We start from the raw sequence: 60,005 nt of genomic DNA, 5'->3' as shown, positions 1-60,005 counted from the left end.
AAATTAAATCATTTAAATGGATTACAAGTAGATATTTTAATATATCCTATTAGAGTTCCTAAGCAATACCAGCAAGGAAAGGTAATTACATATCAAAAGAGTTAGTCTGATAAAATGTAAATTAAAAATTGGCTCTCAGCAAATTGATTAAATAATTCATTTTTATTGCAACTCATTAAGATTATTAATAGTAACCATTACCAAGCGATTACTCTATACCATGTACTTTTCTTCCAATTAAAAGCCCTCCACTAGCCCTTATACATTGGTGTCATCCTTGTTTTACAGATAAAGAAAAAACAAGGAGAAATTACATATTTGGCTGTTTTCCAACACTGCTACCCACCTGAGTGGCTCTCACTTTTCATCCCACTGATCTCAGGGCAGCTTTCACACATAAATGGTTGTTATTTGAAAGAGACCATGTAGTCACATGTGTTCAACATACAACTAACTGAATCTGTTTTAGGAAAAGGCATAAATTAGTATAGATCCCAGAACGGAACACAAAATGCCTTGGTCTGGTAGAATTAACAGAACTCAGGCACTTGTAATCCATGTCTGGAAAACCTCAAACTAAGCTCTGAAGCAGCAGCAAACCTTGGAACCTTGGTAAGAAAACAGAAATGGAACTTGAATACATACTCAAGTTTTCAAATAAAAAGGGCAGCCAAATAATTAAACTGCTTCAGCAGTAGCATCCACGGGACTCAACTGAAAACAGAGTTCATGTTAAACATCAGCCATATTATTGGAAAGTAGTGTGAGATGATTATTCAGAGAGGAGAATGGCACAGCTTAAGAGAACAAGGAGAAAGATGTATAGGAAACCAACCAGAAATACCTTCTCGAGAAGCATTTAACCTTGACATGTCCTCATACTAAAAGCTGCTATCTACTATAGAGTTTAAAAGTTTCCATGCCACACACTGCTATGAAAAAAAGTGTTAGTATATGTACTTTGTGTACATATATGCATTAAACCCTTTGAATTATCAATACCTAAGGTATCAGCAGAGAGGAAAGAATAAAAAAGGGAGGGCTGGGGAAGTCCTAGAAGACAGAAACCACGGGAGAATTTCAAGAAAGGAGTGCAACAGGGCCCAGTAGATCAAAGAAGGCCCAAGAAGCGCCCAAGCGACTGGTAACCCGTCACTGGTACCTTTAAACAGCTTGACAGAATGTTAAGGGCAAAGGGCAGTTTACAGTAGGTTGACTCCTTTTGTAGATGTGAAACACCTATAAAAACTAAACTTGAGCAACAAATATATCACTTAGGGTAGCTGAAACTACTTGAATATACTTTTATGTTCACAGAATTGAAAACTTGGGACGGATAAGGGAAGGAAACAAAGTGGGTGTGGAAAACTTAGCATTCTGTGTATTTATTTCAACGTATTCTGACTTGCTGCTGTGTGTTTACTACCATTTGGTTCTGAGAAAGAAACAAGGTTTTTAACTTTTCTCCAAGTACTGTCAGTACTACTGGACTACAGAGTATTCAGTGCGATGATGTGCCTGTGTATGCTTTGCATATGTGGTAAACAAGGTGAAGTTAACTGACCGCATTCACTACATCACAAACCTTAGATGAAGTATCTTCACCAAAGTACGAGTGATCCATGACTGCACTACTGGGTTGATGTCTTCATTAAAAGTCACTGTTTCTTGTAGCTGATGACTGAGGTGCTGAGGTCATGTGGACATTTCTGTAGGATCAAACTGTATCTTCTCAAAATGAAAGTCCCTCCATTTTGAGTACCTTTTCTGAACGCCGGTTGCAATATCCTCCACCACGAAACTTTCAATTTTTATGACTGGAATCTCAAATGCTTTATACTTCACATGGATTCCCCAGTCATGGCTGCAGTTCTGCTTGGCACAGAATATCTTTGCTCTCTTCTCAATACCTGCAAAGCTCTTTGGCTTGGGGTGGGGTTTACTCATAAAGCACACCTTAAAAGCATCTCCAACCACAGTGTAATGGCATTCCTAAAATAAAGGGAAGGTGAATGTTAGAAGCAGTCCTTAGTTGTTATTTTAAAAAGTAGCCAGGCATGGTGGTGCACACCTGTAATTCCATTACTTATGAGGTTGAGACAGAAGGATTGCAGGTCCAAGGCCAGCCTCAACAATTTAGCAAGACTACTTAAAATAAGAGCTGGGATCTAGCTCAGAGGCAGAATGCCCCTCTGCTCAATCCCCAGAACCAAGCAGGCTTGGTGGCACACATTTATAATCCCAGTACTTGGGAGGCTAAAACAGAAGGATTACAGATTCAAGGACAGCCCCCAGCTAGTAGACTCTCATGAACCCAGGGAAACTGTTTCCAAATAAGAAATAAAGTCAGGCTGGGGGTGTAGCTCAAAGGTAGAATGCCTCTGGGTTTAATCCCTAGTAACACACACACACACACACACACACACACACACACACACACACACACACAATCTGAGATGAACAGGTAAAACCTGGCTTATTTTGCCGTTGGGGAAGGAATCACCTAAGGCCAGACTGGAATCTATTTACCTGATCTCTTCTACAGCATGGGGCTAAGGAAATGCAAGTGAGAGGATACTGGGATACTTCATGAAAAGGAAAACTAAGAAACTTCCAGGAAATTTGGCTATTGGAAGTACATGCTCTTTATTAAGAAACAGTGTACATTTGAAGAGGGTCAGACCAGTATGTCTACAGACCACACCTACAATTGACTTTAAACTATACAGAACCAAATGCAGAGCCAACATGCAGTCCTCTGGGAAAACAGTCTAAAAGGGCCATCTGTCAACAAGAAAAATGTCAAAAATTGGAGCTGAGGGGACCTGTTATAGATAAGAATCCCTCAGAAAGGTAAGGTGAATTAGTATCACTCCAAGTATGCTTATCACTCAAGATGTCAGTCTGATGAGATTTCAGGTTTTCTAAAGACCAAAGGATCCCTCCAGTAACAACTCATCCCCTGACTCACCCAACCATGCCTTCAGTAGCCAAGCACACACAATGTTTGTCTTTGGAGAGCTTTCTAACCTTGCATCTGAAAGTTAAGTTTGGAACACATAAAATAGGAAGAGCCAGGCGTGGTGGTGCATGCTTGCAATTCTAGTACTTGGGAGGCTAAGACAGAAGGATAGCAGGTTTGTAGCCAGCCTCAGCTACTTAGGCGCTCCACAACTTAGTGAGAGTGTTTCAAAAATAAAGAATAAAAAGTAGGGCTGAGGTATAACTCAAGGTAGAATGTCCCTGGGTTCAGTCCCCAGTATGTATGTATGTATGTATAAATAAATAATAAAAGTCATGGAATCTCATCAGAATATAATGTTTTGGCTCATTTCCTTTAGCCTTCACAAAGGAAGCTCCCTGCCCTTGGAAGTAGCCACTCTGGCATTGCTATGATTGTTACATGCAACAATAAATACACATTTATAATTTTGTATCCAGCTTATTTTTTCCACTTGACCATTAATTTGTGAGCAGTTTTTCATTATAAACTTTATAATCATGTTTTAAATAAAATTTACTTTGGAATAATTTTAGGCTTACAGAAGAGTTGCAAAAATACTCCAGAAAATTATTGTATAGTTTTTACCCAGTATCCCTTGATGCTAACATTTTACGTATCATATTTATTCACACTAAGCAAGTAACATCAGTACATTAATAACTAAATTACAGGTTTTTTTCTACGAACTTCCCTTATCTGTTCTAGGAACCGGTTAATTAAGGAAGCCACATTGCATTTAACATAACCGTTATTTTGAATAGGTATATAATATTTAAGTGGTAGCAGCTATACCATTTTTTCAAATTTTAAAATAAAACTATATGTGTGTTTGTGTGGGCGGGACTGGGGATGGAACCCAATGGCATTCTACCTCTGAGCTACACCCCCAGCACTATTTTTTATTTTTTATTTTTGACAGAGTCTCACTAAGTTTTGGAGGGCCTAAGTAACTGAAGCTGGTCACTAATCTGTGATCTTCCAGCCTCAGCCTCCCAAGTACTGTGATTACAAACATGTGCCACCACACCTGGCTATTTTTATTTTTACCATTGTACATCTTCATGGGATACAGTGTGATAATTTATGTGTAAGCTATATAATAAATCAATAATTAGCATTTCTACCTCAAATATATTTCCTTGTGTTGCAAACCTTTGAATTCCTCATGCTTTATAAATTATGTAATAAATTGTTGTAAGCTAAATATAACAGAGTAATAGAATTCTTACTGTAAGTATTTCACCAGTAGGTTGAAAGCTTTAACTTGTGCACAAAAAAATGCCCAGGTTCTCTTTCTGAAAGGCTGCTTACCTCCACCACTCGGACATCAGCCGTGTAGCATGCCAAGGCTTTGCACTTTCCACACAGCAGCCTTTTATTTTTCTTATCAGGGACAGGTTCTCGTTTTTGTTGACTATCTCTGATGAATTTATCTTCAATCTGCATACGGTGAACCTATATACCAAAAGAAAAGTCTCATAAATATAACTGGAGTATAACTAGCATTTGTAGTTTCCTATATAGATATAAATGCACACACATTTACTATATACATATGTGTGATCATTCATATACAACTTCTGTGTATAGAAAACTTATAGCCAGGCCAGGCGTGGTGGTGCATGCTTGTAAGCCCCTTGCTTGGGAGGCTGAGACAGGAGGATCGCACAGGTTCGAAGCCAGCCTCAGCTACTTAGTGAGGCTGTCAGCAACTTAGTGAGACCCTGTTTCCAACTAAAATATAAAACAGGTCTGGGAGTATAGCCCGGAGGTAGAAAGCCTCTGGGTTCCACTCCCAGTACCACCAAAAAAAAAAAAAAAAAAAAAAAGAAAAGAAAACTTGTAGCCAATAATGAATAATGATTCTACTTCAGTATATGTGTGGGGGTGGGGGATATTGGCCCAACCCTCACAATACCTATTTGTTTCATCTGTAAAAATCCTATAGATAAGTTTTTTTTTTTGGGGGGGGGGATGGGCAGTTGCTGAGGATAGAACCCAGGATCATTCTACCTCAGAGCCATGTCCCCAAGCTATTTTCTCTTATTTATTTAGTTAGTTAGATATTTTTGTGGTACTGGGGATGGAAACAAGGGGCATTCTACCTCCGAGCTACACCCCCAGCCCTATTTTTTATTCTTTATTTTGAAACGGGGTCTCACCAAGTTGCAAAGGGCCTCACTATGTAGCTGAGGCTGTCCTCAAACCGCAATCCTCCTGTCTCAGCCTCCTGAATGCTGGGGTTACAAGCGTGCACCACCATACCCGGCTTCTCTTTTATTTTGAAACTGGTTTTTTCTAAATTGCTGCGGCTGGCCTTAAGGCTACGGGTCCTCCTACCTCAGACTTTCAAGTACTGGGATTATGGGCATGCACCATAATAATTTTATTGTTTTTCCTAACTCAAAGTCAGTGTCTGTGTGTGTGTGTGTGTGTGTGTGTGTGTGTGTGTGTGTGTTGCTAGAGATTGAACCCAGAGGCATTCTACCTCCAAGCTACATCCCCACTTTTTATTCTTTATTTTGAAAGAAGGTCTCAGTAAGTTGTGGAGGACCCTACTAAGTAGCTGAGGCTGGCTACAAACCTGTGATCCTCCTCTCTCAGCCTCCTAAGTACTGGGATTACAAGTGTGTACCACCATTATCAGCAAGTCATTTTTTAACTGGCCTCCTACTGGTCTTTCAATTTCTTTCTGAAAGTTGTACATAAATGCATTAAAGCAATCAGAAAATTTGTTACCAATAACTGTTCTACTTCAGTGTATATTGGGGGTGGGGGGCCCAACATTCACATGTCAGTACAAGCCAAGTTGGAACCTGGGTTTCCACCCTGCAGGGCTGAAATGAGACACCCCAACCCTAGGTGGTATCAGAGAAGGCCAAGGTGGGAGCCAGGACTTTCATTCAGCCTTGTTGACTGGTAACACCACCTGCAGTGCCAGACACACAAGGAAGACAGAAATCTCCCATTGAAAGTGTCTGTAGACATCAAATAAACCTTGCAGTATCCCCACCTCCCTAACCAGAGCAGTGTCAGAAAAATCCAGCTAACACATAAGGTAAATAGTCACATAATATGAAAATGATACTTTTCATATGATTTGACCAAAAATTATTATTCATACCAAAAGAACAGGAAGATCTCAAGCTGAGTGAAAAGGAGATAATCAATGGAATTCAACACTGAGATAACAGATATTTGAATTATGTGACAAAGATTTTATAGCATCCATAATAAAAATGCTTCTGCGAATAATCAAACAATACTGAAATAAAAAAGAGAAAGGTTTACAAAAACTAAAAAGGCTCAATGGATGGACTCGATAACAGCATGGACAGGACCAGGGAAAATTCAGTTAATTGGAAAAATAGAACAATAGAAGGTATTAAATCTGAACAAGAAAGAAAATAGACTGGAAAAGCAAAATGATCAAATCCTCAGGGACCTGTAGGACCATGGGTGGGGACAAGAAAAACACATACAGCTTTGTCAATGGACTCCGGGAGGAAGAGGGAAGAGAGTGAGCACGGGACCTCACAAGTTCAAGCACAGAAAGATAAGGGGAATATGTTTTCTCTAATATGCCCAAACTAGGGAGTATTAGAGATACCAGAAGGACTCCAGACAATGGAGTGGAACCCTCTGAAAAGCTAGAAAGTAAGGGTAGGAGAGGAAGAAGGCTGAGGTTGATTAACTGGAGGAGCTACATTCAAATATGTATATAACGTAGCTGGGCATGGTGGCACACACTTGTAATCCCAGCATTTGGGAGTTTGAGACCGGAGGATCACAGTTCAGGGCCAGCCTCAGCTACTTAGTAAGGCCCCTTGCAACTCAGTGAGACCGGGTTTCAAAATAAAGAATAAAGTAATAGGGCTGGGGTGTGACTCAGAGGTAGAATGCCCCTGGGTTCCATCCCCAGTACCACACACACACATACACACACACACACACACACACAATTATATGTATATAAGTGTGAATGTAGCATGGTCAACCTGGACACTCATTGTTGGGAGGGGGGAACGGGGAAGCGGAGTGGGGATAGAGGGCACCAAGTACCGTGTGAATATATGCCATTTTCAATATAATCCACATAAAAATAAAAAGAGGCCATTGTAATTGAAACCATTTTCCTGTTATCTTTTTCAGTGGATTCTTGGTTGATACAGAGAAAAGCTACTGATTTTTTAAAGTTAACTTTGTATACCACTATTTGGCTGATTTTTTTCAGCTTTAGATGGCTTCTGGTTGAATTATTTATCTACATATAGAATCGTGCCATCTACAAACATCATTTTAGTTCTTTATTTATATCTCATTAATTTTCTACTCTTGTCTTATTGCTGTGGCTATTATTCCAAATACTGTATTGAATAGGAGTGGTGATAATGGGCATCTATGTCTTATTCCTGTTTTAAAGGAATATTTTGAATTTTTTCCTGTTCAGTATGATGGTAGCTCTGGGTTAATTATAAAATAAATAGTAATAAATCCAAGAAAGGAAGAAAAAGACTTGTACAATGAAAAATTATAGAACACTAAGGAAAGAATCCATGTTCTTGCATAAGCAGAATAAATATTGTCAAAATGGCCACACCACCAAAAGTTATCTACAGATTCAGTGCAATCCCTATCAAAATGTCATTCTTCACAAAGCCAACAACAACAACCCCAAAAAGGCCTGAAATTCAGATGGAAAAACAAAAGACCTGGAATAACCAAAGCAATGCTGAGCAATAAAAACTATGCTGAAGGCATCACAATACCTGATTTCAAATTATACTATAGACTTATAACATCAAAAACAATATAGTATCAGCACAAAAATAAACAGACCAATGTCATCAAAAATATATAAAAAATCCTCACACTTATAACTAGTTAATTTTTTACAAAGAAGCCAAAACATACTCTGGAGAAGAGTCATACTTTTCAACAAGTAGTGCTTGGAAAACTGGATATTCACATGTAGAATAATGAAATTAGACTTCACTCTCTCACCTTGCAGAAAAGTCAACTCAAATTAGACAAGAAACTTTGTAGTTACTGGAAGAGGGAACAGGATCAACTTCTTAGACCCTCAAAGCTCAGGAAATAAAACTGAGAATAATTAAATGGAATGACAGCAAGTTGAAAATCTATGCAGCAAAGGGAACAATCTGAAGAGAAAGGCTATCGAATGGGGAAAAAAATCTTTGCAAGCTACTCTTCTGATAGAGGACTAATATTTAGAACATATAAAGAACTTTAAAAACTTTCTATCTTTCTCTCTCTTTTTTTGTGGTACTGAGGGTAGAACCCAGAGGCTTTCTACCTCCTGGCTATACTCCAAGGCTATACTTATTTTATATTTTATTTTGAAACACTAAGTTGCCGAGAGCCTCACTAAGTAGCTGAGGCTGGCTTTGAACCTGTGCAATCCTCCTGTCTCAGCCTCCGAAGAGCGAGGATTACAAGCGTGCACCACCATGCCTGGCTAAGAACTTTAAAAACTTAATGCTCAAAAACCCAATCAGAAAATGGGCCATTTAACTGAATGGATGCTTCTCAAAGAAGGAATACAAATGACCAATAAATATATGAAAAAGTGTTCAACATCATTAGCAACTAGGGAAATGCAAATCAATGTGATTACATCTAACTCCAGTTAGAATGGCAGTCATCAAGAATACAAATGGTAATAAATGCTGGTGAGAATGTGGGGAAATGAAACTCTTATACACTGTTGGTGAAATTGTAAAAAATTATTATTATTATTATTAATTTTATTATTAATTAATTTTATTATTATTATTATTAATTATTAATTTTGTTTTTTGGTGGTACTGGGGTTCCTGGAAACCCTTCTACCTCCGAGCTACACTCCCAGATATGTATATATGTATATATATATATATTATTTTTTTTTGAAACAGGGTCTCTTAAGCCAGCAAAGCTGGCTTCAAACCTGCGCAATCCTCCTGTCTCTGCATCCCAAGCACGGGGATTACAAGCATGTGCCACCACGCCCAGCTAACTTATTATTTTTAATATATTTTTATTGGTGTATTGTAGTCAAACATCTCAATGGGATACAAGACTTATGAGGATATACAAGCACATATCACCCAATCAGCCCTTATCCAATCCCCATCCCATTCCCTCCCCATCCCTCGATCCCATGCTTGATTTAGTGATTGACTTTGATATATTTAAGTACATCATGTGCTTTAAAGAGATTCCATCTTCCCCCCTCCCATCCCCTCTATTGCTCCTCCATAGGTCCCTTTCTACAACTAGACCTGGAATACTAGTCAAGAAAACACTCCCTCTACTCCTTGCCCCATCCCACCTGCAATTATCTTCAAGGGGAGTATGGGAGGGTACTGGGGATTGAACCCAGGACATTCTACCTCCAAACTACACCCTTGGCCCTATTTTATTTTGGAAAAGGGCCTCTGTAAATTGCTGAGAGTCTCACTAGTTGTTGAGGCTGGCCTCAAACCTGTGATCCTCCTGTTTCAGTCTCTAGCTTACTGGGCTACTGGTGTGTGGTGGTGCCACCACTCCCAGATAGTTATCCATAATATAACAGGAATGACACCAAGCCTCCAGGCTCCCAGCTCCCCCAGAATTATCAGCTACAGTGGCTCTTGGCAATACTTGTTCTGGGATCCCCTCTCATTCTTTACCATTTCTACTGGGTTCTATTTGTGGATGCTCTGGACCCCAAATGCTATTAAGTAGCTTGATTCAACAGATACTTAGCTGATTTTCTCCTTACCCCACTTCTTATAATTTTGTACTTTTGTGCTACCTAAGAATGTCTACATCTGGTCCAGCCTCTAGCACCCACAACAGACTTTTGTTGTATTGCTTTATTCTATTTATTTTATTGTATTGTTTCTGTCACATAAAAATCCTAAGTGGATTGTCATTCAGTGGAAGAGATAAAATTCATGCCATGGTTACTAAAACTCAGTGTGGCTTAAAGCCTTCCTTGGCAACATTGCTATATCCTACATAACTAGGGAGCTGGCTCGGTGAAAACAGAACCCTACCAGCCAAATTAAAAGAAGAACTAAAGATTTCCCAGCCATTATTCTCACTGAATATGTGGAAAAGGTGGTTTTAAAATATATCAGTCTCCAGTAGCCAGGTGTGGTCATCCACATCTCTCATCCCAGTACTGGGGAGGCTAAGACCAGAAGGATTACAGGTTTGAGGCTAGTCTCAGCAGTCCAGTAAGATCATCAGCAACTTGGTAAAACCCTCTTTCAAAATATAAAATAAAAGGGCTTGAGATATAGTTCAGAGGTAGAGTGTCCCTGGTTCAATCCCCAGTATCACTAAGTAAACAAGTCTCTATTTACACTAGAAATAGCCAGTTTCCATGTTCCTTTGAGTCAATCTTTTTTTGTTTGTTTTTTTGTTTCATAATATTTAAAGTTTCTGGTTGTTTAGAAAAAATGGGGTTTTTTGTATTTGCTTGTTGTATTGGGGATGGAACCCAGGCACTCTACCTCAGAGCTACACCCCAGGTCAATTTTATTTTTTTTATTTTTAAACAGGGCCTTACTAAGTAGCTGAGGCTGCTCACAAAACTTCAATTCTTCTTTCTCACCTCCCAAGCACTGGGATTACAAGCATATACCAGCATGCGTGGCTAAGAAATGGCTTTTTAAATGATTAAACATAAGAAGGATGTAGCTCAGTGGTAAAGTGCTTGCTTAACATGCACAAGGTCCTGAGTTCAATCCCCAGTACCACAACAAAAACACATGAAGTTGTGGTTTTATCCTAAAATAAATGCTGCTTGAAATCATTGCATCTCAAAACTTTAGAATAGAGATTGTAACTTTTTGAAATCTATGGAGTTGGTCTGTCGAGTTGTGAGATTCATTGCCAAGACATCCTGCTGCCTCGGCATCTATGTGTTGAGAACCCCCACTCCACATAGTTAAAATCGGCAAAAACGCCCCGAGAAGGAGGTATCGTCTCTGGCCAAAGTACCCCCCACTTTTAGATACCCTTCACTATTATTTCCTTTAACTTTCTACACGAATTGCTCCAGTGATGTGAAATTAGGACTACAAATAGAAATTGAGTCCGTGGAAATAAAATCTCTAATAATTTGCCTAAACGTCCTTGGCTCTGCTCAATAACAATAAAAACTGGCCAGAATTCAGATGCTGTGATAAGCATTCCAGCTGCAGCAATTACAAAGGGTCTCTGACCCTCACTATCACTAACTTAGGTTAAGCTATTAACTCCGGTAAGGTAGTTCAGTTTAAGGTAACATTGTTTACCCTTGAGATCCTGCCTAGAGACAGAGAAGATAAAAACCTTGTGTGTGACCTTAAAGCAATTTAGTTGATAAACAACTTAGTTGCCCAAATACAATAGACTCAAGGAGAAATATTGGTGACTTTTACGCCCAGTGTAAATATTCCTGAAGACAGAGAGGCTGACCGCATGGTTAATGAATATGACAAAATAAAGGACAGACGTTCTAAATATATATGTATGAAGGAAAGGAAATACCGTGTAAGAGTAAGAAAAGCATTTTTGCATGAAGAAGAGCTTATCATAAGAAAGTCCCAACTGGGAAAGAAAGGAATTAGAAAGTTAGAAGCAGGCTGCAGAGGGTTTGTGACAGAGAAATGGATTATTAAAGATGGTTAGACTTTTAATAGGCTTATTGTCTAAAGAAGAGTGTTCAGCAGTTAAGGAAATACATCTGACAATTAAAACCAAGAACTTTGTGGTGTTGTTTGTGGTATTTTGTCTGCAAAACTGTGTTGTGAGTTTGCTTAAGCTTTCAGATTCAGAAGGTAAAATGCCAACACCTGGAGAAACTTTATCACATCCACCTGAATCACCACGTCTCCCCACACTTGCTATATGAACTGAGCCCAAAAGATGGAAAGTTCCAAGAAAGCCAAAGAAGATTCCCCGAGAAACCCCCAAGCCTTGGCCATGCTTGTTTATTTTGGGAAGTGGCCCCCTGGGACTGCTTATCTGCAAAGACCTTGGAAAAGAATCAGGAGTCAGGAGTCAATCTCTCGAAGATCAACAGCCAGCTGAAGGACTAGTTTTATTACCTTTGTTTACATGTCATTCATTATTATTTCACAATGATTACACCCACCTCCCTCTCCTCTTACTATTAACTTTACTGGTGAAAGGTATCAATTTCTTGGAGTTTTTGTAATAAAGTGTCATTGGCTCAAGAAGCCTTTGTCCACCTCAGATTCTTTCCCAAGCGTCGTACCTAAAAACTTAAGGAATTCATAGAGGGGAAGAATCGCTGCAGATAAGTTTCTGCAGAACTCCACCTGCCTTTTGCCCCATCTTTCTGAGGATTTGACCGGGAGCTGACAATAACGACCCAACTGAGATTAGTCGGCGACAATTCATCTTCATGAAATTAAACTGTGTCTCACACCTCTGTCCAGTAACAACTCTCATTCTTTGAGAACATATTTAATACTAGATACTGTGCTAAGCACCGCGTACTTATTTTATTTTTACACTAGCCATTATTTTCTCAACTTTACAAATGAGGAGAGTAAACAATCTGAAAGACAGAGTAGATGCCTGAGGTTACCCTGTAACTGTCAAAACTAGGGGTTGGAACCACTTAGTCTAGTGTTAAAACTCTCCCCCAGCCCTGCAGTGTTCAATGTTTAAGGATTCTGACATGAAAACCTTTGCAAAGGGTCTGAAGAAAGTGTAGGTAAGCACGCGTGGACGTGTGTGTGGCTGGGCTTCTTGGCCTTCTCCAATCAGATTTCATGCTTCTGTGATACCAAAGGAAATTGCAATAAAATGAAGGTCCTAGTCTAGGCCGATTGGAACAACGTTGCCACAGTACTATATATATTATCGTCCACAGTTACAAATATTCACCTGGCGCCTGTTCAGTGACCCGAGAGCTTTTCTCTGAGGACTCATAATGTGAGCAAGAGGCAAGGAAGAGCTACGTCTTGCTGTGTCAGGATGTGGTCCTCGAGTATTGTCAAGAGCAAATCTAGCTCAGTTTGCCTTTTTAAATCTAAAAACAGATCAAGTTTTAGCACTAAGAAAATAGTTTAATCTTATTATAACTGGAAAAAAAAACAATAAGTTTGGCTGGCAATGTAGCTCAGTGGTAGACCACTTGCCTAGCATATGTCATGTGCGAGGCCCTGGGTTCAATCCTCAGCATTGAAAAAAGCATATGTACATATATGTAATACATGCATGTGTGTATATATGTGTATATGTATAATACATCTATATACACATATATACATATATATAAAATGTACACTGCAGGACAAAAACAAATTTATTGTTCTAATACAACATTCTGAGCAATATGATAAAACCATACTCATGTTCTCTGTTTTTGTTTTTGTTTTTGTTTTTTGTTTTTTGTGGGTCTGGGGATGGAACCCAGGGGCATTCTACCTCCGAGCTAGACCCCCTGCCCTACTTTTTATTCTTTATTTTGAAACCGGGTCTCACTGAGTTGCAGAGGGCCTCACTAAGTAGCTGAGGCTGTCCGTGAACCGCGATCCTCCAGTCTCAGCCTCCCGAATGCTGGGATTACAAGCGTGCGCCACCATGCCCGGCACATGTTCTCTGTTACTGATAGTCAGATTCTCAAAGAGGAACACAGATGAAAAGACTTACTGTTTTTTCAAATTCTGCTTCATCCCATGTCTGAAGTCTTGCAATGGAGTCATTCATCATTTTTTCCTTATATATGTTTATCTCTTCTTTTTCGGCTACATCAGCGTTACTAGTCAGAAGGTAGCACTTGCTACCTCTTGCTCTTCCTCTGCCTATCAAAAAATAACTATTTTATTATGTTTTTTTTTTACTTAAAACTTGCTACAATATAAAAATAAATAAACAAAGGTGTAGAGGTATTCCTAAAATTCACCTCTGGCTCACTGACTCTGGCTCTCCAGGGAAACTGACCTGAGGAAGAACAAACTCAAATGTAGGAATGCTCCTGCCTGTTAAACATGTGGATACACTTGGGGTCCACTTTAGGCTGGCTTTCTTAGGGTCTCCAAGGGCACAATTCGATTAGATAGTCATGTTGTCAAAAACACTCTTCTTTCTTTCTTTCTTTCTTTCTTTCTTTCTTTCTTTCTTTCTTTCCCTCCTTCCTTCTTTCTAATAGTAGGAATTGAACCCAGGGGGATTCTATCTTCAAGCTATACCCCCAGCCCTATTTTTTATTCTTTATTTTGAAACAAGGTCTCACTAAGTTGCTGAGGCTGGCTGCAAACCTGCAGTCCTCCTGTCTCAGCCTCCCAAGTACTGGATTACAAGCGTGCACCATCACACTCAGCTAAAAACACCACTTTAAAGAAAATGCAGCACGAACCCTCATGACACAGTGAGCACTGTAAGGTAAGTATTAAAAAGATCCTTACTCAAGAGCCCGTTAGGCCATGGAGAGAAATGTTCACAGTCACCAGAGCCCAGGTGGGAAACCCCAAGTGCTATCACAAAGACATTCCAAAGAGACATTATTCCAGCAGGGGGAATCCGGGTCAGGTGAGGTGGAGGCAGGAGAAGAAGTGAAATGAAGAGTAGAAGAACATGAGCAGTTCTTTCACTGAGCACTGGAGGATGAAGTCTGATTGGCTGAACTGCATAATGAACAAGGAGGAAGAGTAGAAAGCAGGCTAGAAAGGTGAGTGCGGGTAGGTTTTGAAAGCTTTGAAATTAAGTGAAATGAGGACCCCCTAGAGTGACATGCTTAGAGCTTTTTTTTTGAGAAAATCAATGTGACAGCTCTTCTTATGGAAACTGGAAATAAGAAAGGGGAAAGGAAAGGAGACTCTTTAGGAGACTCCCTTGTCCCGGTGGGACAGAAGAACTGTGGAGTATCTCCATGGGAAATACAGGGAGCTGCCAGCCCTGCCAGTCCCACAACCATGGATGTGGGACTATTTGTTGAATGGCAAAGCCTCACACCAAGGTGGAATTATCCCCACACAACTATGTCTCTCAGTGCTGGGTAAGAAACTGAACCACAGCAAACAAGAACCACAACAGGATAGAAGTTAGTAGACAAAACTGCAAATCCCCAGGCCAAAGGGAGTTAGTCCCTGCTGGGCCAGTGATACTAGAAGCCACTGTGTCATTGGTCACATGCTCAACCAGCGCTAAGTAAAGGAGAAAGGCCAAAATGAGAAAAACACAGACAAAACGGGAGCCACGTGGGAATAGCGCCTCGGCCTCTCACCTCTGGTTTGGATCATTTTGATGACATTGCCCACATACTCATACAGGATGACCAGATTGCACTGAGCAATGTCGAGGCCTTCGTCAGCCACTGAGGTGGCAATCAGAATATTATCCCCGTTGGCTCTGAATGCATCCAGTACACACTTCTGTGCTGGGAGGGTCATTCCTGAGTCAGAGTAAGACAAACATAACTCATCAAAGAGGGAACTTTCCCCTGGAAACACAAGCTACAGATCACAGAATGCTTATTACACACAATTTACCCCACATATACTTATCACAGTCCTGGAGGTTGAACCCATAGGTATTCTGCCTCCAAGCTATACCAGCACCCCTATTTTATTTTTTATTTTGAAGCAGGGTCTCACTAAGTAGCTGGTCTTGAACCTATGATCCTCCTGTCTTGATCTCCCAAGTACTAGGATTACGGGCATATACCACAATGCCTGGCTACAAGGCCCTTTTTTATCAATAGGTCAAGTGTTATGATTCCTCTTTATAGATGAGGGCCTTGAAGTTCTGGGAAGTATGGTAGATTGACAGGCGAGCAAGCTTCAGTCTGTTTCTACTTCATCTTAAATCTATTGTTTAAGAATTCAAGGAGAGGGATGCACTCAGACAGTATTTTAAAAACAACTCTGGCTTTTTCTGCAAGATATAAGTTGGCTTTAAGTTAAATCAAAAGATAGTTCATTCTACATGGGCCTGACCTATTCAGTCATGGTGGCACATCCCAGTAATCAAGAGGCTAAGACAAAGGATCAGAGGTATAAGGCCTGCCTCAGCAATTTAGATAAACCCTGTTTCAAAATAATAAAAGCTGGGGATGTGCCCCAGGAGGTGAACACCCCTGGTCTAATCGCCAATAAAAAAATGTATTTTTTATATATAAAGTATATCTAATCTAATTTGCCATATAGAAATACCAGTTTTCACCGGGCATGGTGGCCCACACTTGTAATCCCAATACTTGGGAGGCTAAGACAGGAGGATCATGGTTTGTGAACAGCCTCAGCTGCTTAGGCCCTCCGCAACTTAGTGAGACTCTGTTTCAAAATAAAGAACAAAAAAATAGGGCTGGGGGTGTAGCTCAGATGTTGAATGCCCCTGGGTTCCATCCCCAGACCCGTAAAAAAAAAAAAAAAAAAAAAAAAAGAAATACCTGTTTTCTGATTTGTTTTGCCACGTCCAGTTAATATGCCAGGTTTCAGAAAGCTGAGTGCAGGATTTTCTTCAATCCATTTCTTTAAAGCCTAAAAATAAAAATCAATTATCAGTTGGAAACTACTTATAAAACCTCTGTGTTAATTCAGTATTGTAACATATATAAAAAGAAAAAGCTTTAAAGTTAGTATACACATGGATTTCAGACTGAAAAACCTCCTTGAACTCCATGTAATAATTAAAAATAATGGTACATATTTTTGTGACTTGTAATGGTTTAATCTCCAAGGTATTTTTAAATGAAAAAAGCAAAGTTCAGAATGGTGGGTGCATAGAAATATAAGTGAGTTCAATAAGACTACAGATACAAAAAACTCAATTGTGTTTCTACATTTAGCAACAACTGGTATTTGAAAAAAATTTTTTTTATTTATTTTTTAAATTGGTGCATTGTAGTCATATATCAATCACATTGGAGTACAAGACTTGAGAGGATATACAAGCACACATCATCCAATTAGCCCTCCTCCAGCCCCCATCCCATTCCCTCCCCCTCCCTCCATCCCACACTTCTTTGGTGATTTACTTTGATACATTTGTTTATGTACCTCCTGCGTTTTAAAGAGGCTCTGTCCTCCAGTATTACATACCCTCTGATTGGTCACATTAGTTGCTTCACTATAGGGCCCTTTCTATAGCTCAACCTCTTCCTGTTGCCCTTTTCCTCCTAGTTATTGCTGATTAAGAGAAGCGTATGATTTATATTTTCTGCGATATTTCTCTGTGCATGCTGCGTTGCAAGTACCAATCCCACTCTTGATGGTCCCAGTAGTGGCCTGGCTACTCAGTGGACTGATCTAGACCTCGCTGGCTCAAGCAGCGGCCTTGCCTCATGGGAGGCCCCAGTTCTGGTCTCGCTGGCCCCTGAACCGGTCTAACCCCTAAGCTGGCTTTGGTCCCGGCCTTGGAGGCCGCAGGAGTGAACTTGCCTCACGCCAGGCTCCGATACTGGCCATTGGCCCCTGCACCGGTCTAACCCCTTGGCAGGATTCCAATCCCGGCCTCGAGGCCCCAGCACCGGCCTAACCCCTCGGCAGGCTCCAATGCCGGCCTCGTTGGCCCCAGCACCAACCTAACCCCTCGGCAGGCTCCGATCCCAGCCTCAGAGGCCCCAACATTGGTCATGCCTCAAGGCAGGCTGCAATGCCGGCCTCGCTGGCCCCAGCACTGGCCTAACCCCTCGGCAGGCTCTTATCCTGGTCTCGGAGGCCCCAGTACCGGCCTGGACTCACGGCAGGCTCCTATGCCACCTCACTGGCCCCAGCAGTGGCCTAACCCTCGGGCAGGCTCCAATCCCGGCCTCGGAGGCCCCAACACTGGTCATGCCTCAAGGCAGGCTCCGATGCCGGCCTCGCTGGCCCCAGCACCGGCCTAACCCCTCGGCAGGCTCTTATCCTGGCCTCAGAGGCCCCAGTACCAGCCTTGCCTCAAGGCAGGCTCCGATGCCGGCCTCGCTGGCCCCAGCACCGGCCTAACCCCTCGGCAGGCTCTTATCCTGGCCTCAGAGGCCCCAGTACCGGCCTTGCCTCAAGGCAGACTCCGATGCCGGCCTCGCTGGCCCCAGCACTGGCCTAACCCCTTGGCAGGCTCCTATCCCGGATTTGGAGGCCCCAGCACTGGTCATGCATCAAGGCAGGCTCTGATGCCGGCCTTGATGGCCCCAGCACCGGCCTAAACCCTCGGCAGGCTCCGATCCCGGCCTCGGAGAGCCCAGCACTGGTCATGCCTCACGGCAGGCTCCGATGCCGGCCTCACTGGCCCCAGCACAGGCCTAACCCCTCAGCAGGCTCTTATCCTGGCCTCGGAGGCCCCAGTACCGGCCTTGCCTCAAGGCAGGCTCCGATGCCAGCCTCACTGGCCCCAGCACCGGCCTAACCCCTCGGCAGGCTCCGATCCCGGCCTCGGAGGCCCCAGCACTGGTCATGCCTCAAGGCAGGCTCCGATGCCGGCCTCGCTGGCCCCATCACTGGCCTAACCCCTCGGCAGGCTCTTATCCTGGCCTCAGAGGCCCCAATACCGGCCTTGCCTCACAGCAGGCTCCGATGCCGGCCTCGCTGGCCCCAGCACCGGCCTAACCCCTCGACAGGCTCTTATCCTAGTCTCGGAGGTCCCAGTACCGGCCTTGCCTCAAGGCAGACTCCGATGCCGGCCTCACTGGCCCCAGCACCGGCCTAACCCCTCGGCAGGCTCTTATCCTGGCCTCGGAGGCCCCAGTACCGGCCTTGCCTCATGGCAGGCTCTGATGCCAGCCTCGCTGGCCCCAGCACCGGCCTAACCCCTCAGAGCAGGCTCCGGTCCCGTCCTCGGGGGCCCCAATACTGGCCTTGCCTCACGGCAGGCTCCGATGCCGGCCTCGCTGACCCCAGCACCGGCCTAACCCCTCAGCAAGTTCCGGACCCGACCTCGGAGGCCCTAGCACAAGCCTTGCCTCATGGCAGGCTGCAATGCTGGCCTCGCTGGCCCCAGCATCGGTCTAACCCCTCTGCAGGTTCCAATCCCGGCCATGGAGGCCTCAGTAGTGGCCTTGCCTCACAGCAAGCTCCGATGTCGGCCACTGGCCCCGGCGCCCGCCTAACCCCTCAGCAGGTTCCGATCACTGTCTCTTTGGTTATTATTTCAAAGGTTCCAGGTGTAATGTATCAGATCTCTGCCTCCCCCGAATATTGGCCACTGGCATTGCCACTGCCTCCACTGTTTCAAATCCTTCCCAGGCTCTTTTTCCACTCTGAATGTTGTCCAGTGTTCCTAAGCATGCGTGATGGTAGCATTCGACATTTGGTGTAATTTCTCCAAAAAAATAAAGTTGGTAAGATCCGGTTTCTGCTTCTCCTGAATACAAGTCTCCACCACCATCGCGGAGAACTCTTTCAACACCGCATTTCTCCTTGGTCTCCGCTAAACTCTCTCCTTATATGTGATGTCTGAGATTCTTAACAATATAGAGAAATAGCAGTCCTCTTTCACGGAGAATTTTTCCATAAGTTCCAGTGCATTTAGATAAGTTTTGTCTGCATCTCCAGTGTCCAGGCATCCATAACGGCTTTCTTACCTCCTCTCCGATATTTTTCTTTATCTTTTTCTGTTCTGGGCCCGGTTTCTCCAGGGGTCTGGCGTGCTACTCGCAGTTCGGCCCGGGGCCCAGAGTCCCGCGACCCGGGCCCCAGCTGGCGGAGAACTCTTTCAACACCGCATTTCTCCTTGGTCTCTGCTAAACTCTCTCCTTATATGTGATGTCTGAGATTCTTAACAATATAGAGAAATAGCAGTCCTCTTTCACAGCGAATTTTTCCATAAGTTCCAGTGCATTTAGATAAGTTTTGTCTGCATCTCCAGTGTCCAGGCATCCATAACGGCTTTCTTACCTCCTCTCCGATATTTTTCTTTATCTTTTTCTGTTCCGGGCCCGGTTTCTCCAGGGGTCTGGCGTGCTACTCGCAGTTCGGCCCGGGGCCCAGAGTCCCGCGACCCTGGCCCCAGCTGGCGTGCCCCGCGCGCGACCCCTGCCCAGAACCCAGCATCTTACTGGACCTGGTTTCTCCAGGGGTCTGGCGTGCTATGCGCAGTTCGGCCGGGACCCAGAGTCCCGCGACCCGGGCCCCAGCTGGCGTGCCCTGTGCTCGACCCCCACCCAGAACCCAGCGTCTTACTGGGCCTCTGAAAAAAAATTTGAAGTACCAAACAGAATAACAGCACAAAAAGTAATACTCAGGTATAAGCCTAACAAAATATATGCAGGATCTTGCCAGGCATGGTGACGCATGCTTGTAATCCCCGCACTTAGGAGGTGGAGACAGGAGGATTATGCAGGTTTGAAGCCAGCCTTGCTGGTTTAAGAGACCCTGTTTCTAAATAAAATATAAAATAGGTCTGGGAGTGTAGCCCAGAGGTAGAAGGGTTCCATCCCCAGTACTACCAAAAATATATATATACATATATATACATATATATACATATATATACATATATATACATATATATACATATATATACATATATACATATATATACATATATATGCATATATACATATATACACATATATACATATATGCATATATACATATATACACATATATACACATATATACACATATACACACATATACACACATATACACACACACACACACACACACATATATATATATATATATATATATCTATATATATATATATATATATATATGTCGTCTGATAAAAGAAACCAAGGAAAATGTGGCAGGTAGCCTCAGTGACCTCTACCTGCTGTATTCAAGTCCCAGGGTAATCCCCTCCTCTTGATTGTGAACTAGGCTCAGTAACTTCCTTCTAATGAATATGTGATGAGATATCTATCCCAAGAAAAAGTAATAAAATTGATAGGTTGGGTCCCCTCTCTGTCTTCTCATGGGACCCTGCAGCTGGAAAAAGAGGCCCTGGAGACCCAGAGCCCTGGAGCCCCAAAAGTGAGAAGCAGAGGTGGGGCAGACTCCAGATGTCTCAGAGGACCAGCATTCTCCTACCTTGCTAGCCCCCACCCCAAGACCAGCTACTTAAATACCCTAACTTCCTTTCTGAGGCTTGACTCTGCTGACTGATCAGCCCCCCACCTGCTAGAGCCAGCGAGATCTGGATCAGTCCACCGGGTAGCCAGGCCACCACTGGGGCCATCAAGAGTGGGATTGGTACTTGCAACACAGCATGCACAGAGAAATATCGCAGAAAATATAAATCAGATGCTTCCCCTAATCAGCAATAACTAGGAGGAAAGGGGCAACAGGAAGAGGTCGAGCTATAGAAAGGGCCCTATAGTGAAGCAACTAATGTGACCAATCAAAGGGTATGGAATAGTGGAGGACAGAACCTCTTTAAAACGCAGGAGGTACATAAACAAATGTATCAAAGTTAATCACCAAACAAGCATGTGATCGAGGGAGGGGGAGGGAATGGGACGGGGGCTGGATGAGGGCTGAGTGGATGATGTGTGCTTGTATATCCTCTCAAGTCTTGTACTCCAATGTGATTGATATATGACTACAATGCACCAATTAAAAATAAAAAAACAACAAAATTACAAAAATGATGGTGGCTTCCAAATTAGGCACTCTTTTTCTTCATCTCTCAGATCCTTACTCTAAGGGAAGCCAGTCACCATTCTGTGAGGACCCTGTAAACTTGGAAGCACGTCTTCAGAGGCCTTCTAGCAGCCATGGTAAGGGAGCTCAGAGGCTGACGTTCTCCCTAGATGCCTTGAGAGGTCTGCAGCCACGGCCAACACTATGTAGCTACAAGAGCAACCTTGAGCCAGACCTACCTAGTTGTTTCCAGATTCCTGACCCCTGGTAAGATAATAAATGTTTGTAGCCAGGCATGGTGGCATACATTTGTAATCCCAGCATTTGGGAGGCTGAGACAGGAGGATCGTGGCGGTTCGCAGACAGCCTCAGCTACTTAGTGAGGCACTTTGCAACTCAGTGAGACCCTGTTTCAAAATAAAGAATAAAAAATAGGGCTGGTGGTGTAGCTCAGAGGTAGAATGCCCCGGTTTCAATCCCCAGTACGCAGACAGCCTCAGCTACTTAGTGAGACACTTTGCAACTCAGTGAGACCCTGTTTCAAAATAAAGAATAAAAAATAGGGCTGGTGGTGTAGCTCAGAGGTAGAATGCCCCGGTTTCAATCCCCAGTACCACAAAAATAAATAAATAAATGTTTGTTTGTTTTCTAACACTAATTTTGGGGTAATTTGTACTCTGCAATAAATAAATAATATAGAAACCTTACATAATGAAGAGATATACTGTGGTCATGGGTCAGAGACTCAAGATTGTTAAGATGCAATTGCTCCCAACTTTATCTATGGATTCAATGTAACCCCAAATGAAATTGCAGCAGACATTTTCATAGATATGGACAGTTTGATTCTAAAATGTCAGAATCTAAAAAAAATTCATAAACCACAAAATGATAAACAATCAAGTTTTAAAATAGCAAAAACAAATCTGAACAGACATCCCATCCACCAAAAATAATATAGAGATGACTAAAGCATACAAAAGGTGTGGGACATAGTCATTAATTAAATGCAAACAAAATTCCTTGTGAGATACCATTACTGCATGCATAGAATGACTAGAATTTAAAAGTTTTTTTATTAAAGGTTCAAAAAGGATTAAGTGCTTAAACGCTACAGGTATCAGATCTTATAATCTAGGATGATTAAGAGAGTGAGATGTTAGTATAAGAATAAGCAAATAGATGAACAAAACAGAATAGAGAGCCCTGAAGCAGACACACACACATATGGATGCTTGGCTGCAGGGCAGGGAGGAAAGGGCCCTCTTTGCACCAAATGGAACTGACTCAATTTGTTACCCAAAGGAAAAAAGAAGGCTTACATCCACAAGTGCTCTGGTTTTCACAAAAAGAATGGTTCTTGTCTCTGGATTTAAGTGGTACTCTTCTTGTAAGATGAGGTAGAGATCTCTGAGTTTAGGATTCTCATTACTGGGATTCATAGAAACACTTTCTAGCTTCTCCAGCTTTTCTGCAAATGGAGAACACTTAGAAGTGGATTGTGAATTCTAAAAATTTAGAATACACTGTGACCTATAGTTCAGATAGTTCATTTCTCAATTTTTGGCCAAAATTTTCTAAGTAGTAACTGTCAATTTAAATTGGTACAAACTTTTAGGAAGGTGATTTGGCAGCATCTATCCAACATAAAAGTCATATGTCCTTTGATCCAGTAATTCTATACCTAGGAATTTGAGACATAGTTATATTTACAAAAGTATGAAAAAGGGCTCCAAAAATAGTTACAATTCTATTGTTTTGAATATAAAAGAAAAATATAAACTAGTCTAAATGCCCAACAATGGGAAACAGTTTAATACAGATCACAGACTATATTTTTATGTAAATATTATGTGGTTGTTAAAATCAATAAGGGAAAGACCTCAAAGATATATACTTTTTTTTTTTTGCAGTACTGGGGATTGAACCCAGAGGCATTCTACCTCCAAGTTACAACCCAGCCCAATTTTTTATTCTTTATTTTAAAAGAGTCTCAAAAGTTGTGGAGGACCTCACTAAGTAGCTGAGGCTGGTTGTAAACCTGCAATCCTCCTGTCTCAATGCCCCATGTACTGCTTCAAAGATAGTTTAGGTTAAAAATATCAAAATATAGAACAGCGTGTCTAGTATTATCTTATCTTTTAATAGAGATAGATATAAAAACTAGGCATGGTGGCACATGCTTGTAATCCCAGTACTGAGGAGGCTGAAACAAGAAGATTGCAGGCTCAAGAATAGCCTCAGAAACTTAACAAGATTTTCAACTAAGTAAATATTCTTAAAAACTAATTACTAAAAGTTAAACAAAAAGAATAACTGTGTAGGAAACATCCTAAATCCTATAATTTTCTCTTCTTCCAAATAGGTAATGGTTTAAGCAAAGAATATTTCCAAAGGTACTAGATTTTACTAAAACCAAAAAAATCTTACCAATTATAATACCGTTTGTATTCTCACTTTGGTGGTGCTCAGAATTGGACCCAAGGCCTCACACATGCTAGGCGCTACCATATTATCATTGAGCTATACCCCCAACCCCTATAATATATTCTTAAACTCAGGACAACTGCCTGAGCATAACCAAACTTATATATCCTAAATGCAATTCCATATATGTATGGTACCATATATGTATGGTAACTCGAGCTACCAGACTACAATTGGATCTCCCTCTGAATATAGCCCTCACCTTCAAACCTCCGGGTAAGATCTTGCTCAATCTCATCAAATGCTGCTGCACGGACATTGTTGAAGAAGTCTTTCAGGTAATCCAGAGCATCTTTCATTTGAGCATCCTCACTGATAATGAGGGCATCATTATATTTCTGTTCAAATTGAAAACTGAGATTCAGTAGGTATCCAATATCTAAATGCACTTGCTGTACTTAAGTTCAATTAGTAGCACTTAATAAGAAATTAAGAAAACTTCTCTCAAGTGTATTCCAATTAGGATTTTATAAGAGAAATGGCCCCTAATGTTTCTATAGTAGAACATTTGAGCCAAACAATGTCTTTGTAAAAATCTCTATTAAAAAAAATAAATAATAGAGCCGGGCATGGTGGCACACGCTTGTAATCCCTGCACTTTGGAGGCGGAGACGGGAGGATCGCGCAGGCTTGAAGCCAGCTGCTCTGGTTTAAGAGACCCTGTTTCCAAATTTTAAAAAAGTATAAAAATAGGTCTGGGAGTGTAGCCCGGAAGTAAAAAGGTTTCCAGGAACCCCAGTACCACCAAAAAAATAAAAAATAAAAATAAACAAAAATAAATAAAAAATAGAGCCGGGCGTGGTGGCACATGCTTGTAATCCCCGCACTTGGGAGGCTGAGATCAGAGGACCACATTTCGCAGACAGCTTCAGCTACTTAGTGAGGCTTCCACAACTTAGTGAGATCCTGTTTCAAAATAAAGAATAAAAAATAGCGCAGGAGGTGTAGCTCCAAGGTCAGATGCCCTGGGTTCCATCCCTAGAACCTCAAAAAAAAAAAAAAAAGAAAAATCTCAATTAGACAGAAATGTAATTTAGTTTGAATCACTTTGGAGTCTTTAATTCTACCTTGGAAAAGAAAGAGAAAACAATATGAAAATACTATCCTAAAAAGCAATAACAAAAGCAAGTAAACATCTTCATTAACTTGCATCAGGGATGAGCCATTCGACTCAGTCTCCAAAGGCTTTGCTAAATCTTCAATGCCCCTTTCAGAATGATGCTACTAAGCACCTACACCAAAGTTCATTTAAAATAATTAAATAGCACAAACACATGCTAACGGAAGGCATTTTCAAATGTGTTCTGTGGCACGAAAAGTGGAGTTGATGGGTGTTACTGCTGTTCCTTAACTTCTGGGCTAACCAGAGACTGGATTTCTGAGCACTGGGCTTAACCACAAGTAAGAAAACACAGGCCTCAGGACCCACTTATTATAGAGACAGCTGTCACTGTTCACCTATCTACAGTAATGTCTCTCAACATCAACCAGTTTTTTCCAACCCTGTCAAGTATGGGAACAGCCATGGCCAGGTTTCAGTCCTCTTGCCTCCACTGTTGTGTTTCAGAAAACAAAGATGATGCCAATGGGACAACTTTTAGAGTTTCCTTCATCTGAACCTTTCTAAAGGCCCTTAAATGAGCTCTTGGAAACAGGATGAGACACTCATACAGTTGCTAGAATTAAGATATGTCTTTCCAAAGAAGTAACGTACCCGCAAGTGTGAAGTGTACAAAAACATTGCTTTGCAAATCCTGCTTTCTTCCTCCTTGTCTGGCATTCGAAACACTGAGCACACTCTATGAACGCCAACAATCCATTGCTCATATTTCTGTGTTCCAAATTCCCTATTTTGAACTTGAAATAAGTTTCCTGGCGGAAAAAAAAAAGGCTTTTCACTATGCCATATGGTCAGTTGCTTAGGGTTGTAACATGCCTGGGCCCCTAGTTTTCTTCCTAATTCTCTGTAAATAGGGTCTTCCTCCTGAAATAGTCCAAGTGATTACTTACTGAGTACTTACTATCACAAGTACTAAGAATCATACCGCTTTATATTCTTAATTTCATTTCATTTTCATAACCTCAGAGGTAGACATTACATTTTACAGTTGAGAAAATTTTAAATTCAGAAAAGCTAGTCACTTGCCCAAAGTCACACAGCTAGTATGTGCAGAGAAGACAAGAATTCAAACCCCGAGTGTCTGACACCCAAGCTCTCCAAGATAGTTATGAGCTGGCCACTGAAGCAGCCTAGAGGTACAATGATGGACTTGAAAACATGTGATTTTGCCTTTTAAAATAAAGAAGCAGTGAGCAAAGGCCTCAGGGCTCAAGAGCATCCTCAGAGGAGGCAATACAAGAGCAGCAGACTCAGGACCCCTCATGGCCTGTACTGCGCGGCTGGGCCTGGGCCCTCGGGTCTGCAGAGCACGGTCACAGGTCAGGCGGAGCAGGCGCTGCAGAGAGGCTTGCCATGGCAGACCCTATGTGGCACCTCCTACGTGAAGCCAAGCATGGCGTCCATGCATGGGGAGTCAGGTGCGCTCCAGGCTCTGTAAAGGCTGCTGAGGATAAAAGGAGGAAGGCAAGGCAGCCCTGGCTTCAAGAGGCTTGGTATTCATCTATTATCACTTCTCTAGGGCTCCTCGGGATGAGCACAGTACAGTCAAATTCACAGGTGAGGAATGTATTTTGGGTTAAATGACTCCCCTCACCCCTTCTGTGTGTGTGTGGGGGGATGGGGTGTGTGTATAATGGGGATTGAACTCAGAGGTGTTCTACTACTCAGCTAAACCCCATCACCCCCTCTCTTTTTTTACACAAGGCTTCACTTAGTCACCAGGAGCTGGCCTCAATCCTCCTATCTCAGCATCCAAATTCTGGGATTACAGGTGTACACCACTGCATCTTTTTTTTTTTCTTTCCTGTCATACTAGGCATTCTACTCCCAAGCGACACCTCCAGCCTTATTTATGTTTTGTTTTATTTTATTTTATTTTATTTGTAATGGGGGTGGAATCTAGGGGCTTTCTACCTCCAGGATATACTCCCAGACATATTTTTATATTTATTTGGAAAACAGGGTCTCACTAAGATGGTGAGAACCTAAGTAGTAAGTCTGGCTTCAAACCTGCACAATCTTACTGTCTCAATCTCCTAATATCAGGATTAAAAGTGTGTGCCACAATACCTGGCCCTTATGTTTTATTTTGAAACAGGGTCTCACTAAGCTGAGGCTGGCATCAACCATCCTCTTTGCTCAACCTCTTAAATACTGAGATTATAGGCTTATACCATCACACTTGGCTTAAAATTTTATTTAAAAAAATAGGACTGAGGCTGTAGCTGAAAGGCAGAAGTCCCTAGATTTAATCCCTAGCAACATATGTACACACACACACACACACACACACACACACACACACACACACTCACAAAAGATCACCTGTAGGTTTGAATCCGAGCCAGCAGGGGGTTGATGGATTCAGTTCATATATTTATTTTGTGTGTGTGTGTGGTACTGAGGGTGGAACCCAGGTGCTTTTCTACCTTCAGGCTAGACTCCCAGACCAATTTTATACTTTATTTGGAAACAGGGTCTCACTAAGTTGCTGAGCGCCTCACTAAGTAGCTGAGGCTAGCTTTGAACCTGTGCGATCCTCCTGTCTCAGCCTCCCAAGTGCTGAGATTACAAGCGTGTGCCACCACACCTGGCAATTCAGTTCATATAAATGGGGGGGGGGGCAGGTGGAAAGCTAATTTAGAAGGTCAAGAAAGTGATAGATTTATTTAAGTGTGATATTTTATAGATATTCATGTCCAGATGGATCAACTTTGGATTTTAAAAGAAAATAAACCAGGTGCACAGTAACTTAGCAAGACTCTATTTCCAAATAACAAATTTAAAAAGGGCTTTGGGGGATAACTCTGAGGTAGAACACTCCTGGATAAGAAAGTAAAGAAAAAGAAAGAAAGACTAAAAAGAAAAAAAAAGTGTGATGAAATAAAGGACTTATAAAGCTAAAAAAAAATACCCTATAATTAAGAAAGTTCTTATCTGGAAATGACCCTGACATTATCAGAACAAAGGAGAAAGTGTAAAGACATGAGTGAATAGTATATGGCTATTCCCAAGTGTAGAAGATTCTAAAATGAGATTCATTTCACCCAGAGCCAGGGCAGAACTCACCAAGTTCCTCAGAGATATTCTTTGCCAGACACTCTGTCTCCCTCATCAGCTGGGATACGATGAGTTTAAATTCATTACTAGTCCGTGATTCCACTTTTCTGGAAACTAGAGCATCAAAGAAAAGTGGGTATTTTTCAGGAAAGACATCATAATTCAATGTAGATATTACCAAACTATTCTTGGTCTTCGTTACTTCTTTTGAAAACCTGGAGATCCCAAGCTCACTGACACATGGTCTAAATAACACAACAAATGCTCCAAAACCTTGTGCCAGTGTCCTACTGCTTACTGCACTGACTCTAACATTTACCTTTCATGGTCTGGGTCTGAGCCAGCTTCTCACCCACGCTCCCCGTGCTCTCCGCCCTGCCAGCCTGACCCCTCCTGTGCTGCAAGCACCTGTGCTTTGCTATCCTCCTCCCCACCCAGCCCCCAAGAGTGTTCACTTGGGTCTTCTTTCAGTAGAAATGTATTAACCACCTATTGTGTGCTATGTTCTGGTGATATTCAGTTGAAAAGAACACACCCAGGGCTCCACAGGGAGCCACCGCATTCTGAGGAGGGAGAGAGATATGCTGCCAAATTATCACATCTGGATTCTGTCATGTAAGTATACACAAGGTGTCTGGAGCACAGGGAAAGGCATGTCTACTTCAGGGGAGGCAGTGCTGTAGAGTAAAAGACCTGGGCATGTGTAAGGAGCCCAGTGGAATGCAACAGGGCTGAGTTGATGGGATTCAGGTGGAGATGAAGCTGAGAAGGCCAGAGCAAACATATTGTAAAAGAAATCCTATGCAATACTAAAGAGATCGGGTACCTTCTCTAAAGTCCTTACAGGTAGCTCCCGTGTAGGAGCTTAACTCTGCCCCACCCCCATATCATATGTATTTGTTTTGCCTTAAACTCACAGAGTCATATGCTGTTCAGAGAGCAAGAGTCAAGTCGTGTCCCTTTATACCTCTCACACCCTTGCAGGGTGAATATCATGATAAAGTCAATAAACAGCTGTCTGTCAGTATTATTATTATCATTATTATTATTGCAATATTAGGGATTGAACCCAGGAATAATCTACCGCCAAGTTATACCCCTGGCCCTTTTTATTTTGAGACAGGGCCTCATTAAGTTGTCCCAGGTTGGCTTCAAACTTGTGATTCCTCTGTCTGTCTCCCCAGTAGCTGGAATTAGAGGCATGCATCACCATGGCCAGCTTTATCAATCTTATTTTTAAAACCATATCCTGAACTTCTAAGGAGAGATATATAATGAGCTCAGTTAATTTCAACTACCTTGATCAGATACACATTTAAACAATGCTGACATGTAACCCCTGCCTCGGGCCTGGAGCACAGGGGAGGCACCACCTCACCCGCATTGCTACTGCCTTCATAAGGGTTTTATGGAGCTGAATGCTCCTTCCAGGACACTTCTGAGGTTCATCCATTGCTAGGGGCAAGTCCATTTAGGGAACAAGACTGGATATGTGACTATTTACCAAGTTTGAGGTTAAATCTTTTTTCCTAAACAGATAAGAAGTCAAATTTTAGTGTTCATCTAAATGGCCCTGAGCCAGGGTAGCAGAGAGTAACACAATCTCTAAGAGCTCACTGCTGAGTCCCACTTACATTTCTGTGGCTTATAGACAACTTCCTCCAGCTCTACCAAGTTGTCTTTGACTGTTGCTATCACCGATGCATCCAGAGAAGCACAGAGCTTACAGATATGAGACATGGCTTCTTCTGTAGTTTTGGCATCCCCAACACCCACGGAGGCAGTCAGCCCGATGACCTGCGAGGAGCATTCCAACAGTCATTCTCCTGACATTCTCTAGGATGCTGCAGATAGGAAGATCCCATTGGGCAAAGCACTGAACAAAGGCAGGAGCCACGGGTCATTGCCTAAGTACTAATCAGCAGAACTGAGACCCAGAAACCCTTTCAAGGCAGAGCTTCCCTGTTCTTTACCCCTGTGGCCCTGTGATGTGGAAAATGTCATACTGAAAAGGAATAGGGTCGAAATCAGATGCATGTCCATTCCAATTTCAGGTACCTTCCCATCACAAGTACTTTCAGTTCTCTGGAAAGTTGGAGAACAATGGTATTTAAAATGGTAAACTGGGCGTGGTGGCACACACTTTTAATCCCAGCATTTGGGAAGCTGAGACCTGAGGATCGCAGATTCACAGACCGCCTCAGCTACTTAGTGAGGCCCTCTACAACTCAGTGAGACCCTGTTTCAAAACAAAGAATAAAATATAGGACAGGGGCTGTAGCCTGGAGGTCGAATGCCCCTGGGTTCCATTCCCAGACCCTCAAAAATAAATAAATAAATAAATAAATAAATAAATAAATAAATAAATAATGGTAGCAGTGAGCCGGGCATGATGATGCATGCTTGTAATCCCTGCGCTTGGGAGGCTGAGACAGGAGGCTCTCACAGTTTCGAAGTCAGCCTCAGCTAGTGAGGCTTTCAGCAACTTAGTGAGACCCTGTTTCCAAATAAAGTATAAAATAGGTCTGAAAGTATAGCCCAGAGGTAGAAAAGCTCCTGGGTTCCATCCCCAATACCACAAAATAAATAAATAAATAAAAATAAAATGGTAGCTGTAAATACCATGTATAGGGAAAGAGAGAGACGGGGGAGGAAGTGGAGAAGCTCACCAAGAGTTGTGTGCATGTATGTCCCTATCACTCTCAACTATATTATGATGTGCACTAATAAAAATGTATAAAAATAAAATATAAAGCTGGGCATGGTGGCACACGCTTGTATTCCCAGTACTTGGGAGGCTGAGACAGGAGGATAGTAGGTTCAAGGTCAGCCTCAGCTACTTAGTGAGGCCCTTTGCAACTCAGTGAGACCCTGTTCTCAAATAAAGAATAAAAATAGGGCTGGGGGTGTAGCTCAGAGGTAGAATGCCCCTTGGTTCCATCCCTTGTGCCACAATAAAATATCATAAAAATAAAATATCATAACTGTGTAGATTCAGTAAGATAACTCCCTCCAACAGCCACAAAACAATTGTTGAGTAATTGACTAATCAGCAAGAAATCTAGTCAATACCAAAGTTATTCTATAAGAACAAACCTTAAATTGGTATGGAAGGGTTTTTTATTTGTTTGTTTTGTTTTGTCTTGTCTGTGGGTACTATACTAAACTTCTTTTAACCTGCACCTCCTAAATGGATAACTATCAAGGCTGGAGAACTTTATACAAAGGTATATCATAAATTAATGATTGTCAACCTTATTTGGACTCCCCATAAGACCAAGGGATTCTTCAATGCATCCCTCAGTTCTACACACACACACACACACACACACACACACACTGAGTAAACAGAATTTAGGAAGACTGTAGATCTTCTAGGAGTCCTCTGACTTTGGAGATACCTGGGGCAGCGGGTCTGAGGATCCTCCGAGTTTCTGATCTAGATAATTGAACATGATCATATTGTAGGGGTGGTGTTTATTGGTATTGTGGCATTCATCAAATATCATCAAAGTAAACACAGACAGCGATGGGACAGTTCTATTTTTAAGATTATTCACAAGAATCTGAGGTGTTAAAATGATGATGTCATTTTTCTCAATAGTCTGTTCCACTGGGACATTCTCGGCTGTTTCTCCAGAAATGCCTGTAACTCTGTACCTGGGAAACAACAGAAATTCCCATGACATTAATGAGCATGACATTAATGAGGACACAAAGATGAAGCATTAGAACAGAGCAGCAACTGATGAAGGTCTCCCTGAGTCCAGAGGACTATCTGGAGATGAGTTAAGTCCTTGGCACAGAACCTGATGGTACCAAGTGATCCATAAATGTAAGCTAGTTATAACTGATAGCAGTAGATATTATTCTTTCAAGTTGCTAAGGGAGAAAAGACTACTGAAAATAATGGCATATAAATTATAAAAGCATTAAAGAAGTTAAATATGCTATTTAAATGTCAAATTGAGCCTGGCAGAGTGGCACACGCCTATAATCCCAGTACTTGGGAGGCCGAGACATGTTCAAGGCCAGCCTTGGCAACTTAGCAAGACCCTCAACAACTTAACAAAACCATTTTGAAGTAAAAAATAAAAAGGGCTAGAGGCATAGCTTGGAGTAGAATGCCGCTGAATTCAATTTTTTTTAACTAAAAAAAATTTTTTAACTAAAAAGTAAAATATAAATATCAAATTGACCCAGGTGACATGCCTATAACCCTACTACTTAGGAGGCTGAGATGGGGAGGAGAGGGCAAATCACAGATTCAAGGCCAGTCTCAACAACTTAGTGAGATACTGTTTCAAAATAAAGAAGTTAGAAAAAGTATGAGGGTATAAAACATTTGGTGGTAGAATGTTCTGGGATTCAATCCCCAATACCAATTATCTCCAGTAGCAAAAAAAAAAAAAAAAGGCAAATTGATACACTAAGTCATTTATTCACTTTAAGAGAAAACAAGAAGGGCTTAGGATTTTTATGTATCTAAAAAAAAGATTTGAATTCATGAATGAATTATATCTAAATCATATCAAAGCCAAATCTATTAAAAATTTTAAACTCATGGCTTTATTTATTTATTTATTGGTGGTACTGGGGGTGGAACCCAGGGGCTTTCTACATCCAGGCTATACTCCCAGACCTATTTTATATTTTATTTGGAAACAGGGTCTCACTAAGTTGCTGAGAGCCTCACTAAGTAGCTGAGGCTGGCTTCGAACCTGCGCGATCCTCCTGTCTCAGCCTCCCAAGCGCAGGGATTACAAGCGTGCGCCACCACGCCCGGCTAAACTCATGGCTTTAAAGAAACAAAACAGAAAACACATTAGCTACATAAAGGTACAAAGAAGTTAGACTGACTTATACCTACCCAAGTCTTTCAAAATATTCCGAGAACACGGCCTTCTGCTGTTCATACACAGGAACATGATTAGCGAAGAAGACGACTTTCCCTTTTTGTCCTTGTGGAAAATTTTTTAGATGATGTTCACATATAAGAAGGGAAACAAAGGTTTTCCCACAACCTTTTAACATATAAGAAAAAAGAACACGTGTAACTAATATCATATTACGTATTTCTGTAGAAAGCTATTTCGTTTGGGGCTCTTTTGACAATACTGTGCTGACAGGCAGGTTAGTTGGTTATATGGATAACAACTGCAGAATTTAAACTGTGGCTAAGAAATACCAAGCTACTTCCTAAGGAACATGCACTCAAATAACAAAAACCAAAAGCAAAATAAAAGAAGACCTTTTTTCATGTCTCTTAAAATATATTGAGTCTGCATTAATAGAATGTTTTCCTAGAACAAGTGGAACAGAAAAACCTGAAACTTCCTTATTATAACAGTATTCAATAAAAGAAAAAAGGGCAAAGAGATGTATTTATGTATTATTTTATACATAAATAATGGCTATTGGCTTACCAGTAGGGGCGCATATTATTGTATTTTTTCCTTCTTTTGCAGGCAAAGCCAGCTCTAGTTGGTAATTTCTTGGTTTCAATGGGCTGTACAAATTAGTGTGAGGCACTTCTACAACACAGAAGGAACAAGAGCACCAAGCAGTTATTGCGCTGAGGAATTATGGCAGTCGCTAAAGTCTAGTGGACAGGAATTTGACTCAGGCAAGAAGGGCCTCTTTGAAAGGGCTTAGGATCTATCATCTTATTAACCATTCCAGCCTCTCCACTGACTTGAAGTACAGTGTTCTCTCTCAATGGCAAAGAGTCAGTAGCAAAAATATCATAATAAATTCTTTCTTAAACAATCATGGAAATCCAATGAAGAACAAGCAAAGGCACGAATGCCCTAATTCAGGGCAAGACAGGTGGCCACCAGCTACAAACAATGCCATATGGAACAAAACAACAAATCCCTGATTATTGAAAAAGACTAAACTTAATATTGAATTCTCAAATAAAATTTTTATTGAGAAATAACCATGTTCTTTTTTTTTTCTTTTGTAGTAGAGATTGAACCCTGGGGAATTCTACTTTCAAGCTACACCAGCAGTCCTTTCTTAAATTTTGAAACAGAGTCTTCCTATCCTTGAAACTGCAATCCTCCTATCTCAGCCTCCTCAGTCCTGGGATTACAGGTTTAATGCCAAATAACCATGTTTTTTAATTCTTCAGGCTCTCAAATGATACTTTCTCTAAATATAACCAAAGATTTTACTTTTTTTTTTTTTTATGTGGTACTGGGGATTGAATTCAAGGACAGCCTACCTCTGAGCTACACCCCCAGCCCAATTTTTTTCTTATTTGGGAACAAGGTCTCCATCGGTTGATGAGAGTCTCACTACTTGCTGAGGCTGCCCTTGAACTTATGATCCTCCTATCTCAGCCTCCCAGTACTTGGATTACAAGTGTGTGCCATTACACCCAGCTAAAGGTTTTAAAAACAACAGAGGCTCTAACAGGTAAGCATGCAGAAGATTAAGAACTAGAAAAGACTGGAAAAATCATCTAGTGAGTCTAACATGCCTATTTTAAAGAAAGAAAGGATTTCTTTCTCTTTTTGTGTGTGTGTGTGTGGTACTGGGGGTGGAACCGAGGGACTTTTCTACCTCCAGGCTATACTCCCAGACCTATTTTTATACTTTATTTGGAAGTTGCTGAGAACCTCACTAGGTTGCTGAAAGCCTCACTAAGTAGCTGAGGCTGGCTTCAAACCTGTGCGATCCTCCTGTCTCGGCCTCCCAAGTGCTGGGATTACAAGCATGTGCCACCATACCTGGCAAAAGAAAGGATTTCTAAAAAGTTCAGAGAATTAACTTTGATTAAGACATTAAGGATATTTACATGTCAGAAATATTGACAGCATGAACAGCCACTGATTATTTATATGAGAATGACTTGTATCATTCATTTGTAAAAGAAATCTATCAGTTTTTTTTTTATGATTTTAACCTCTTAAATAAAGGTCAAAATCTAACACTGCTCTCCATTTTCCTTCCTGATAGCATTTTGTAAAGAACTTCCTATTCTGGCATAATATGCAACCTCCACAAAACAGTCAGGAGATCAGCGTGATGTTACACACCTGTAATCCTAGTACTTGGGAGGCAGGTTCAAGGGCAGCCTCAGTAATGTAGCAAAACTCTCAGTAAACTAGCAAGACTCTGTTTCAAAACAAACACTAATAAATTAGGGCCGGGGGTATAGCATGGAGGTAGAATATTCCTGGGTTCAATCCCCAGTAACACCACCAAAAAAAAGACAGTTATGAAAATGTTACAAGAAACATAAGGGTGCCTTCCAGGGCCATAGCTCTCGTTGTGTGAATGAGACAAGGAGCTCCTCTCGGAGGACACAGCCTCTCCACATGTTGTTTGGGACACAGCACAGACGGGATCACAGCCAGGCACATTTGTGCAGTGCACATACCTCTTCGACTTGCATGGCTGCCCTGAGATCCTGGATAAAACTGAGCAAGTGATTCACAAAGTAAAAAGTAGTCTTTTAGAAAGCAAAGCTTCCTTTGGATTTCATAAACCTGAGGTTCTGAGAGGGATCTATTTGCATTTTCAATGTAGTCATGTACATAATTTCTTGGTAAAAGCAGATTTAAAAAATATAAGTAGCTATCACGGGAGAAGAAAAAAATGCCAATTATAACACATCTATTTTAACATAAATTATGTTTTCTTTCTTATTTTTCCTTAAAAACACTCTCAGAAAGCTTTGACTTTGGGGACTGCAAAACAAGTCTCATACAAAATTGCAGATACCAGAAAAAGCCACGCCCTCTCGGCATCTGCATGTAAATTCTTATTCATGCAGTCCATAGGCAAAATCTCAACGTGAGAAATAAGCCCCGAGAAAAGGTGTGGTCGCTGGCCAAAAGCATTCTCCACTTTTAGATATTCTTTCATAACTATTATTCTTCTAGTATTCTTTTAACTCTCTATACGAATTGCTCTGGTGATGTGAGATCAGGACTATGAAAGAAATTGAGTCCATGGAAATAAATTCTCTAATAATTTGTCTAAACGCCCTTGGCTCTGCTCAATAGTAATGAAAAAACTGGCCAGAACTCAGATGCTGTGATAAGCATTCCAGCTGCAGCAATCACAAATGGTCTCCGACCCTCATTCCTATCACTAACTTAGGTTAAGCCATTAACTCCGGTATAACCGGTAGCTCAGTTTAAGGTAACTCTGTTTACCCTTGAGATCCTGCCTAGAGACAGAGAAGATAAAACTTTGTGTGTGACTTCAAAGCAATTTAGTTTATGAACAACTTAGTTGCCCAAATACAATAGAGCCGAAGGAAAAGATTGTTGACTTTTACGCCCAGTATGAGCATTCCCCGAGACAGAGAGACTGGCCGCATGGTTAGAAATGAATATGACGAAATAAAGGACAGATGTTCTAAATATATATGTATGAAGGAAAGGAAATACCGTAAGAGTAAAAAAAGCATTTTTGCATGAAGAAGAGCTTATCATAAGAACGCCCCAACAGGGAAAGAAAGGAATTAGAAAGTTAGAAGCAGGTTGCAGAGAGTTTGTGACAGGGAAATGGATTATTAAAGATAAATAGGCTTTTAATAGGCTTGTTGTCTAAAGAAGAGTGTTCAGCAGTTAAGGAAATACATCTGACAACTAAATCCAAGAACTTCATGGTGTTGTTTGTGGTGTTTTGTCTGCCAAACTGTGTTGTGAGTTTGCTTAAGCTTTCAGATTTAGAAGGTAAGATGCCAACACCTGAAGAAACTCTATCACATCCACCTGAATCACCACATCTCCCCACACTTGCTATATGAACTGAGCCCAAAAGATGGAAAGTTCCAAGAAAGTTAAAGAAGATTCCCCAAGAAGCCTCCAAGCCTTGGGCATGCCCGTTTCTTCTGGAAGATTGCCCTTTGGAACTGCTTGTCTGCAAGATCTGGGAGAGGATCCGGAGTTAATCTCTTGAAAGCCAAAAGCCAGCTGAAAACCGGACTAGTTTTTTTACCTTTGTTTACGTGTCATTCACTATTGTTTCACAATGATTGCATTCGCTTCCTTTTCTCTTACTATTAACTTTACTGGTGAAGGGTATAAATTTTTCGGGGTTCTTGTAATAGTGTCATTGGCTCAAGAAGCCTTTGTCCATATCAGATTCTTTCTAGAGAGCGCCGTCACTAGGAACTCTTAGTTCCTAGAAAGGAAAGAATCGCTGCAGATGAGAGGCTGCAGTACTTCACTCTAATCCTTCCCCATCTTTGCTGAGACTCTCGACCGTGAGTGGACTCGCACCCCAATTAGACTGAGCTTGTCCGCAACACAAAATACCTGCAGGAAAACTATATTTTCAGGGATTATTTTCTATAGTTGTTAATAGAGAATTTTTTCTGATCATCGTGTAGAGTACCAAAATACCTGCAGAGCACCATCACATGAAAGGATAAACCATGCTGGGTACCTGGAGGAGGACGGGGATTCTCACTAAGTGTCAGGTTTTCTGGATCTTCCTGGTAAGTGATCTGTATGTCAGAAGTTTCCATACTATCATTCTCAAGATCTTGCATTTCAACACCTTTTCCACCATCATAAGATAAAAAAAAGAAGAAGAACAACTTAGAATCTTAACATGATCTGGTTACAGTATGGATTGGGAAAGCCCAACAAAGTCATGACACTGAAATTTTAAATTTTCATTAATATTTCTCACAACCATATCCCTGTTTCTTTTCTTTTTTTATTTTTGGGAAGGGATACTGAGGACTGAACTCAGAGGTACTCTACATCTGAGCTATACCCTGAGCCCTATTGAATTATTTTTTATTTTTTATGGTGCTGAAGATGGAACCCAGGGACATTCTACCTCGATCCACACTCCCAATCCTATTCTTTATTTTTTATTTTGAAACAGGGTCTCACTGAGTTGCAAAGTGCCTCACTAAGTAGCTGATGCTACCCACAAACTGCTGGCTTCCTGTCTCAGCCTCCCAAATCCTGGGATTACAAGGGTATGCCACCACACCCAGTTTAAATTATTTTTATTTTGAACCAGGTACTGAGACTGGCCTTAAACTTGTGATGATTCTGTCTCAGCCTCCCAAGTACCAGGACTATAGTCATGCACCACTGCACCTAGTTCCCTTTCAATGCTTAAAACAATCAAAAGAAGCCAGGTGTGGTGCAAGCTTGTAATCCTAGCATTTGGGAGGTGGAATCAAGAGGTTCAAGGTTTGTAGCTGGCCTCAGCTACTCAGTGAGGCCCTTGCAACTCAGTGAGACACTGTTTCAAAATAAAGAATAAAAAATAGGGCTGGGGGTGTAGCTCGGAGATAGAATGCCCCTGAGTTCCATCTCCAGTACAGCAAAAAAAAAAAAAACTCATATTGAATTTGAATTCTCAATTTGATGTTTGAACATATCATTTACAGCTAGCAACTTCAGAAGCATTTGAAAAGCAAGGGTTGAGCTGGGCGTGGTGGCACATGCTTTTAATCCCAGCATTCAGGAGGCTGAGACCTGAGGATTGCGTCTCGCAAACAGCCTCGGCCACTTAGTGAGACCCTTCGCAACTCAGTGAGACCCTGTTTCAAAAGTAAAAAAGACTAAAAAACAGTGCTGGTAGTGTATAGCTCAGATATAAAAATGCCCCTGGGTTCCATCCCCAGTACTGTAAAAAAAAAAAAGAAAGAAAGAAAAAGAAAAGAAAGAAAGAAATAAAATAGAAAAAAGAAACTCAAGTGTCATGTGTTTTCTCTCATATGTGGAAACTAGAAAAAGGGAAAAGGGATTTTATGATAATTAGGAGAGACCAGTAGAGTACTAGAAGACTGAGAGAATGAAAGGGGAATAACAGAAAGAAAACAGATCATATAACACCATGTGCATCTGTGAATGTTTCACTATGAATCTAACATGCACAGGGAGGGAGAAGGGGAGAGAAATGGGGAAAGAAACAGACCACAAAATGTTAATGTGCATATGCATGTATCATTATGAATCTCACTATCATGCACAATTACAATGCACCAATAAAAACTCATAAATGGCCAGTGCTTGGGAGGCTGAGACAGGAGGATCCCTGGTTCGCAGCCAGCCTCAGCTACTTAGTGAGGCCCTCCACAACTTAGTGAAACCTGTTTCAAAATTCAAGAAGAATAAAAAATAGAGCTGGGGGTTTAAAATAACTCAGAGGTAGAATTCCCCTGAGTTCAAGCTCCAGTACTGACACACACACACACACACACACACACACACACACACACACTCATAAAAATGAAAAAAATAAAAGTAAAAAGAAGTACAAATAAATAAATTTGGGGGGACGTGAAACTTGAGCTCCTGTTGAATCAGAATCTACATCTTAACAAGGCCTTCAAGGGATTGATAGGTACTTAAAGAAGAGAAGCTTGATCTAGCAGACACTCTTGCCTTCTATCTTTGATTCCTGGCCTGAGAAATTAGATGTATGTTTGTCAGTTTCAAAAATAATTTATAATCTAAGGAAGCCTAGGTGAAACTAAGACTAGACACTCAGATGTTTACCAAACTCAGCTCTTAAGCAAGGCTCTGAGAAGACGTTAGCTTTAGGAAGCCAAATGAAGCACCAGACAATCACATGAATTCTTCTTTCACCCCTGCTCCATTTGGCTGAAGATAGCTTCTAGGTGAGAGAACCAGGCAATGTCTACTCTGAAAAGAAGTAAGTCCTGGAGTTGAACCTTCAACTCTAGAATTCTCAAGCTCTTTCTTTGATAACTTAAACTCAGACTGGCAGCACACACTCTGTCTTCCCCCAATTCTTTGGGCCAGATGGGCTAATTTTGTGTGACAGCAGTTGGCCTTGGTACATTTTTAGGAGTTATATACAACCAAACTAATTTCAAAGGCAAGTAGCCACCTCCCGCCACCCAGAACTCAGTTCTGTGCAGATCTCTTACTTGAGAGATATCTGAAGGGAAAACTGCACGTAAACACAGATGGGCAGGGGTGAGGGAAGCCCGAGACAGGACAGTGAGGGGCACAGCATGTTCCCTCTCCCCGCTCCTTCAGAGCTCTCCCTTGGAATTACCTACCTTCACCTACAGTCCACAGTTCATAGAGCTTATTCTCTTCTTTCTCCAAAGCAAGTTTCAAGATCTTGGGCCAGTTCTCCTTGTCTGATCTAAGAAGGCATTCAACCATTTTCTCGGCACCTGCCATCATTCCCTTATTAGAGCAAATCTGAGCAGGAAAAAAATGGAATTTATTGATCAGTAATTCCCAAAGTTTTCTTTGTATCAGTTTTCACTGGAGAATTAGAAATTTAAGCACTGTCTCATTTTAAGTCATTATAAATTAAAGTTTAAAAGATACTAGTTACCATCTTTTTTGTCCCATTCAACCTACTTTCCCTCCCTCCCTTCCTTCCTTCCTTCCCTGAGGATTGAACCAGGGGTATACTACCTCTAAGCTATACCCCAGCCCTTTTTGTAAATTTTAAAACAGGGTCTCATTAAGTTGCTTAAGGACCTCGCTAGGTTGCTGAAGCTGTCATCAAACCTATGACCTTCCTGTCTCAGCCTCCTAAGTATAGGAATTACAGGTATGTGCCACCACATTTTGCTCAACAACACCTGGCTCAACACTGACTTTTTTTTTTTTTTTGGTGCTGGGGATTGAACTCAGGGGCATTCTACTTCCAAGCTATATCCCAAGACCACCAGACCTTTTTTTACTTAGAAACAGGGTCTCAAAAAGTTGCTAAAGCTGGCTTCAAACCTATGATCCTCCTATCTCAGCCTCCTGTCTCAGTGTCCCAAGTACTTGAATTATAAACATGTACCAGCCAGGCTCAACAATAACTTTTAAGATGCTCTTTATCTTTGTCCTTCAAATGTGGTATTATGTCAAGGCAAGCCTTCTCGCCTCTTCTGATTTCTTATACCTAACATCATAGCTATATTAGGAAAAAACTTAAAAATTTGACAACCATTCAAAGCATGGATACATTGGCACAGAGGGATATATGGAAGGATATAATAACAAAAAAATTTTTAGGATAAAGGGATTTATATGAGTTTTTAAATTAATCATAATTAAAATTTTTACATGCATATTATATGCCAGGCTTATGTAAGCATGTTCTATATATTATCTCATATAATCCTTATAAAAACAGTATACTAATAAGGTACTATAATTATTCCCACATTATGCATGAAGAAACATATGCTTACAGAAGTGAAGTGTATAGGACCACACTGCTAGTAAGTGATTAAGATAAAATTTCAACAAATTTATCTGTGTCCAGAGCCTAGCTTAACTGCTAGTCTGCCTTTTTTTTAATTTGCTGAACTGTTCAATTTTAGTTAAATTTGCATAAAGCATTATTCAGAAAAGCAATTATAAATGAAAATAGGTCAAACTTGAAAAAGTTGTGACATAAAAATGACTCAGTTCACATTAAGAGTACTATTCTAGGTAATTATGCCTTAGATATGAGGGCTTTTGTGAGTTTCAATTATCTTTCTTAGGTCCAGGGAAGTCTAGAAAACAGAAGGCATTTCGAATATTCTAATTATTCCCTCCAAATTTGATATTTTATGTTAACTTACCTGTAAAATTTCCTCGCGTTCCTGACTAATTAAACATTCAGCTATCTCAGGAAGAATATCTGTTGGAACTACTGTAGCTTTAAAATGTGGTTGTAAACGTCTTAAAAGTGACCTGTGCTCCTCTAACTTTTCAATTTTTCTAAAATCCCAACTTTCAATGGCTTCATGAAGGCCAGAATAACCTGAAAAGAAAGAAAATGAGAACCTTTAGGAAACAAACAAAAAATGCTTTGACAGTATCCTCAGAATCATATCAAGGCTTTGACAATATCCTAGAACTCAAGAACACCTGTAAGTTACCTCAGTTACTAAAGACTTTTCAAAGAAAATTCATCTTAGGCACCCAACAGCTTAGGAATTCTAACAACATTTATTATCTTTCAGGAGAGAATAGTAAGAACAAATATGATGTCTGTAAATGGAGAGAAAACAAAAAACAAATAAAAAGCCTAAGAAGTGTGCTGGATATCCCACAGTCAGCAAAAAGGGCCACTGATGAAAATATGCATGCATGTCAATTGTACACCACTCATTTTCAGAAAATCTCAACTGTGTTCTTACAGTGACAGTTCTGCAGCATCTACATTTAACTTTTAGAACATTTATCATTATAATTGAGGTTTATTCTATGTGAGATTAAAAGGCATTTCTTTAATCTTTTTGTTACGGTGGTTGTTTTATGGTACTAGAGATTGAACTCAAGGACATTCTACCTCTGAGCTACATCCCCAGCCTTATTTTATATTTTCTTTGTTTTTGTTTTTGTTTTTGCGGGCCTGGGGATGGAACTCAGGGGCATTCGACCACCAAGCTATACCCCTTGCCCTATTTTGTATTCTTTAATTACTTATTTTTTGGTGGTACTGGGGGTCGAACCCAGGGGCTTTTCTACCTCTGGGCTATACTCCCAGACCTGTTTCATATTTTATTTGGAAACAGGGTCTCACTAGGTTGCCTCTTATATGTCCTGTTCTAGGTTTTTCATGTATGTTCTCTCATAGTTTACTGAAAGAAAATTATACTTTGGCTTCTTTGACAAATAAGTAAACTAGAGAATCAGAGAAGCAATGTAATTTGGCTAAAATTCTGCTTAACAGTAAATGGAGCCGGGCGTGGTAGCGCACGCTTGTAATCCCTGTGCTTGGGAGGCTGAGACAGGAGGATCGTGCAGGTTCGAAGCCAGTCGTGCACTGGCTTAGGAGACCCTGTTTCCAAATAAAAATGTAAAAATAGGTCTGGGAGTGTAGCCCGGAGGTAGAAGGGCTTCCAGGAATCCCAGTATTGAAATTTAATGTCTGATCTCACATTTCAGTGTTACAGTATGGCAAACTACCTCAAAACAGAACCACTGATCAGTCCATGCAGGTTCTAGCTCTAGCTTTTCTATTACTTAGATGGTGACACTAGGCAAACCACTTCTCTAGGCCTTGGTTTCCCATGGAGAAAAGAGTAGCTAGGCTAGGTGGTTTCTAAGATCTCTTTCATCTCCCAATAAGACTGACGCTATATGCTATGGACAATAAAGACCAAAAAACACATTGCAGCTTTTAAAACAAAAATTTTTAAATTATGTAATAGTGACATATGGTGGTATATGCCTACAATACCACTACTTGGGAGGCTAAGACAGGAGGATCACAGGTTTGTAGAGAGCCTCAGCAACTTAGCAAGACCTTGTTTCAAAACAAAAAAGAGACTGGGGATGTAGCTCAGAAGTAGAATGCCCCTAGGTTTAATACCCAGTACACACACACACACACACACACACACACACACACACACACACACTATACAATAGTCACACAACAGAATATTTGTAACATAAACAGCTCAACAAAATGTATACATGTGAACCCACTACCCAACTAATGAATTAGAATATTCCAACATTAGTATATGCCTTCTCTTTCCTCTTCTCTGCCCCCTCCACAGAAGATACCACTATTCTAAATTTGATATATTGCTCTTTTGTTTTTTTTTAGTGGTTAGATGGCCCGTTTGCAGCCAGCCTCAGCTACTTGTGAGGCCCTCTGTAACTTAGTGAAACCATGTTTTAGAATACAGAATAAAATAGGGCTTGGGGTGTAATTCAGAGGTAGTATTCCCCTGAGTTCAATCCTCAGTAACACACACACACACACACACACACACACACACACACACACACAGAGAAATCTCCACTTGGGTGGGTAGTTAGTGCCCCTCCCAAACCAGACCAAGGTGACCTCAAAGCTGATGACTAACAAGGCTTCCAACAATGCTCATTATTATTTATTTATAATGGCTCATTACTTTTATGTATAGCTCTTTATTTCCCAGTGATCCTCAGTTCCCAGTGATCTTTAATGTATCAAGTTGCCAAAAAGATATGGGTTGGTCTAATTGAAGACTCTCTAATTCATTGGCTACTTTGTTGATTCTAGTACCAACATGGCACTGTCTCAATGCCAGAAGCTTTAAAATAATATATATTATATAGTAACTATATTTAATAATATATATAATTATTTATAGAGATGGAATTCTCACTATGTTGCACAGCCTGGTCTCAAACTCATGGGCTCGGCAATTCGCCTCATTCTCCCAAGTAGGTGAGACTGCAGGAGCATGCCACCATGTCCAGATTTATAATACATCTTAATATCTAGGAGGGAAAGTCCCAGTTTGCTTAATTCCTCTTCTTTAGGGGGGTCTTGACTATTCTTGTGTAATAATTCTTCCATACACATTTTAGAATCGGCCAGTCAAGCTCACTGAGAAAGCATATAGGATTTTTATTATTAGAATTCTATTATTTATAGAGACCGATATAGAGAATGGACAATTGTATGGTAACAAGTCTCTTCTTCTATGTGTATGGCTTTATCTCTCCACTTAGGAGGCCTTTGATATTTCTCACTGTTATTTTATCATTTTCTCCATGATGGAGGGGGTAAAAGAAAGGGAGAGAGAAGATTTGATGAAGAAAATAGTTCAAATAATGCTAAACATGTATGTATATGGAATTACCAACGCCAATGTCAATGACATATATGGGGCAGGGGGCAGTGAGGTAAGATCAGAGGGAAACACACCAAGTGCTGTGCACATGTATGTTCCTATCACTCACAACTTGATTATGATGTATAACTGCAATGCACCAATGAATAAAAGCATATCATAAAAAGAAATGAAAGCAGGTTTTGTATATGCTGATCTTACATCCAATCATCTTGCTAACCTCTCCCATTAGTTACAATGATCTCTCTGTCCCTTGGATATTCCATCTGCCTGAAAATAGTGTTAACCTTGGTTCAGGTTAAGAAACACAAACTACAGGTAGATGCCTCAAAATTAATAGCTTTTCCCTTTTGTAGCATTGACATGGCACACTACTATACGCTCATTTGTGAATAAAAAGAACCAACTCACCTGCTTGGCTCAAGGCATCCAAGAAGGCACGGAACCAGCCATCCTCCCGGAGCTCCAAAAGGTTCTCTAGAAAGAGTGAGGCAGCCTCCGTCGGGCCCTTGTTGTTTCTCTCAGCCTGAATATTCTCCATCTTATCTACAAACAGAAGCAAGCATGGCTCGTTGAACTGCAGAACTGCTAATCACTGGAAGAAAAGCCAAAAAAAAGGGCCCCTGGACCTTCCTGATTGAAAGATGGGGGCTGTAGCAAGTCACAGCACTGGTGGGAACTTCAAAAGAGCAAATCCTCTCTCCAGGCTGCCGGTGCCCCCGCTTCACCAACCCACCCTTCCATCCACTGTGGAAACTTCTTCTTGTTTGGTGTGGACATCTGAGAACAAACTATAGAAAATGAGTTTCTTCAAGATGTTTGAAAGAGTCTTATGACAAAAGAAAAGTCCCAGTAGCACTGGGCTACATGGAGGAACAGAGGCTTCCTCTTGTGCTCGAAAGGCTGAAGGACTGCTGGACAAAAGAGTGTGGAGGGCAGCTGGGCACAGGGACACAGGCCTGGAACCCAGTCTTGGGGAGGCTGAGACCCAGGAGTGCTCTACTACTGAGCTACATCCACAGCCCTTTTTATCTTTTTATTTTGAGACAAGGTGCTGCTAAGTTGCTAAAGCTGGCCCCAAACTTGGGATTCTCCTGCCTGAGCCGCCCCACAGTTGGGATACAGGCCTCACCACCCCAAGAGCTCATTTCTCATTTTGCTGTAGCCAATTTATTTTTATATGAGTGAGAACAGGTGCTATTTGTCTTCTGATACAGCGTCGATGTACACATATTAAGCCGTACATGAAAAGTATGAAGAAGTAAAAATCCACAGAAGCCATACCACACAGAATTAATCAATTGTAATGCTCTCAAAAACATCTTTCTGAGTATCTAATTATATATACACATACATATATACAATGGTATGTATGGATACTATTATATGTGTGTGTGTGTGTGTGTGTGTGTGTGTGTGTGTGTGTGTGTGTAGTTTAAGTATCATCCTCAATTCTGCCTTCTTTCCCATCAATACGTTTACATCTGCATCATCTTTCACTGGTTGCATAATTTTATATCTCATAAATATGTTTATTTAACATTTTCTTATTAATAAGTAACTGTGTTTAGCATAGACACCTCGATGTCTTTTCCTGCTTTACCAAGTTCTCCTTAGAATAAATTCCCAAAAGTATAATTTCTGAGTCAGACAGCATGTACTTCTAAACGTTGATACTTACTGCTCAACTGCCTTTCAGACAAAGTGCCCTAGTGTACTGTATCCACAACCTATGAATATCAGTTCCCCACACAATCCTGACTTTGCCCAATTTTCATAATCTTTCCAAAACAGAGACAAATAAGACTGGACTTCATTGTTTTTAGTGATTTCTTGTTTGTCTTATTTGGACCTGTGTGTGCGTGTGTGTGTGTGTGTTACTGGGGATTGAATTCAGAGCATTCTACATCAGAGCTATACTCTCAGCCCTATTTTATTTTTTTTAATTAATTTATTTTTAAAATTGGTGCATTGTAGTCATATATCAATCACATTGGAGTACAAGACTTGAGAGGATATACAAGCACACATCATCCAATTAGCCCTCCTCCAGCCCCCATCCCATTCCCTCCCCCTCCCTCCATCCCACACTTCTTTGGTGATTTACTTTGATACATTTGTTTATGTACCTCCTGCGTTTTAAAGAGGCTCCGTCCTCCAGTATTACATACCCTCTGATTGGTCACATTAGTTGCTTCACTATAGGGCCCTTTCTATAGCTCAACCTCTTCCTGTTGCCCTTTTCCTCCTAGTTATTGCTGATTAAGAGAAGAGTCTGATTTATATTTTCTGCGATATTTCTCTGTGCATGCTGCGTTGCAAGTACCAATCCCACTCTTGATGGTCCCAGTAGTGGCCTGGCTACTCAGTGGACTGATCCAGATCTCGCTGGCTCAAGCAGCGGCCTTGCCTCATGGGAGGCCCCAGTTCCGGTCTCGCTGGCCCCTGAACCGGTCTAACCCCTAAGCTGGCTTTGGTCCCGACCTTGGAGGCCGCAGGAGTGAACTTGCCTCACGCCAGACTCCGATGCTGGCCATTGGCCCCTGCACCGGTCTAACCCCTTGGCAGGATTCCAATCCCGGCCTCGGAGGCCCCAGCACCGGCCTAGCCTCATGGCAGGCTCCAATGCCGGCCTCGTTGGCCCCAGCACCAGCCTAACCCCTCGGCAGGCTCCGATCCCAGCCTCGGAGGCCCCCGCACTGGTCATGCCTCAAGGCAGGCTCCGATGCCGGCCTCGCTGGCCCCAGCACCGGCCTAACCCCTCAGCAGGCTCTTATCCTGGCCTCAGAGCCCCAGTACCGGCCTTGCCTCACGACAGGCTCCGATGCCGGCCTCGCTGGCCCCAGCACCGGCCTAACCCCTTGGCAGGCTCCGATCACGGATTTGGAGGCCCCAGTACCGGCCTTGCCTCAAGGCAGGCTCCGATGCCGGCCTCACTGGCCCCAGCACCAGCCTAACTCCTCGGCAGGCTCCGATCCCGGCCTCGGAGGCCCCAGCACTGATCATGCCTCAAGGCAGGCTCTGATGCTGGCCTCGCTGGCCCCAGCACCGGCCTAACCCCTCGGCAGGCTCTTATCCTGGCCTCGGAGGCCCCAGTACCGGCCTTGCCTCACGGAAGGTTCCGATGCCGGCCTCGCTGGCCCCAGCACCGGCCTAACCCCTCGGCATGCTGCGATCCCGGCCTCGGAGGCCCCAGCACTGGTCATGCCTCAAGGCAGGCTTCGATGCCGGCCTCGTTGGCCCCAGCACCGGCCTAACCCCTCGGCAGGCTCTTATCCTGGCCTCGGAGGCCCCAGTACCGGCCTTGCCTCACGGCAGGCTCCGATGCCGGCCTCGCTGGCCCCAGCACCGGCCTAACCCCTCGGCAGGCTCTTATCCTGGCCTCGAGGCCCCAGTACCGGCCTTGCCTCATGGCAGGCTCCGATGCCGGCCTCGCTGGCCCCAGCACCGGCCTAACCCCTCGGCAGGCTCTTATCCTGGCCTCGGAGGCCCCAGTACCGGCCTTGCCTCACGGCAGGCTCCGATGCCGGCCTCACTGGCCCCAGCAGCGGCCTAACCCCTCAGCAGGCTCCGATCCCGGCCTCAGAGGCCCCAGTACCGGCCTTGCCTCAAGGCAGGCTCCGATGCCGGCCTCGCTGGCCCCAGCACCGGCCTAACCCCTTGACAGGATCCGATCCCGGATTTGGAGGCCCCAGCACTGGTCATGCATCAAGGCAGGCTCCGATGCCGGCCTCGCTGGCCCCAGCACCGGCCTAACCCCTCGGCAGGCTCTTGTCCTGGCCTCGGAGGCCCCAGTACCGGCCTTGCCTCACGGCAGGCTCTGATGCCGGCCTCGCTGGCCCCAGCACCGGCCTAAGCCCTCGGCAGGCTCCGATCCTGGCCTCGGAGGCCCCAGCACTGGTCATGCCTCACGGCAGGCTCCGATGCCGGCCTCGCTGGCCCCAGCACCAGCCTAACCCCTCAGCAGGCTCTTATCCTGGCCTCGGAGGCCCCAGTACCGGCCTTGCCTCAGGCAGGCTCCGATGCCGGCCTCGCTGGCCCCAGCACCGGCCTAACCCCTTGGCAGGCTCTTGTCCTGGCCTCGGAGGCCCCAGTACCGGCCTTGCCTCACGGCAGGCTCCGATGCCGGCCTCGCTGGCCCCAGCACCGGCCTAACCCCTCAGCAGGCTCCGATCCCGGCCTCAGAGGCCCCAGTACCGGCCTTGCCTCAAGGCAGGCTCCGATGCCGGCCTCGCTGGCCCCAGCACCGGCCTAACCCCTTGACAGGATCCGATCCCGGATTTGGAGGCCCCAGCACTGGTCATGCATCAAGGCAGGCTCCGATGCCGGCCTCGCTGGCCCCAGCACCGGCCTAACCCCTCGGCAGGCTCTTGTCCTGGCCTCGGAGGCCCCAGTACCGGCCTTGCCTCACGGCAGGCTCTGATGCCGGCCTCGCTGGCCCCAGCACCGGCCTAAGCCCTCGGCAGGCTCCGATCCTGGCCTCGGAGGCCCCAGCACTGGTCATGCCTCACGGCAGGCTCCGATGCCGGCCTCGCTGGCCCCAGCACCAGCCTAACCCCTCAGCAGGCTCTTATCCTGGCCTCGGAGGCCCCAGTACCGGCCTTGCCTCAGGCAGGCTCCGATGCCGGCCTCGCTGGCCCCAGCACCGGCCTAACCCCTTGGCAGGCTCTTGTCCTGGCCTCGGAGGCCCCAGTACCGGCCTTGCCTCACGGCAGGCTCCGATGCCGGCCTCGCTGGCCCCAGCACCGGCCTAACCCCTCGGCAGGCTCCGATCCCGGACTCGGAGGCCCCAGCACTGGTCATGCCTCAAGGCAGGCTCCGATGCCGGCCTCGTTGGCCCCAGCACCGGCCTAACCCCTCGGCAGGCTCTTATCCTGGCCTCGAGGCCCCAGTACCGGCCTTGCCTCAAGGCAGGCTCCGATGCAGGCCTCGCTGGCCCCAGCACCGGCCTAACCCCTCGGCAGGCTCTTATCCTGGCCTCGAGGCCCCAGTACCGGCCTTGCCTCAAGGCAGGCTCCGATGCTGGCCTCGCTGGCCCCAGCACCGGACTAACCCCTCGGCAGGCTCTTGTCCTGGCCTCGGAGGCCCCAGTACCGGCCTTGCCTCACGGCAGGCTCCGATGCCGGCCTCACTGTCCCCAGCACTAGCCTAAGCCCTCGGCAGGCTCCGATCCCAGCCTCGGAGGCCCCAGCACTGGTCATGACTCAAGGCAGGCTCCGATGCCGGCCTCACCAGCCCCAGCACCGGCCTAACCCCTCGGCAGGCTCTTATCCTGGCCTCGGAGGCCCCAGTACCGGCCTTGCCTCACGGCAGGCTCCGATGCCGGCCTCACTGGCCCCAGCACAGGCCTAACCCCTCGGCAGGCTCCGATCCCGGCCTCCGAGGCCCCAGCACTGGTCATGCCTCAAGGCAGGCTCCAATGCCGGCCTCGCTGGCCCCAGCACCGGCCTAACCCCTCGGCAGGCTCTTATCCTGGCCTCGGAGGCCCCAGTACCGGCCTTGCCTCACGGCAGGCTCCGATGCCGGCCTCACTGTCCCCAGCACTAGCCTAAGCCCTCGGCAGGCTCCGATCCCAGCCTCGGAGGCCCCAGCACTGGTCATGACTCAAGGCAGGCTCCGATGCCGGCCTCACCAGCCCCAGCACCGGCCTAACCCCTCGGCAGGCTCTTATCCTGGCCTCGGAGGCCCAAGTACCGGCCTTGCCTCATGGCAGGCTCTGATGCCGGCCTCGCTGGCCCCAGCACCGGCCTAACCCCTCAGCAGGCTCCGGTCCCGTCCTCGGGGGCCCCAACACTGGCCTTGCCTCACGGCAGGCTCCGATGCCAGCCTCGCTGACCCCAGCACCGGCCTAACCCCTCAGCAAGTTCCGGACCCGACCTCGGAGGCCCTAGCACAAGCCTTGCCTCATGGCAGGCTCCAATGCCGGCCTCGCTGGCCCCAGCATCGGTCTAACCCCTCTGCAGGTTCCAATCCTGGCCACGGAGGCCTCAGTAGTGGCCTTGCCTCACAGCAAGCTCCGATGTCGGCCACTGGCCCCGGCGCCCGCCTGACCCCTCAGCAGGTTCCGATCACTGTCTCTGTGGTTATTATTTCAAAGGTTCCAGTTGTAATGTATCAGATCTCTGCCTCCCCCGAATATTGACCACTGGCATTGCCACTGCCTCCACCGTTTCAAATCCTTCCCAGGCTCTTTTTCCACTCTGAATGTTGTCCAGTGTTCCTAAGCATGCGTGATGGTAGCATTCGACATTTGGTGTAATTTCTCCAAAAAAATAAAGTTGGTAAGATCCGGTTTCTGCTTCTCCTGAATACAAGTCTCCACCACCATCGCAGAGAACTCTTTCAACACCGCATTTCTCCTTGGTCTCCGCTAAACTCTCTCCTTATATGTGATGTCTGAGATTCTTACCAATATAGAGAAATAGCAGTCCTCTTTCACGGCGAATTTTTCCATAAGTTCTAGTGCATTTAGATAAGTTTTGTCTGCATCTCCAGTGTCCTGGCATCCATAACGGCTTTCTTACCACCTCTCCGATATTTTTCTTTATCTTTTTCTGTTCTGGGCCCGGTTTCTCCAGGGGTCTGGCGTGCTACTCGCAGTTCGGCCCGGGGCACAGAGTCCCGCGACCCGGGCCCCAGCTGGCGTGCCCCACGCGCGACCCCTGCCCAGAACCCAGCATCTTACTGGGCCTGGTTTCTCCAGGGGTCTGGCGTGCTACTCGCAGTTCTGCCTGGGGCCCAGAGTCCCTCGACCCGGGCCCCATCTGGCGTGCCCAGCCCGCGACCCCCGCCCAGATCCCAGCGTCTTACTGGGCCTGGTTTCACCAGGGGTCTGGCGTGCTATGCGCAGTTCGGCCGGGACCCAGAGTCCCGCGACCTGGTTCCCAGCTGGCGTGCCCTGTGCTCGGCCCCCGCCCAGAACCCAGCGTCTTACTGGGACTGGTTTCTCCAGGGGTCTGGCGTGCTACTCGCAGTTCGGCCTGGGGCCCAGAGTCCCGCCACCCGGGCCCCATCTGGCGTGCCCAGCCCGCGACCCCCGCCCAGATCCCAGCGTCTTACTGGGTCCGGTTTCTCCAGGGGTCTCTCCCTATTTTAAATTTATTTTGAAACAGTTACTGTGCACTGACCTTGAGTCTGCTTTTCCTGTCTCATCCTTCAAGTACTGGGATTACAGGCCTGCATCACAACACCTAGCTGGTTGCTATTTTTTTTTTTTTTTTTTTTTTTAGTACTGGGGATGGAACCCAGGGGCATTCTACCTCTGAGCTATACCCCCAGCCCTTAATTTTTGTTCTTTATTTTGAAACAGGGTCTCACTGAGTTATAAAGGGCCTAAGTAGCTGAGGCTGTCCACGAACCGTGATCCTCCAGTCTTGGCCTTCCAAATGCTGGGGTTACAAGAGTGCACCACCACGCCCAGCTGCTACTATTTTTCAATAAATTTCCTATTCATGTCTCATAGCTACTCTTCTGTAGGAGTTGTTCATCATTTTTCTAAACTGGATTTGTTAGAATCCTTTGTGCCTTAGGGAAAAGTTATATTTTCTAACTGGTTTTTCTGGAATATAAAAGGTCATTACTTTTTACACATCTTTTATAATAAGATGAAATGTATTATATTAGTAAATTTGAGGAAATTTTTGGTTTTGTTCTTTATTTTGTTTGAGTTGCTTTCTTTGGGGGTTTTTGGTTGTTTCCCTTTTTGGTGTTGTTTTGTAATTCAGTTTATTAGTTCTTCATTCTTTTGAAATCTAAATGAATCTACTTAGACTTTACATATTCCTCTGATTAGAAGCTTAGCTGTATCTTAAAAATATGCAATACGGCCGGGCGTGGTGGCACACGCTTGTAATCCCCGCGCTTAGGAGGCTGAGACAGGAGGATCACGCAGGTTCGAAGCCAGCCTCAGCAACTTAGTGAGACCCTGTTTCCAAATAAAATATAAAATAGGTCTGGGAGTATAGCCTGGAGGTAGAAAGCCCCTGTGTTCCACCCCCAGTACCACCAAAAAACACTTATTTAGTGCCATGGATTTCAATTCTCAAAACCTCCAAGCATGATTGCTGTTCTCATCTCACGGAGGAGGGAACTGAGACACAGAGGAGTTAAGGCATTAGCCTTGCTTGTAGTGACAGAACCTACAAATTAGAGACTAAAACTCACACAGTTATGCTTAGGTGATTTTGTCAAATATTTATCTGTAGCCTAATGGAGCATCAATTTGACAAAGCTCTTTAACAATTGGGAGAGTGAGATACAGTCTCTATGGGGTAGACAGCCATTAAATCAATTTTACTAAACAGATAATTTATATCTTTATTACCAATTATCTGATTTATCAAAATAAAAATGTCTTATACTTCCCAAATTTCTTAACTTAAAATTTTTTCCTATTTAACACACAAAGATTTGTACCATACCTTTAGTGTGAATTAGGTATCTTTATCTTAGAATATTCTGCCAGTGTGATACGTTTTAATACTATAACTGTTCCTCTTAGCCAGATGTTGTGGTGCATATTTATAATCCCAGTATTTGGGAGGCTGAGACAGGTTTGTAGTTACCCAGCAACTTAGCAAGGCCTTCAGCAACTTAGTGAGACCCTGTTTCAAAATAAAAAATAAAATAGGGCTGAAGGTGTCACTCAGAGGTAGAACACCCCTAGGTTCAATCCCCAGCATCACAAAAATAAATAAATAAATAAATAAATAAACAAACTGTACCTCTTCCCTTCTTCTCATTTTCTTATTTGTTTTTGATGTTACTTTACATTTTAGCTGGATCTCTGGCAGACAATAAAGTCCTGTATTCTGCTTATTTATTTTTTTATTATTTTTTTTGGTGGTACTGGGGGTAGAACCCAGAGGCTTTCTACCTCCGGGCTAAACTCCCAGACCTATTTTATATTTTATTTGAAAACAGGGTCTCAATACGTTGCTGAGAGCCTCACTAAGTAGCTGAGGCTGGCTTTTTTTTTTTTTTTTTTTTTTTTTTTTTTTTTTTGGTGGTACTGGGGTTCCTGGAAGCCCTTCTACCTCCGGGCTACACTCCCAGACCTATTTTTACATTTTTATTCGGAAACAGGGTCTCTGAAGCCAGCACGTGTGGCTGGCTTCAAACCTGCGCGATCCTCCTGTTTCTGCCTCCCAAGCGCAGGGATTACAAGTGTGCGCCACCACGCCCAGCCTGAGGCTGGCTTTGACCCTCCTGTCTCAGCCTCCCAAGCACAGGGATTACAAGCGTGCGCCACCACGCCCAGCTTATTTATTTTGAAATAGGGTCTCATTAAGTTGTGGAGGGCCTTATTAAGTGGCTGAGACTGGCCGTGAACCTTCGATCCTCCTATCTTAGCCTCCCAAGTACTGGGATTACAAGTGTGCACCACGACGCTTGACTCAAATTCTCTCCTTTTAAAAATACCTTCCTTCCTCTTTATGACTGAGTAAAATTCCATTGTGTTCATATCCCATAGTTTTGTAATCCATTCATCTGTTGATGGACATCTTGGCTGGTTACAAAGTTTGGCATTTATGAATTATGTGGCTATGAACATACATATGCGTGCATTAGTTTGGTAGTTTGGTTTCCATTCTTTTGGGTAGATACCGAGAAGTGGTATTGTTGGATCATATGGTAGGTTTGTTCCCATTCTTCTGAGGATCCTCCATGCTGTTTTCCAAAGTAGTTGCACTAATTTGCAATCTCACCAACAATGTATGAGAGTAAATGGATGGAACTGGAGAATATTATGCTAAGTGAGATTAGTCAGTCACAAAGAAGTAAGAAATTGGATGTCCTCCCTAATATGTGGAAGCTAGGGAGAAAAGGATCATAGGAAGAACTCTAGATGAGGAAGGAGAAACCATAGATGAGTAAATAAGGTGACCTAACTGAGGGGGAAGGGAGGGAGAAAGAGAGAAATTCCCTAATGTAGATGATGTACATTCTCAAACATATCAATCACTAAGCCAAATATAAGAAGGAGGGAGGGAAGAGACAATGGGGTGGGAATTAAGTAAGGGCTAAATGAGTGATGTGTGCATGTATGCCTCTACTATCTTGTATCCCATTAAGATGTAAGACTACAATACACCAATAAAAAAACTTTACAAAATGCTTTCCTATTGCATTTATTTGTGTAGCCAGATTTATAAAGTAATTTAAAATTAACTCTGTGTGCCTGGTTTTGACTTTCATTGAACCTTTTATTCTAAGATCTCCTTTCATTGAGCTGTTACTATTTTCACTTCTTTTGCTTGTAATCATAAGATTACAAGGGAATTATGCATATATATGACATATAAATATATGGTCTTCCATATACATTAATATTTTCTTCTTGATTACATGCATAAACCTGGCTGGTTACAAAACTTTACTCTCAAAATTCTGCTATTTTATTGTATAATCACATTAGAGTTATAGATAAGCCAGAGATCACCTTAATCTTGGTTCCATTATAAGAGACACCTTATTTGTTTTTTCCCAAGTGCTTAGATTAATTGATTATTTCTTTGTCTCAGAAGTGAAAATCCTACCATTGTATGTAAAGACATAATTTCCTTCTCAATAAACTCATATGAAACATGCTGGGGTTTTTTTCTTCAAAGAGTAAAAATTTCCACTATTTTTCCATTTCTCTTTCTCTCTCTCTCTCTCTCTCTCTCTCTCTCTCTCTCTCTCTCTCTCTCTCTCTCTCTCTCTCTCTTTTTGTACTGGGGATCCAGAGGTATTCTACCTTGAAGCTATAAATCCAGTCTTTTTTTTTTTGTTTGAAACAGAGTATCACCACGTTGTTAAGGCTGGTCTTAAACCTGTGATTCTTCTGTCTCAGTCTCCCAAGTATTGGGATAACAGGTATGCATCACTGTACTCAGCTAATTCTTCTTCTTGGAATATACATCATACCCAAAATGTATAGTTTAGATTTGAGTAAACATGCTACAAGGCACTATCTCCATTGTAATCTATCTATTTATCTATCTATCTATCTATCTATCTTTCTTTCTTTCTTTCCTTCTTTCTTTCCTTCTTTCTTTCTTTCTTGTGGTATTAAGGATAAAACCCAGGGGCATTCTATCTCCGAGCTACACCCCTTGCCCTATTTTTTATTCTTTTATTTTGAAACAGGGTCTCACTGAGTTGCAAAGGGCCTCACTAAGTAGCTGAGGCTGTCTATGAACTGTGATCCTCCTGTCTCAGCCTCCCAAATTCTGGGATTACAAGATGTGCACTACCACACCTGGCTTCCATTGTAATTTTTAATTTGCAATCACATTCTCAAAAGAACTGCCTACATTTACCCTCTCCTCTTCCTTACCTATTTATTCCTCGGTCTTTTAGTTTCCCCAACTACAATTAGTTTCCCAACCATCTTATACCTCCACCTCATAGAAACTACTCCCGTGAGTGTCTCTAAATAGCTAAAGTGCCAAAGTCAAGGGGAAGATTTTTTTTTTTAATAGCTCTGATAGCGCTCCTGTTGTTGACACTGGACCTGGCTGGTCCTCCACAACATTCCTCTCCCTGGTTTCCATGATGCTTCCTTATCTAAGTATCGGTCCACTTTTCCAGCCTTTTTTCCTGTTCAGGATTCTGTCCAGGCTCTTTCTACTCACATTCCAATGGGTAGTCTCACCTATTCCTCGCTATTTCAGCAAGGATCTAGACAAAAAAATGACTCCTCGGCCCTATGCCATTTTTCTGAGCCCCAGACATAAGCAGCTGACAATCTGATGAGCATCTCTTCTTGGATGGACCCAAGGCACACGGTCTCACATACCCCCCTCTGAACCCTTCATCTTCTGCAAACCTGTCCCTCCTCCAGTGTTACCTCAGACACCACCACTCATGCACTCAGGACCTCAGCGAGGGACCTGGAAGCCATGCTCCACCCTAAGTTAGTCCAGGAGTACTATGGCTTCCAATTTCCAAACACCTATCTGCTTCTCCATTCCTTTGGGCTTCTGTTCTCTTAAATAGCCTCCCTGCCTCCAGTTTTGCCAAACCACTGTCTTGGAATCTTTGCCTCTGCTGTTGGCTCTCCTCCTATTCTTATACCTATCCAATTCATTCCTCCACCTGCAGCCAGTCATTTTTCTGTGACATAAATTCAACTGTGTCCTTCTATTATGATACTCAGTAGATAGATAAAGTGTAAAGTTATTGGCATTCCATTCCCTCCTTCTTCCTCTCCTTCAAGCCTCAGCCTTCTTAACTCTTCCCTCTCTCTCTCTCCACTGAAACATCCTCTGGATTCCTGAGACTCACTGGTTTGCCTCTCACCTTGGACCTTTGCACGTAATTATTTGCCTGCCTGCAATTGCTTGTCTCCTTCTGGCTCACTCCAACCTTAGATCTCATTTCAAATGCCACACACTTGGGAACCTGCCTGTCCCCTTCAGAGTCCATGGATATCACAGTCACATGCTGCCACTGCGTCCTGTGGTTTTCCATCACAGTGCTAACTGCACGTTATTTTAATATTCAGCTAGTTACCTGCATTCATACGTGTGCTCATTTGTCCTGGCAGGGACCACTTTCGTCGTGCTCACCAGTGATTCCTCGGCTCCTAATATGCTTCCTACTCATTAAAATGGGTGCTTAATAAAATCCCTCCAGCCCTAACATAATGCCTGCCATGATTTGCTTGCTTTATTCACTCAGTGTTTCCTGGTTCCATATACGAATACATGAAAAAACAGGATTCACGCCACTATTAGTGTTTCATACAAGAATTCCTCCAAGATGTCTACCATGGACACAGTCTTCAGGGACCCAAGCTACTCTGGTCACAGGGAAGCCACTGCAGTACTTCTCTCTGGGCATAACTGGAAAGTGGAGGCCTGCTTTCCTTGGTGGTATTCTTTCACTCTTCACAGCCTGTGGGTTTGGTTTTACAGAGCAATTAAGCACCCAAGTTACTTGCCTGCTTCTAATGCAATTTTGAATACATCATCAAGGCACTTGGAGACTGAAAAGGAACTGCCAGATCCCCAAGCTCACCCGGATACCAGAGCACCACCTCCCTCTTGGGGGAAGCCTCCAGCAGAAAGCAATTCAGTGGCCAGACTTGGTGATGTGCACCTGGAATCCCAGTACCTAGGAGACTGAGGCAGGAGGATAGCAGGCTCAAAGCCAGCCTCAGTAGCTAAGTGAGACTTTTGGGAACTTAGTGGGACCCTGTGTCATGATATAAAATCAAAAGAAGGGGGGGGGGTAGCTCAGAGGTAGAAAGCCCCTGCATTCAATCCCTAGTACTACACACACATACACACGTTCAATGCAATTTATAAAGCCTTTATTTTCCTCAGTCAGGTATCTCAAAAGCTAGATGAGAACACACACCTGTACTAAAGCCGAAGGCAATCAGTGGTGGAGAAGTCTGGCTCCACTCAAGCTTCCTGTTACTTTGGAAGAGCAAATTAGACCTGACAGAGTTAGCAACTTTCTTTGAGCTCCAACAGTATTTTGTGCCGTGCTATATTAATCACCAGTTTTTATCTGTCCTTCCTGCTATCCCTCCCCCGCCTCTTCCTCCCCAAAAAACACCCTTGGGTTGTAAAGTGTACCAAGGAGGGACCAGAGTCTTATTTCTCACTCAGAGATGCCAGTACAATGCAGGAACACAGTGCTAAAGTATCAGTAGAAATAAATTAAACGGAACACTGCTTCCCCGGCTTTGAACCTAAATAGACTGGCAGCCCTAAGCAAATGACCCCACCTCGCCAGAATTCAGTGTCCCCACCCAGACCTCCAAGGGCTCTTCAAATTCTGAAGCTGTCTAGCCTAGAATGCCGCGGGTATCTTGCTCCAAACCCAATGCTCCTCGAAGGTTAGTTACAAAATTGACTGAAAGAAAGGGGAAAGGCTAGGAGCGAGCTGGCGCCCTTGGAGACCACTCACCCTCCCTAAGCCAGGGGGCCAGGTAGCTGAGGATGTAGGTGGGATCCAGCGTCTTCCTGACATAATCTCCGAAGGCTTGCAGATTCTGCCGCTGCTCCGAGGTCATGCTGGACCCAGCTCCGCGACGTCTCTGCCCAACTCCGCCCGGCCGTGACTCCTTTTAAAAGTCTGCAGGAGCAGCGGGGAGTGGCAAGTCCGGGGAGGAGGGACTTTACGAGAAATGGATCCGAGATAAGAGGCGGGGCTTCGGGGGAATTCTAACTGCAAAATGAGAAAAGGAAACGGAAACCAAAAACTGCACCTAGAAGCAGCTGGGGCCTGGATGGCACCTCCACAGCCAACGCAGCGCTTCCTTTCCTCCAGCCATGGAAACTCGCTGACCCAGAGGCACAGGGGAGCGCCTGCCCCGGGAACTTTTTTTTTTTTTTTTTTCCTTTGACACTGGGGATTGAACCCATGGGCTTTCTACCTTCGAGTCACACCCAGTCCTATTTTAATTTTTATTTTGAAACATGGTCTATGTTGCTGATAGCCTCACCAAGTTGCTTAATTATCACCCTGTTGCAGAGAAACCAGGACCCAGCCGGTGTGGTGGCGCACAGTTGTAATCCCAGTACTTGGGAGGCTGAAACAGGAGGATCACGGGTTCGTGGTCAGCCTCAGCTACTACTTAGTGAGGCCCTCTGATACTTAGTGAGACCCGGATTCAAAATAAAGAATTTTTAAAAATAGGTCTGGGGGTGTAGCTTGGAGGTAAAATGACCCTGGGTTCAACCCCCAGTAGCAACAAAAAAAGGAAGGAAGGAAGGAAGGAAGGAAAAGAAAAAACCAGGACCCAGAAAACAGGAGACAGTAGCCTGAGTGGGAAGCAGCTTCCTTTATTCACTAGTGAAAGCTAGAACAAAAGCTTGGTCTGGGCTTGAGCACAAAAATTACAAGGTTTCTTTTCTTTCTTTCTTTTTTCTTTTTCTTTTTCTTTTTTTTTTTTTTACATTTGGTCGCATAATTGCAGACGGGAAGGGTAAGCCTGAAACTTATTTCATCTAGGATAAGGAAGAAACAGAAGCTGGACAGCCCTTAACCTCATATTCTCTCCTTCTCTCTCCCTCTCTTGTGCCTTACCTCGCAGATGGCCTAGGGAGACTCTGCCTTGTTTGTTAGACCTGGTATGGGGTTGTACCTCTCCAGGGGTCTAGAAAGGCAGGACCTGTTCTGTGTCTTATCTCCGGAGCTGTCTGCTTATAATTTTTTGAAGAAGTGGGCAATAAGGAAGCCTTACTCTTTTATTTAAATTTTTAAGCTTCTAGCCAAAAGTGGCTTCAAGAACCCAGCCAGACTCCTATCTCAACCCTCCTAAGTAGTAGACAGGCC

The 60,005-nt window shown here is 43.3% G+C and overlaps 1 protein-coding gene across 1 annotated transcript; it reads right to left on the bottom strand.

Moving 5' to 3' along the window:
* Positions 1-1,695: 1,695 nt before the first annotated feature.
* RIGI (RNA sensor RIG-I) lies at positions 1,696-58,740 on the bottom strand (the record flags this gene model as incomplete). The annotated part of the gene is made up of 18 exons (XM_080708951.1): positions 1,696-1,992; positions 4,316-4,459; positions 13,667-13,818; positions 15,240-15,407; positions 16,404-16,494; positions 22,842-22,990; positions 24,209-24,344; positions 25,721-25,878; positions 28,196-28,300; positions 29,821-29,983; positions 31,588-31,846; positions 33,057-33,210; positions 33,613-33,720; positions 37,598-37,716; positions 40,205-40,356; positions 41,730-41,911; positions 45,141-45,275; positions 58,635-58,740. The coding sequence occupies 18 exons, from the start codon at positions 58,738-58,740 to the stop codon at positions 1,696-1,698; spliced, it is 2,778 nt and encodes a 925-aa protein (XP_080565077.1).
* Positions 58,741-60,005: the final 1,265 nt, after the last annotated feature.

Source organism: Muscardinus avellanarius (assembly GCF_963383645.1).
Source record: "Muscardinus avellanarius genome assembly, chromosome: 13".
In the NCBI taxonomy this organism is placed as follows: Eukaryota; Metazoa; Chordata; class Mammalia; order Rodentia; family Gliridae; genus Muscardinus; species Muscardinus avellanarius.
Note: the sequence above shows the minus strand (reverse complement) of the source record. Positions and strands in the feature narration are given on the sequence as shown.